The 57512-nt window shown below is 40.8% G+C and overlaps 5 protein-coding genes across 9 annotated transcripts; 3 read left to right on the top strand and 2 right to left on the bottom strand.

Annotated features, from left to right (window-relative positions):
• Nucleotides 1-1941: 1941 nt before the first annotated feature.
• Nucleotides 1942-23782, top strand: RB195_011319 (uncharacterized protein; the record flags this gene model as incomplete). Of its 2 annotated transcripts, XM_064192676.1 has the most annotated exons (16): nucleotides 1942-2017; nucleotides 4773-4792; nucleotides 4864-4988; nucleotides 12300-12364; nucleotides 12421-12452; nucleotides 12565-12653; nucleotides 15904-15979; nucleotides 16048-16164; nucleotides 16231-16351; nucleotides 16406-16492; nucleotides 16552-16701; nucleotides 16756-16851; nucleotides 16921-17309; nucleotides 18268-18343; nucleotides 18503-18558; nucleotides 23750-23782. In XM_064192676.1, 16 exons carry the CDS (start codon nucleotides 1942-1944, stop codon nucleotides 23780-23782), a joined length of 1608 nt encoding a protein of 535 aa, XP_064050258.1. The 2 variants fall into 2 exon arrangements, with proteins under 2 accessions (XP_064050258.1, XP_064050259.1); XM_064192675.1 differs by lacking the exons at nucleotides 1942-2017; nucleotides 4773-4792; nucleotides 4864-4988; nucleotides 12300-12364; nucleotides 23750-23782 and adding exons at nucleotides 18744-18810; nucleotides 18877-19643 and having other exon boundaries at nucleotides 12423-12452.
• Nucleotides 23783-24718: 936 nt separating this feature from the next.
• RB195_011318 (uncharacterized protein) lies at nucleotides 24719-28236 on the bottom strand (the record flags this gene model as incomplete). Of its 2 annotated transcripts, XM_064192674.1 has the most annotated exons (12): nucleotides 24774-24866; nucleotides 25014-25091; nucleotides 25633-25855; nucleotides 25928-25970; nucleotides 26110-26231; nucleotides 26506-26646; nucleotides 26704-26803; nucleotides 26903-27009; nucleotides 27066-27177; nucleotides 27793-27906; nucleotides 27968-28129; nucleotides 28191-28236. In XM_064192674.1, 12 exons carry the CDS (start codon nucleotides 28234-28236, stop codon nucleotides 24774-24776), a joined length of 1341 nt encoding a protein of 446 aa, XP_064050257.1. The 2 variants fall into 2 exon arrangements, with proteins under 2 accessions (XP_013294789.2, XP_064050257.1); XM_013439335.2 differs by lacking the exon at nucleotides 25928-25970 and having other exon boundaries at nucleotides 24719-24866.
• A 10437-nt stretch (nucleotides 28237-38673) lies between these two features.
• Nucleotides 38674-45764, top strand: RB195_011317 (uncharacterized protein; the record flags this gene model as incomplete). Of its 2 annotated transcripts, XM_064192672.1 has the most annotated exons (9): nucleotides 40470-40515; nucleotides 40606-40713; nucleotides 41161-41282; nucleotides 41519-41662; nucleotides 41729-41811; nucleotides 41871-41991; nucleotides 44771-44888; nucleotides 44960-45106; nucleotides 45628-45764. In XM_064192672.1, 9 exons carry the CDS (start codon nucleotides 40470-40472, stop codon nucleotides 45762-45764), a joined length of 1026 nt encoding a protein of 341 aa, XP_064050256.1. The 2 variants fall into 2 exon arrangements, with proteins under 2 accessions (XP_064050255.1, XP_064050256.1); XM_064192673.1 differs by lacking the exons at nucleotides 40470-40515; nucleotides 40606-40713 and adding an exon at nucleotides 38674-38683.
• Nucleotides 45765-46796: 1032 nt separating this feature from the next.
• Nucleotides 46797-53662, top strand: RB195_011316 (uncharacterized protein; the record flags this gene model as incomplete). Of its 2 annotated transcripts, XM_064192671.1 has the most annotated exons (10): nucleotides 49215-49350; nucleotides 49524-49645; nucleotides 50672-50766; nucleotides 50822-50900; nucleotides 50964-51122; nucleotides 51187-51271; nucleotides 51339-51495; nucleotides 51570-51750; nucleotides 51818-51997; nucleotides 53573-53662. In XM_064192671.1, 10 exons carry the CDS (start codon nucleotides 49215-49217, stop codon nucleotides 53660-53662), a joined length of 1284 nt encoding a protein of 427 aa, XP_064050254.1. The 2 variants fall into 2 exon arrangements, with proteins under 2 accessions (XP_064050253.1, XP_064050254.1); XM_064192670.1 differs by lacking the exons at nucleotides 49215-49350; nucleotides 49524-49645; nucleotides 51339-51495 and adding an exon at nucleotides 46797-47039 and having other exon boundaries at nucleotides 51187-51326.
• Nucleotides 53663-56463: 2801 nt separating this feature from the next.
• Nucleotides 56464-56863, bottom strand: RB195_011315 (uncharacterized protein; the record flags this gene model as incomplete). The annotated part of the gene is made up of 3 exons (XM_064192669.1): nucleotides 56464-56508; nucleotides 56567-56760; nucleotides 56818-56863. The coding sequence occupies 3 exons, from the start codon at nucleotides 56861-56863 to the stop codon at nucleotides 56464-56466; spliced, it is 285 nt and encodes a 94-aa protein (XP_064050252.1).
• Between the last annotated feature and the right edge of the window lie 649 nt (nucleotides 56864-57512).

The raw sequence follows: 57512 nt of genomic DNA, 5'->3' as shown, positions 1-57512 counted from the left end.
AAGTGGCGATAAAAAAAATGAAAAACACGACAACCCTTGAACGCGTTGTATTCGTAGGGAGCTGTGTGACTAATCCCTCAGCTGGCAAATTTGATGTATCACTGTGCCCGGCGGCACGCATCACGAAACGTTTCGCCGTTCATTCTCTCGGGAAAATCGCTGGATGACCCGCCGCGAGCGCGCTCTTTCTCTCCCATGCACGAAAAAAAAGACATTCTCACGGTGGCGATAGTGGTGAAGGTGCCAGAAACTGCAATTTTCGCATGGGAGGTGCGAAATTACTGTATATTTGAATACGTACCTATTTAGACTATATAGATACTTTTATAAAATTTTTGAAATACATTTCAGTCCCATATGTGTTAGAAAAACTACAAATAACAATTTTAAAGCTTAATCTACTTGTTTTTTCTGTTTTTTCCATAAATCTTATATTTCACGGGATTTCACGGACTTAAAAGTGCCGTCCTTCAGTGCTGCCGTTGTTTACATATCTTAGAGATGTACGTTGTACTGGAGGTATTGATGAAATAAAAATTAAGACCAAAAAAGTAGGTGAGATGAGGATATAAAGAAAATATATAAAAGAATATGAGAGAAAATTCCCTTAGGCTCCACTGCTGTTCCTCCATATTTGAGTAGAATCGTTATGAAAAATGTCAGTTTCAGATATTGTTGAGTGTCCTGATGTCTATATCAATTTATTACGCTGTAGTTTTACGAAAAAGTACCTTCGGTTACATGGATGAGGAATGATTTGCTTAAGGAACTAGTTTTTATAAAAATTAGAATTAATAGAACCTATGGAGGTTAGAAATTATGAAATTTTGCTGTGAGGAAGTGAGAGAGCAAGGATTTCGAGAGCACATCCTAGCAGATCGAAAACATTCAGCTGAAGGATATAAACAGAGCAAAATGAGAAAATTGAGTAAGAAACCCCATCCGAAAGGTCATAACATTGAAACTACCCGAACAGCTGTCATAGGTGGTAGGGGTTGAAATGAGAACGAAGCTGAACGAGCCATTTTCCGACTATAAATGAAGCAAACGACCAGCCGAACGAGGAACGATGGCCCTTGAGTAGGGCGGTGCTGTCGGCAGGCTGTAGCAGAGCGAAGAACCGCGCGTGAGCCCATCAAAAATATCACAACGAAGAAGAAAATCGAGAGCAACATGCGATCATTACAATAAAAAAAGAAACGGACGTTGACATGCAACAACGGTGTGTGAAAGCTGCGATGTACGATGTGAACTCGACGAGTCGTACAGATCGAGAACGTGTGGAAGAAAAAATTCTTCAGAAGAGAATCGAAGAAGCGCGTTAGGGCGAATGGTCACGGATGCGCTGCTGAGCTCTGGACGAGTTTGACGAGCGGATTCGAAGCGAGCGAGGGAGAGGTCACCACGGCACGTAGTTTTGTGTAGATGTGTGTACACAAAGACGTCTTCTAATCGTACAATTAAACAAGGGTCTCTTCTCACTCACACACACGGGACGTCTCCAACAATTCCGCGCTATTTCCCGAAATCATGAAGATGGGTTTGTAGAGTTCGAATGTGCGTGAGCGCTCGCCATATCCAGTTCGGTGAGGCAAAAAATGTGAGGATGGGAATTTTGAAAAGGAATGGGCCAATAGACGAGCCATTGGGGTTACATTGTACTATTCGTTTAGAACAGACACATGTCATTCGTCTCCTTTAGCTTTAAGGAATACGTAAAGGTCACTTCTAACTCATTTTCAATTTGAAAATCCCATAAAAGCAAAAAAAAAATCACATAAAAGATCGTTTTGGAGCATTATTAGAAATTTAGGCATGATAGGAGAGATGAGAGCTTAGAAAAAACAGCAAATCCAGAGAATACTGCCAGATATAATTCGTCAACAAAGAATTACGATGCGACTTGACTCCGAGAGAACCATTTCTAGGCGAGGTCAATAAATGAACGCATCAACGAATCGATACAATGCTTTCTGCCATGGTCATCCATACGTATGTGCTGATCCCTCAAACATCTGTGAGTCATTAGAAAGGAGGAGGATGATCGGTGAGATAAGAAGGCTTGTTTACGCCAAAACTGTTTGGGAAAAACTTGAGCAGTCATTAAGAAGTTTATAAGGGTCCCATAAGACTAGGGACCGAATAAGAAACCATAAAATTCGAAATAATGGAAATGTTTGAGTGTGAACATAAGTGACTTCACTGAAATCACACTCAGCCTCGCCAATAACTCAGAAATTAGAAATCATCAGGTGAATGGGGATGAAAAATTAAATGAAGTTGGATTTCGCGCCAAAGGTCAGCGTTCTTTCGGCGCGAGTAATTCATCAAATGAACAACGAAAACGTTTGCATAGATAAGCGATCGGCGGAACGTTGCGATGTTGAGGCGATGGGTGTTCGGATTCGGATCAACCTGAGTATATGTGATCGCGTTGATGACCCTGGCGAAGCGCAACTGACGTTAGTTTAATGTAGACAGTTTAAGAAATGTGGAGTGTGTCGGACGAAAGAGATTTTGTGGCCCGTTGAAACATTACCGGACATCATAAAGCTGGTTCGTCGTCGGTTTTTTCGCACAATTTTGCGCTTGAGAAGAACGAGGGAACAGGTCGCCACGGAAGATAAAAAACTACATATCCATCTCGGCAGAGAAATTCTTCTTCAATGAAAAGGTGTGAACAGCCAGAAAAGGCTGATGATGACCGGGAAATCCCGTTTACTAGATAACTAGTCGTGGAATGTTCTTAGTTCCTGAGTGGTACGATGGAGTCGACCTCAGCACACTTCATGGAACACTCATGGTGAGAAAAGTAAACATCCAACGAAGAGCAATGGATTAGCAACGCGAGGTAGAAGCGGAGGCAAACGCTGCGTGTGCATTCAAAATTACTTACTTTACGTTTTGCTGGGTATAATAGAGCGTTGTATACGAATGCTCGATATTTTTGAATTGAATATTGATTTTTCTTATAAGCACATCTCTTGATAGAAAACTTGCGGAAAAATTTTTGTGTAAAATCACTAGACTTCGAAAAGAAAAAGAACGGAGCTTTTTAAATAAGAGGCTGCATTGAATTTTTCTGAAAACTCGATAATTTGACTAGTTCGAACTTAAAACTTTGTTATTTCTTCCTACAGATTGACTGTGGACGGGTGTGCACTCGTTTTTTCCATAATTTATAGCTGAGAAATATGTTCAACCGACCAGCCATGACGGACCCGCCAAAATTCACGCCCTTTCGTTGTTTCACACAGATTTGCCTTTCATTTTGCTTTCTCTCCATTATAATTGCTCGATAATTGATGGATGGTGATAATTGACGCCGATTCCGGATAACCTCAGTTGATAGAGCTAAAAATAAGAAAAATTCACGGGCTTAAATTAAATTGAATTAAATTAAAGCCAAAAATAGGATAAATTTGATAAGCTGTTCTAATGCACTCCTTAGATTTTTTAATGCGAAAGGCGTTTCAAGCATTAAAATGCGTCACAGCACTGCTTTAAATTCAAAAAGGAGTCTCAGGCGTGTCAATCCATTTGGGATACGCCAACGACAACCAGAAGATCAAGGAAGCGTTTTTTTTTTGTGTAGCAGCACTGCTTTCTTTTCGATATATTTATAAACAATTCTGCTACATTCAATTTCTCACCGTTACTTCTTACAGTTATGATGAAAATCCATGAAGGTTCACTGTTTTTTCTCTTGAGTAAACGATCGTTGCTCCCGACGTTTAGCAGGTGTTTCCTATTTATCGACTAAAAATATCCTACGTTTCTTGATTCCTTTAGAATTGCATGCATCCAGGAAATCTAGAGTAAGAAATCTCGAGTGCTGAACGAGTACTTGATTTTTTTTTGAGATTTGAATTCATCAACGAGTATTCCAGAAGTTGGAACCTGTTCTGTGCTGTAGAGCCCGTTTTTTTACCTCGGCCATGTAGTGCGCAGAAAGTGAGACGGGTTTATAAGAGAACCGTATAGCCGGCTGAAAACGACATGAAGCACGGTACAGTTGCGTAAGCGGCTGCGCTCGAAGCACCGCGGTCGAGCGTAGCGGTTGAAATCGAGGTGGGACAATCCCGAACTGCAGCAATGAACGTTGGTAGCACGGGTCCTCAATCGATCGTAACCGCTGCGCGCCGCCGCGCCGCGTCGAGCGCAACCGCTTACGCAGCTGCACCGTGCTTCATGTCGTTTCGGCTCTACTATAGGTGCCGGGTCTCTTGACGGGTACATGCACATTTTTCAAATTGTGCGCATACATTACATAAATTTTTTTCTGTACGGATAAGATTAGGACATTACATATCGGTATCAGCTCCTTACTGATCCTAGTATTTATACGACTTAGTTGCTTCTAAGAAAAGATCTAGAATTAGTTAGTGATTCTAAGCAGAAGCCCCTTGTTTCATTATTTATCCTTTAATTTTTTGCCATTAATTTCCAAAAGGAGGTGGTACTCTATGTACTTTGCAATATTCGAGTTTATTGAAAATATTGATTTTCTAGCTTAATTAGTTGTGAGAGAACCTTCTCGACGTCGACAGCAATCAATTACCGCATGTCACTTTGATCCAAGTATCACATTTCAACATCGTTTTTCCGCCATAACGTTCCTCTTTCATTTCCGTGCCTGATTCAATAAAGCGTTCCGCGTTTGTTTGTTTTCTGGCCGCTTTCGTTAAATCATATTTTTCATCTATTGTTTAGATTATATTGATAGTAGTTGACTTTTCCTGATTATTTGACTCATTTACTACATTTACCAGGCGGACCGACGGTCATTCTGGTTTGCGGCGATTATTCGCGTCTTTATTGAGGTGTCGTGCCGTCCTTGAACACTGACCTGAACTCATTCAGTTCGATCCCCAAGGTTCGACCCACTCTTCTGGTGTGTTAAATGACATTGTCGCTGGGAACGGCTATACTCAAAGCTTGCTCGCCTACTTACTAAAGATCTCATATTCAAGGATTCATTTTACAAGGTCCCTGGTCGGTTTTAACCTCATTATCTGTCGCTTTTCTTGCAAATACAAGCAATTTTCGATAATACGGTATTATTCGCATTCAAAGAGATCCCTGTTTCTCTCCATAAAATAAACAAAACCTTTATTTAACTAGGAGAGAAAGATCCCGGTACGAATACACCTACGCATAGTGACCCTATTTAACGTAATTAGGCACTTGTATATGCGCGCCGAGGACGCGAGCTATATAATTTACGAAGCCATACAGTGTGTGTTCCGCAACATATTACAAAAATGTGATACAGTTGCTCAGTTGTCAATCCTTAATGTGAAAACATCCATAAAAACCAGTTGTTTGCACTTTTTCCCACACACAGACAAAGAAAAACAGCTCGTTTCCTCATTTCTTTCAGTCATTCGTCATCCTTTCTCTTCTCGATCCTTTCACTTCTCTTCTTTTCTATTTTAAGTTCGAAACAACGTCATCGAAGTTTCTACAAGTTTTGTTACAAGAAAAATCCAGGAAACAGGCGAAGTCATTCGTGCAAATTCACAGAAAATCGTCGTTTATTCCGTCGATGACTTCTGGTCGGTGCTGTTCGATTGGAGCGCACATTTTTGTTTTCGCGGTGGTCTCCGCGCCCACGGCGGTTGCGTCGCAATCTTCGATTGCACGTCACTCGTCGACGCCAAGCGCGTGGCTTCGAGGATTCCGCTTCCATGGTTTTTTTTTCAGATTTTGTTTTGTTTCTGTTACACTGTAGATTTAACGTTGATTCTTCTCCTTACAACGTTGATTAGCTATTCGATTTTGCAGTTTGCGAGTAATAAATCGATTAGCATGTGTTTCTTGTAATGTTCTGGACCCTAATGACTTGAATCAAGTATTATGGCATGTGTTTTTCTGATGAGTGATCAAAAACCCGCGGTCCTCGCCGCATGTGATGTCGTTCTGTGTTTGTACAGGACTATCCTACAATAGGGATCCGCGCAGCGGGAAATTCCCACCGCTTCGGCTTCTGGTTTGATGTTTGACTGCAGCGATGTTTGGCACGCGATTAAAAAACAAGCCATAAATTGTTGTTAGCCGAAAACTTTTACGTGTGTAACATACGATCGAAAAAAAAAACTGGTAAGTTTGGAAAATTTTGCAATCGCGCTATATTTCAAAGTGCATCAAAACGTACTGGTGAATTTATTACATTCTCTGCAAAAGAAAAGGATGGATTTGACGTAGTTTTCTATGAGGAGTGAATTTCTCAAGAATTTCTAGTTTTCCAAAGAAGCTTACTACTTCTCTAGGAATATAACTGGTGTGTCGTCACCGTGTTAACTTTCTCTTTGGTTTCTTTCGAGGATTCTTTTCTCAGCTAATATACTGTCATATAGTCAACGCCAAATATGTTCAACCGGGTGTCCGTTACGCGTCTGCCGCAATTTGATCCCTTTCTTCGCTTGGCATGTGCTCACACCCCTCTTTTACTTCCTCCGAATGAGTGCTTGCCCAGCATTCTCCTCCTAAGCACACTCAGCAAGTCCGTATCCATTCATCTATTCACTAATTCATTCATCCATTCGTTCATTCATTTGTTCACTGATTCATTCATTCACTATTTCATTCATTTGCTAATTTATTCATTCACTGATTAATTCACTGATTCAACCAGTAATTCATTCATCCATTCACGCATCCATTTATTCGCTAATTCATTCGTTCATTCATCCATTCATTCATTAACTAACTCATTTATTCATCCACTAATTCATTCATCCATTCACGCACCTATTTGTTCACTAATTCATTCGTTCATTCATTCATTCATTCATTCATTTGAAAAATGGATGCACGAATGGTTGGGTTAGGATATGAATGAATGAATTTGAAAAATGGATGGTTGGGTTAGTGTGAGCTTATCGAAATATCAAATCAAAACCAAATGCATACAGCTTATCAGAATCAACACGACATGCATCCATTTATAGAATAATTTATTCATTTAAACTCATTCATTCATTCATTCACCCATTCACGCATCCATCTATTCACCAATTTATTCATTTGTTCATTCATTCATGTTACAGTTCCTGATTCATGGATGCTTTTCTGCTCGTAAAATTTCAAGAGTATTAGTCGAAATTCTTAACAGCCGTAGTAAACAAAATGCTAAAAAAAAAACTTAATGCGCGACTTTATCGTCAATCGATATGAAGATTCTCATGTCATTTCAAAGCTGTCTTGATTTATGTTAATAATAGAGTTCTAATTCGAATGTTCTCGAATGTTCTATTGATCTAGGCTTTATGACCGCAACGCGCCTAAGCGTATGTACACATCAGCAGCACTCTGCTTGTCTGGCGCACTCCACCATGACGAACACTCTCTCTTCATCCATTCAATGGCGGACACCGCCACCTGCCCTTAGTGCTTAGGCCAAGTCAACCGAACAGCCATTATCTGGCCGGTAATCTTGAGCGGCGTCCCACGGATACGGTTACATTTTGCTCTAGGTTCTCTAACCACCATTTCAGATCCATTTTTACACCTACGCGAATCCTTCTATCAAATCAGTTGATCCATAAATTTCAGCTCTGGCTCTCTTGAGAGGACTGGTCCTGGAATAATTTTAGATTTTTTGCTTCATTCGCATCGTTCGACACAAAGCAGTGGAAGGAATTATGAAAATTTCTCATACCGTTCCATTTTCGATGTTTTTGCAGCAAAAAATATATTCTCCAACAATTCTTCCTTTCTTCCTGCTTACTTTTTCCCGTGTTTTTTTTTCATTTATCCAGAATCTAAGCTTCTGAGCGTTTTTTTTTCTTCTGTGAATTCCTTACACTGATCAATGATTTCATTTCGAAAAGTGTAAAGTTTTCTTTCAAAAGCATGAAGCACCGCCGGTTTCGCAGCAAGAAACCTCCTCATCACCTTTTCACTGAGCCGAATTGCCATAGTTAACTATGGGAAAACATTCCTTGGTAGTTCTTTTTTTTCTGGATCTACTTTTCTTCTTTGTCCTCCATCCACTCTCCGTCTGCTTCCTACAGGATCTATTGTCGGACAAAGTACAACATAATGATGCGTTTTTATTACATCAATGAATTCCTTTGCCTTTCTGAATACTGTATCCTGAGTTTTATTACCGTAAATTGTACAGTACCCATTATTAGTAATCCCATTAATTAAGAGAAATCAACTATAAGATCACAATTTGTGTCCTTCAGTAGATTTATCGATACTATTTATCAGAACTAATGCTGACATCTTCTTATCACAATATGTGCATATATGTATGTCGTCCTCCGTTCCGAAATATTCCTTGGCAATTCTTCTTCAAAACGAATTTAGGTGTTGATTTTAGTACAGTTTTAGTTTATCCTTCTGTAAATTTAGTTTATGTTTATTTAATTAGTTTATTTATTGCTTCGATTTTTTTATTTTCTTATTTAGTATTTATCATCAAAAACTTTTATTTGCGATCTGAACGCGACGCTTCTCATTATCTCATTTAAAGGCATCATCCCGCGAATCTGAGGTGGTACGGATTTCAGGTGGAGTATTCGTATACGGGATCGTAGGTTGTGGAGAAGAGGTGGATGATTCCATCCATTTCTTCCTAATTGCCGTAAAAAACGGCCCGGAAGATGCGGCATGTGCACACGGCTGGCGCGCTCCAATCGAACTCGTTGTAGAAAATAGTGCGCCGGAATGCCCGAAGCCGTATCTTCCTGGCCGTTTTCTACGGCAATTAGGAAGAAATGAACGGAATCACCCTTCTCTCAATAATCTACGATCCCGTATACGAATACTCCACCGGAAATTCGTACCACCCCAGCTTCGCGGGGTGATGCCTTTAAAGAACAAGCAAACGAGATGATGAGTGGACGAGTTGTCGTGTTATTCGGTTTTTTAAAAGAAGACGCTGAATTTTGCGTTGTTTAATAACATTGTAAGAACCAACTGTAGTTGTTATCGCTGTAATTATCACAACCCTTCTACAGTTACCGATTTACTGCGTATTATTTATTTATTATTATTATTTTCACTACAGTTGTTTATTAGAATTCTGACCTTTATTTATGATCGTTTATGCCTTTAAACTTGACTCCTCCGCCGCATTCACCCTCACATCAATAACGAAGGCAATAAACAAGCGAGAACGAGGAAAAACACATCCCTCGTCTCAGTTTTCTGTTTCCAGCGGCTGATATGTTTTTTTCGATGAAGTTGTATTTTGAAGTGAGCCACGTGAAGTTGTCTTCCCCGGCCCACCTTTAGAGACAATTTTCAATATTCTCGTTTTGAAAAAACGACAGAAGCAGCGATGAATTTCTAATCTAGCCGAGAAAATCAATACGAGCTCCCTTCTCGGCGCTTTCGTTTCGCCAAGTCAGAATTCCGATCCAATTTTCTTATGATATGTCGTTGCTTGCTTTTAAAACGTTGAAATTAATCATGTATATGTTTTCGTTTGATTCAGAAATATCATATGATTTTTATGGAATGCTTTGTGTATTCATTAATTAATAGTACATTTATTACTTCCGAGCTATGGCTCAAACATTCTCAATCGCCCCGGTGAAGCCCAAGTTATGTTCGCTAAAGGAAATTTTGGCTGGGACCTTTCGAATCTTTTCAAGAATCTTTCGTTGCTATCGATTTGAGTTCCGCTTCTAATCAGTCCTCAAAGGCAGCACCATATTATGAAATTGACGAGATTGGGGTCTTTCTTTTTAGCAAATACCGACTTCGGGGAGTAGATCACGAATATGACCGTAGCCCAGTCAATTCTCCTTACTCTTCTTCAAAAAGGGTGTGAGAAACAGCCTCGGTTCCAACGAGGTAGGCTGGAACGCCCGGCGTCTACAAGCGAGCGGTCGTCAATCAATAAGGTCTCTTCGGCAACCTAGTCAAGTGCAAGCAATGAATAGACTTCTGAGAGATCCTAAACTTATACAGGGATGGCGTGTTCTAACGTAAATCGCCGGATTCCCACGCTGCTTTTCAGGACAACAGGGAGAAGCGAAGCATTGCCGCGCTGATTCTCATGATCTACATCTCGAACTCTACTGTCCCACAGGGACCCCAACATTCCTTTTGACATGCTGTTTTTTGATTTAGTGCAAAGCGCCGCCTAACTAAAGTAGATCAGCGGGAAAGTGCACTTACTCTCTGTTCCACTAAAGCAGGGTTATGCGGACCCATTATTATCGATCGTCTGTGGAGTTCACGTTTTCTTGTCCAAAGTTATACGTTTCTTTCTGGAAAAAAAAGGAGTGGCAGAGAAGTTCAAACTCTAAAGTTAATCATTTGTGCCGCTGTAAAAACATCTGTATGATTCTGAGAACTCGTGGCACTCATACCAGGTTTTGTAGGAAAAGTCACAGTAGAAGCGGATGCGTCCGGGCTCGCATCATTGTTTTACGGCATCAGGAACTCTATATTATATTGTTACATAAAATTATTACATAGTTATTTAAGTTCTCACTCAGTCACAATCATAAGAAACTAACTGAATTAATTGCTTAATTACTATCTTTGATTAGTCTTCTACTCACTTCTTTTACTCCGCCGTGAAAAGCTCCTTCGCATAATCTTTGTCATTTTTCTTCCCTAAGCCTTACGTACGTGGATCTAGAAAGAGCTCTTTGTTGCGCCATAGCAGTTCTTCTCTTTCAAACCACAAAGTTGTTTTTGGTTTTTTTCTGGGATATTCAGTTGGGAAAAAAACTCGCTTAAAATCAAATTGTGTACTTTTGCAATGTCACGAAAAGGTCAACGAAAAGACCTTTCAGGAGAAAGGTCGTTCATGAAAACATCTTATTCAAAAGATTTTCTCTTTTCGTGCTGGAGAGCAATTGATTAGCATGTTTTAATACTCCTCGTTCCTTTGAAATGAATTCAACCGTGCTATTCGTCTTGCGATAGAATTGCAATTTGCGAACCTATCGTAACATTTTTAATGGAGCATAGCGAGTCGCTGATTCATGTTGCCATTGATTTTGACGATAATTTTGGAGCTATCTAACTTCCTGGAACTTCTCCTCCTAAAATCCTTAAAATACTTAAAATTCTTAGATCCTTGAGATCCTCATCTTTGATAGATCCTTAAAATAAAGAATTATCGGGCGTTCCGCTCTAAACGAGAGGAATAATTCGAACATTTGACTTCACAAAGAAGTAATTTTAGCATAATTTCTCAGAATGTCTTCATGTCTTATAACGAGATAGTGTTTCAACAAAAAAAAACTTTTTTTGCGGCTAGCGACCAAATTAGAAATAGCACAAGGGCGCTGTCAAGGAGAATACTTGCACGAATTGCAGCGAAATTGTTGCTGTCGCGTTTGCCCACAACTATGACAAGTCCTGGTGGCATTATAGAAATTTCTGTGGATTCCATTTGAGATTATTCGCCTCTTTCACACAAAACTTACCACTGCAGGAAATTCTTCCTATTCTATTCTTTTCTCTGTAAATCATGATTTCTGTCATGTACAACCTTCATATTTTTCCATTATCCACTTTTAGTTGGAACTTGCTAAGAAAAAGAAGAAAAGTGCAAAGAAAAGTGTATAAACTTTCCGTTGCATCTGTGTTCGCCATAGGTTTCCCAGGAATGTTTCCATTGTTCTCCGTTCTTTTTCCCTCCATATTACTCACAGGGTCTCTTAATGACGATCCATTTAGCCGAACCAGTTGCTTGTTCGCTAGCGCCGATTTATAGTGTATTACTAAGGTTTCCGACACTGCAATGGCATAGGAAGATAATTTTTTCCAATCCGAAATTCTGCTTTGCAGATTTCCTTTAACTACTATTTAGCTTTGCAATGTTTAATTTATCTGAAATTCAGCTGCTTCTTAAATTTAATGGCATTTCTCTTTGTTCTGTAATAAGTGCTTCCTATCTGAATTCGATGTACTGTTTTTCTTTTCCAATTTTTTTTCTTAAACATGTTTCTTTTTTCTGTTAATCCATTTAAGAATCTTTGATCTGCAAGTAGGCCAAGCTTGTAATTTGAAGCCTTTCATTTCCACCTTTAGCTTTGGCTCATATTTCACAGCGAACAATTTCGTCGTTATTTACTTTTCATAAGAATGAATCACTCAAGTCGTGCGACCATGCACGGAGACTTCAAATTTTAGGTGGGGTTCGGACATTAACACGCGTGTTTTGTGCTTAGAACAGAAAACACAAACACACATCGTTTTCTGAACGAAATTTATTGCACCATTTCTTCTAGTGATGTGCTCGCGCAATGTCGATTCGGGAGGGGATTTTTCTGAACATCCAGTTCCTCTACGCTAAAAACAATCTTTGATCCTTCCAGATATTCGCGTCACTGTCAAGCGATTCTTGTCACGGTGCATCGAATCGATACCTCAGTGAATCAGAGTGGGAAAGCGCTCGGCTCTTATCTGTCAGACATTTCTCCCAATTTCGTCGCTCAGATATGGCAGCACCTCAACGTTTTCCACTACCGGTAAGGATAAAATTGACTGGGTTTTTTCTGTACAAGAATCTCAAATTATTGATGCACTACGGTGCTCTACTAAGATACGATCCAGACCAGATCCAGTTTTCCCTCTTTTCAGAACATGCCCTTTCGCCGAGAGGTCCATAGCGGTTGTGCGATCGGGACGTCCATCAGTCTCAGAGCTCAAGCATTTCAAGCTAAAGAAAGGTAGAATTTTAGGCACCTTTAAATTTTCAGCTACATGACATTCGCATAAATGCCTAATTGGATTTCATTGCTATCTTCTGACACGTCTATCGGTACGGTAGCTCCAGTGAATGGCTCTCCCGCGCCATTTTCCGATAAAGGATCGAGTTTCTTTTGTTGTTGAAGACTTCATGGACTTATTCAAAATTTGCTTGCGATTCTTTTTCGTTAGAAGGCTTTTTATTATCTTTCCCGTCATCTTGGACAAAATTCTATTATTTGCTAAGTTTTTATCATTCCTTTTATTCCTGTCAAGTCATCTTTCTTTGCGCCCTTTTCCTGCATAAAAGGTTTCGAAAGGAATTTTTCTAAAACCCAACACGTGAGTGGTCACATTTTCTTCTGCTATGCATTAGAATTCCGACTTATTTAATAACAATAATATTTGCACCCATGCAAAATTCCAGTACCTTACTTCGAAAAAAATGAAAAAATGATTGATCATATGAAAATGTTGGTCTGAAAATGAAAAAAAAAATTCAGTATTTCCAACGAATTTGTTTATTTTACTGAATATCTCGATTCCGTTATTTTGTCTGCTATTTAAGAAAAAAAATATCATTTGTAGTAAAAATTCAAAAATCGAACAAATTTCCCTGCTCCAAGAAAAATCCGAAGCGACATAGATTATCAGGTCGTAATTTGGACTTTTTTGTCTGCGGTTGTGGTTTTGCTTATCGAAGTAGTGGTCGGAGTTTTGCAACTTTCCAGAGATAATTGGATCAGCATTATATTCTCTTCAGAAATAATGACTGGTTTGAAATATTATTAGAACGTAAATAACTGGATTTTCCAAAACGGAGAAAATTCCTAGGTGATGATGAGAAACTGTCCTCGTCTCTCAACTAATTTTAAGAGGTGGAAGTATTTCCTGATAGGGTCGGGTGTGGGGCAGTCGGTCAGAGGTCCGTTGTAGTCACATGGTCGAGGGTTTGAAACCGCTCTAGTGCAAACCAAGCCTTTCATCCCTACGGGGTCGATAAATTGATACCAGGCCTGTCCAGAAGGATAAAAAACACTGACTTGATCACGGGCTGGCCCCCGCAAGTCATTGTATGGGCCAACACGCGTTCCAAAAAAAAAACTTCAACGATTACGAATTCCAGCAAAACGCGTCGGCGCATCCCAAGTGGATTGATACGCCAGTGACTTTATCCTTTATCCGTTTAATTATTTCTTGACACCCCAGTATTTTGCCGCTATGACCTCCAACACGTTGGCCACTAAGTGAGTCACCCACCCGTAGGTCACACTTCCGTGATTGCGGATAGAATGGTGGCCTTCGGTGGTGAACCACGTCTTCAAGCGTGATTTTTTTTTTCTACAAATAATCAGAATATATGCAGTTCTTATCGCTGATGCTCTAAAGTAGCTGACATGACACGAAATCATACTGCGGGAGTATTATCTATAGTATATTACAAACAATACGTGATTAGAAAAAAAAATGAAAAAAAAACGCTCCTTTCTTGCACGATGTCAGGCGCAGAAATACCAGTGTCAGCAAATTTTTGAACCGTGCACTTTCGTTTCGTTCACCTTCATTCGCACTCAAGACTGTACGACTACTGTATGTACATGTATGTAGTTGAATATTAGAGTGTGTATTTGTTAGCATTCCAGAATATCAGTATCTGCGGGTGATTCACTGTTTTCAAATCATATCCTTATCAATGTGCACTTTATTTCACAACAAAAAACTACTGATCTGAAAAAATCTGCAGGCCTCAACAAAACGGGTAGCACCTGTGAAAATGAACAAATATTTTCGTATCATTATTTCTTATTCATTGTTGTGACGTATACACTATGCATCAATGAATCAGAAGCACGCATACATCACAGGAATGATATGCATGTATGAATGATTGGCAGGAGGGTGCCTGAGAGAGACAGTAACGAGTACGGTATTAAGTCCGTTAGTTTTGGAGCATTTCCACATCGATATTTCTATATCTACTGTTGCGTGTATTTAGTGCATTTCGCATATTTATATAGAAAATATTTTCACATTACATACTTCCACAAAAACAAAATTCCGGTGATTTTTTGGAAATTTTTAAAAACAAAAAAAATTGAAAATTTTCAAATAGGAACGGGCAAGTGCCTATTTGTCGGTCGGTAAGAGGTCCACGTCCAACTGTACGATTGATGGTTCAAATTCACCCTGGTGCAAGCTAAACCTTTCATTCTTCGGGATCGATAAGTTGGTGCCCAAATTGACTGGGAAGATAAAAACACAGACCACCGCAAGTTACTGTATGTCCCAACACTCGTTCATAAAACCTCATAGATACCAAACTTTTTTTTAATGCGTTGGTGCGTTAATGCCCCCGCAAATCATTTTAAGATTGTACTGGTTTCCCGTCTGAGTATCTGAAGAACTAACAAGTAGAAAAGACTTATGAAATACTACAGTAATCAACAAATACATCAGTTATATCGAAACATAGATTTGAATAGTTTCAGCAGCTTAGTTTCCAGGTATTTTCAGCGGCAGCAAAAAAAAAACCCAAGAGATAGATGGAAATTTTCCAAAGGAATAAAACAACCGGCTATTACTTTTTTGATGTAATAAATTATAGGAACCATAAGAATTCCTCACATATCCTTATAATCCTTATAAGTCCTTATCTTTATAATCCTTATAAGTAGCTGAAAAGTTGTTGTCTGTTCCTAACGAGAGCTGTTCCCCAGACATTCATAGTGTTTCTGCGGTAACTAGTGCATTGAAATGTAGCAAAATGAGAGCGGAAAGGATTTTGGGCAATGTTCCTGTATCACAAATCATACATGCTCCGAAAGAGTAAAGTGGCAGTTAAACACGGCACTTTTCCATAGTATAATAGCACATCGCATGCGGGCAGCACTGCTTTTCATTTGAATTTTTCTTCTTTTTTTCCTTCCCTTATTCACATTAAGATTTACAGAGATATCCCTTGTAATCCCTTGTGTAGTAATTGCATAACAACTGACAAACTTCGAGTAAAGGAAGTATTGGGTCAAAATGCGGAAATTGAGGCGGACGCTTCGCGGCCCTGCGGTTGAACAAATTCAACGCCGACTACATATCGCTTTTTTTATCTCCTTTTCTCAATCACACTATTCAAACAACATCAATTCTTGGGTCTCAGTTTCTTTTCATGACTTTCGTTTACATTTCTGCTTTATGAATGAACAATCTCGTTTTCTAAACAGCTGCCTCATTCAGGAGCTTCACCATACAACTCTCCACAGCGAAAGATATTGCCGTACTGGTCACAGTGCCAATAGCTAAGAACGGTCGTGTAAGTTCCTACTCAGTGATGGTTTCAAGGTTTTTGAGAAAAATCTCGGCTAATTACTGTAATCTAAGATGGCCGTTTGCGCAAGAGTAGGCGGAAAATTCTCTAGTGAAGTGGACAAACCGTTTCTTCTTCCATATGAAATGAAATTCACTCTTCATTTACGACTTGCTCAATTTGCTACAGAGGTGGATCCTTTTTGTTTGTGCTTCTCATCTGAACTTATTTTAGTTCTGAAGCCTTTGCTGCTTTAGATTTATTTCAACGATAACCACATGCTGGATTTTGTCCATCGAGTGAACCCTGCAGAAATCAAAGAAGTGCATATCGAAGGCCCGTTGATAGTAGAAGAAGTAGTGTTTACACCACCTCAAGGTAGAATCATTTTTATGTTCTTTGGAAACTTCTCGTACTCCGTCCACTCTTCAGGAAGTTCTCTGGATCCTGTCCCGTCCTATGAGCAAGCAACTAACATGGGATCGGATCCCATCAAAGAATTCCGACACCTAGAAATCGGTATGAGTCGCTATTTGATGGTCTTTATCATTTTCGTGGATTATGGTCACTTTTTTCAGGACCACCTTCATCAAGTCTTACTCCTGTACCTGCCCCTTTTCCTGGCTCGAGTACGTCCCCAGTGCTCATTCCTACACCAGGTCCACCACAGATCGGCCTCTCGAGCTCTGTGGTCAACCAGCCTATTGCTGGGATTCCGCTGCCATCAGGTATGAATTTTCTGCGCAAAAAATCTGAATTGCATGACAATTGGCATGATCTAGCGTCAACATCTACAAACCCCTTTGTTGGTTCCTCTTCCGGAACATTCCCCTCTCCTTCTCCTGCAGGACAGCTGAACTCAAAGTCGGCAATATACGGTAGGTCTTTTTTAGATCAGCGATCGGTTTTTGCCATATATGTCATTGAATTCTCCTTCAATTTTCCAGAAAAGAATCCACAATATGTTCCGACAGCCTTCGAGCAAGCTCAAAGGTATGGAACTCCATCATCCACCACCACAACGCCGTATTATGTCACTTCTCCTACTCCAACACCTACGCATACTCCGGCACCGGCTACAAGTTCTGGATCATCTGCAATGCCTGTGCTTCAGCCGACATCCTTTCAAGCGCAACCGCTCCAGCCGACTCCGTATCCGTCGAGTTCACAAGCGCTCCAACCTATACCATCTTATGGTCCCACAACGAACACACCTTATCCTCAAGTGATGCCTCAACCTCACACCTCGAATCAACCGTTTCCAACAGCACCAGGCATGAATCCCTACGGGTATCAGCAATATCCAACTGTAGTTCCTGGACCACAAGGAATGCCGGTAGGTTTGCAAATATTTACAGTTTACAAGAATTTTATACACTATCCTTTTTTAGTAGCGTTTTTCACATAAAGGATAGGCGTTGTTTGAAAAACGAATGCAACATGAAAAGGAGTTTTCGTTGCTGCGTTAGGTCACTATAATTTTTTATTCCACCTCCTACCGTATACTTTTACTCTTTAGGGCCAGAAATTGAAAAATCGAAATCAGAGCTTTTTAGTTTCACTTGTGGAAAGTAGTTTGTATTTATAGTGGAATTCTTTTTTTTTCATAAGTCGCCCTAGTATCCATATTAATCCCTGCAAAAACATATGTCTCACATTTCCAGTGGAACATTGACGAAACTGTTTGTTCATCTCTTAGAATTGCCCATGTTCGACTGTCCTTGAATCGTGGCATGTTGAATACGTAGCTTTTTTATTGAGCACCGCTCGGAGCACACCGTAGACCCCGCTCGGAGCACACCGTACAATATGTCATCCGAAGTAGAGGTAGATGTTAGCATATTATTTTACGAGTCCGAGATCACAGCACGCAGAACACTATAGGCATTTTGGATAACCGCTAAAAGTCCAAAAATGAACGGGAAGGATGAATGCATTGCGATCACAAACGAAGTAGCCCCTTATCAAAGTCTGTCCGGGTTTTGATCTACGGCGCGGGCCGTCAGGTTCCTACAAAAAGCCCTTTTGACTCATAGTTGTGGTACGTGGTGGTCTTTTGCGTTACTAATTCTAGCTAACGAGGTAAGCACTAGCCAATGTGTTGGTGTTTGAGTCTGCCTGCCGTTTGGATGCTTTTTGTAGGTGGTAAGGCGCTTGAGAGAATAAATCACTAATGGCTTTGATTTTTCCAGGCTCTGACGAAGGCGAAAATGCCGAAACGTTAGCTGTTAATAAATATCAATGCCAATCTTAGCCATACCTCAAGAAATCAATAAAGAAACTGTTTGTTACAGATGCAACCTCACTATAATCCTTATCAGCAGCAGTTACCTCTTCAATACACTGTTCCTTCGGCTCCTTACGTTCCAGGTTCGTAAAGAAAGAATACCTTCTAGTTATTTTAAAATAAAGCTCTCTGCTCAAATTTCATTTTGCACGAGAAACTTCTGGAGTCTTTTCTTTTGTATTTGATTACTATAGAAAATCTACACGACGCACCAAAGTTCAATACAAACACTTTTGTTTTAGGATACGCACCGCAACATTATCCAGGTTATCCAGTTGTCTACGGATCCGGGTGCCATGTGAGTTTCCAAATGCAGTTCAACTCGATCTCACCGTTCGGGAATTTTCTACTTGATTGGGGTTACCTTATTCATCCCAACTTGAAACTCTTCTCTATTTTCCCGTTCCGTGGAACACATTCAGAGCTAAGCAACTCTCTCATCAAACCTCAAAACAATCCAATAAAAAATCTAATGTAAGTCAGATAGCAAACCTTAGGCCCAAAGAGAAGACAGAAGCAGTAGCCTACTCTATTCTCCTATTGCGAATCGGTGAGCTAATTGTGGGCGAACAATTCTTGTGGTTTTCTTTTCTGTCTGGAAAACTCTATTTTGTAGCTCTGAAAAGTCGGCGGACTGTTCAGGAAAACAATGCCAAACAATCAAGTTCGGATGGAGTCGGCTCTAAGGATCCGCATCTGAATTTACAACAATCTAGTTTCACTACTTCCCGACAAAGGCATTCATCTATTCTAGATGCCTCTGGAATGAACTTCGCTGTTGAAGAGACTAATATCGATCAGACAACAATACAACTACTTATACGGATTGAACTGATTGAATTGCTCATGCAAAATCTTTCAAAGAAGGCACAGCCTGAACAAGGAGCAGTGGATGTGAGCTCTGCACGAGAGAGTTATCCAGAATTTGTGAAACAAATCCAAGAACAGCTACCTCGATTAGCGGGTATCGCTCGTAGTCCTGAAGTTACGTCGGCGTTGAAAAATCCACGAGTTTTGATGGCCTTGCGGAACATACAGCTCAGTATGTCCACGATTCAACGAGAAGCACCAATGTTGGTTGAAGCGTTCAGAAGTAGATTAGCCGCGCAGTCTGGAGCGACACTCCCGAAAAGGGACACTGCAACTTCAGCATCAGCTACATCAACGTGCGTTTCTGATCCTGTTTTGCGCCGTGAAGGCGATGCCAATGCCTCAAGAGATACAGATATTCTATGCTTACAGTATGAAGGTGAACTGGACAAACTCGCTAAAATGGGATTCACGGACAAAAAGAGAAATCTCACCGCTATTCGTGCTTCCAACGGTAGTATCGAAGATGCTGTAGATTTTCTATTGAATACCTCAGAATTGGCTTTGAAATAAAAAATAAGTGAAATAGATTCTAGGCTACATAGTCAAAATGAGCTCTGCAAACTGAATACTCCTCTCCATCCATGTCATGTTTTTGTCTTTCATATTACGTGTTGGAAAATCACCGTATGTGTAAATGCGTTGTAGTTCTTGAAAAGTCATTTTTTTGTCCAAACATTTGAAGAGAGTTAAATATGAAGATTTTATAAGTAAGTTGTGCACGTTTCAGTTTCATTGAGTTATTTAAGAAGTTTTGGTTTGCATTACTCTTGTTGATAGTGGAGTAGAATTTGACCAATACCGAAAGAGGTGTGCTGTCTCGCAGAATGCTAGATTAACCAACCTACATTCCGTTCAAACGACCTTTGCCTTGCGTCCCACTGCTCTTCCATCGGATATGGTATCTAGCCTTGATTCGTGCAGATGTGAACATCTTCTAAATCTGCTTTCTTGCTTAAAACTGCGCAAGAACGAGAAAGAGGCTTTCGATGCTTAGATTCCACTGCACTAATCGCTTTTACGAGGTATTTTTGAGGCATGTTCTTGAATCTGCTCATAAACTGTGGATTTGGTTGAAAATTTCCGGTAGCCTCTTTTCCTACCGGTAAAAACCGCTGAAAATGATGAATTGAACTTAAAGGCAGCATACCGCGAATCTGGGGTGGTACGGATTTCAGGTGGAGTATCCTCCCTACACGGGGTCGTAGATTATGGAGATTAGGGTGGTTCCGCTCATCTCTCCCTGAATCACTGCAAGCAGCCGGCACCTGAATGCTGTTTTGTACGATGCCTTCTATTGTAACGCGCCATCCTTGCACGCGTAGCGTCCCTTACTGCTTATCGGGGCAGTCCGAATTGGTTTTCGACGAGTCGCAGGACGGAGGCGGCGCAAGGGGTGGAGCGTTGCAATGGATAGCGTCGTACAAAGTAGCATTCTGGAGGCGGCTGTTTTCAGTGATGCAGGGAGAGATGAGCGGAACTGCACCCATCTCCATAATCTACGACCCCGTATACGGAGAGTCTACATGAAATCCGCACCACCTCAGATTCGTGGTATGCTGTCTTTTAAGCAATCTGAGAGCGACTGAAAATAGCGTCGTCTTCTACAAAGCGATCGTCTACACAATGCTGTGTCATGGTTGAAAAGTTTGGACTGGACTGTGGAATTAAAGCGCGACGACTTCGGGAAGGCATTTTAAGACCAGCTTTCTGTTGTCGACCCTTAGCTACGCATTTTGACTTTTTCATGCAATTTCTAAAATTTTGTCTCCTTTTTTTCTTATTTTGTTGCTTTCTATACGCGTGTTTTGTTTCTGGAACTCAGTGATTTGCTGAATCTCATGGAACGTACAAAAACGGTTCTATGAAGTGTTGTTTTTTTTTTCGAGAAATCTTTTTACCAAACCCCTTCATATGGTCGCAGCAGAATTATTGTCGCGGTGAACGGTACATTGAGGAGCCATCATGCAGATATTGGTGCCACCTTAACCGGGACGACTGCGCCACTTTCGGAGTGAATGTCGGAGCGTTCCTGGTGGAATGGGGTTGGATGCCAGTTAACGAAGTGGTTTAAATTATACGGAACGTGTCACTAGGTCAACACTAGAATGGCGTCTGTGCCATTCAATCTCGGATTTTCCTTTCTACTAGAGTAGAGTTAGCTAGTTATAGCAGATTGTTTAAGTTTTGGAAGCTTCAGCTAAGATTTGGTTTATCTTTTCTTTGCAAATGCAGCCATTTTTTCTTGTCTTTGAAAGAAAGAAATGGTCTGTTTCTCCTCGGAGCAGACCCTTTCTGGCATCGGTAGATAAGATCTTGTCACGACTACCCGAATCCGGGGGAGCTTTTGTTGGGCCAAGCCGCCGGATAGCAAAGCCTAGCCCATCCGAACCTGTCGTGCCCTGCACGACTTTCCCAGCCAGCCGGCACCCTCTCTCACGCGGCGTGCGGGAACCATTGCCATTGGCAATATATTACTGTAGCGCTCCCACGCCGGCCGCAGTATATAAAGGTTGGCTCCGAGCACTCGGGGTCCAGTTCCTTTCTATCATTTCTTGTGGTGTCGTAATTTCGTGCTCGTGTTTTTCGATCGATTATCGCACCACCACCGCATGTCCGCATATACCATCTAACCCTGGCTTGCTGTCCCCGGTATCACATCATAACTACGGGGGAATACGTTGAGGGTGGGATCAGAGGGCAGCCACGAGGCCCCAGAAGGGGGAACTGGGGCAGGGGGATGGTTCCCCGCACGAGCCCACAGGGTTCGGAAGGGCTACGCCGCCATTCGGTGGCTAGCCCAGCGCAGACACCTCCGGATCCGGGCAGTCGGCCCCGGGTTCCACCACAGATGCTCACCGCTCCTCCTCGGAGCGGACACGACAGGTTCCCCCCCTCGCCCTGACTTTTTCTTAGCGGACCTCTCTGACTTCTTTCACGCCCCGCCCGCTCTCAAGTGCAGCAAAAATACGATGCGCTGCTCTATCAATTTATAAAATTTTTAGTCTTATTGGCATGCACTACAAGATGGCTACATTTGAACCGCAAATACACGAATAATGCAGACAGAATACAGTATACGGTACAACCGGTTTTGGGTCAAGTGGTAGATATCTCTCGGGTTAGGTCGCGCGCCTCTAGATGGTTTGATGGTGTAGGGAACATCCTTTTGTTGTTCCGGCCCGAACAGCCAGCACGCAGATAATATGTTCTCGAGTCATATCGAAAGCGCAACCTAAATTCGACACGACCGGAAATTCAAATGCAGTTAAAACGCAGAATTTACACTGAAACGGGATCGCATGCAAAGGGTGCTGACGAAAGAAAGCCAGAACCCAGAGCGCTGCATACTGCCTTTTATAAGGCTGGCCATGCGCGAGCTTCCGTAGAACGGCCTCCGCTGCGATATTTCCGTGGTCGAGCCGACTGGGAAAGTCCTGCGTAGGCACGACAGAAAGTGTAGTAGTAGACCGTGGACATTAAAGGCAGCATACCACGAATCCGAGGTGGTGCAAATTTCATGTGGACTCTCCGTACACGGAGTCATAGATTATGGAGATGGGGGCAGTTCCGCTCATCTCTCTCTGCATCACTGCAAACAGTCGCCTCCAGAATGCTGCTTGCAACGCTCCACCCCTTGCGCCGACTCCGTCCTGCGACTCGTCGAAAACCAATTCGGACTGCCCCGATAAGCAGTAAGGGGCGCTACGCGTGCAAGGATGGCGCGTTGCAATAGAAGGCATCGTACAAAACAGCATTCAAGGGTCGACTGCTTTCAGTGATTCAGGGAGAGATGAGCGGAACCACCGCAGTCTCCATAATCTACGACCCCGTGTAGGGATATTTTACCTAAAATCCGTACCACCCCAGGTTCGTGGTATGCTGCCTTTAATCGCTTCTCTGTCAGTCCCAAAATAATTACAGTCTAGTTTTTCAGTTATTTTGTTCATAGTGTTTCTTGTGGAAATTCATAGATTCTCCATTTGCGAAAAACGTTGCCTCGCGGTTATGTTCCGGAACTATGCCGCAAGCCTACGTGGCAACATCTTCCCTCTCATTTCATCTGTAAGACGGCTTTCTTTTGAGGACAGTTGTGCCTCAACGAATGATAATAATGCTACGACCAAGTGAGAACTATATTTGGCCGATCTATGTGCTTATGCTCAAGGTTTGTAATAGCTGTCATGTCCATGTTGCTATAACATAGCGATAGCACATCTTAGTCGCTGTGATTTCCTGGCTTGGTTTGGGGTACCAAGGTCTACGCGTTTTAATAAAAACAAAAACGAAAACAGAATTAATAAGGAGATTAAAAATAACATAGACTTGTTTTTAGGTGCAAACGCAAAAATTTGTCAAATTCAGGCAATCGCATCTCTGATGCTTTTGAAGCGGAATGATTTCTTGCCTTTAGTGCGTCTCAAGACTTTCAACCAACAACCAAAATCTTTGCACAAATCACAGCGATTAAGCGGTTTCCAACGCACATTTTCTCTCTTCCAAAAAGGCTCTATCTTCTGTTTATGTGAATTCGCCGCAACCTCAGATTCAGACGGCATTGTACAGAGAATTCTGCTTCTGTAATGTTTGTGCTCTCGATTATTTCACTTTTCTTTCAGTATCGTCGATCGAATTCGTGCTGTTCTGATTGAATGATCACCTCCTATGAATATCAGGGTTTCCGGACACCTCAAGAATGCTACCTCAAGACGATTTCTACTTCTTGCTCTGCGTTTCACTTAGGAACACTCGAACTGCCGCTTTTTGTTCTGCACCTACATGGTTTTTATTTGAATTTTGAAACTCTTTTTTAAATAAATACAAAATTTTCTGTCACATTCCTGGATTGCGGCAAAGATCACTTTAAATATCCCCTTTGGACCATTGCAAACAATGAATACAGCGATGGAGTGTTTTCATTTCTGAGAAATCCACGATATTTTTTTCCGATTTCTTCCTGTTCTCTTAGGAGAATCTTTAAAGACCCAAGAACTCACAGAGTTTACATTTATTTACAACTGTTCATAACAGTAATGCCTACAAAACAATGCACCTGAACATTGTTAAAGAATTGGACCCGTTCACAACTGGCAATACAACATGGAAACAACTACAATATGATATTTGAAAAAGAACTACAAGAACTAAAAGGTGAAACATTTTCAAGAAATACAGAAATTCCACATGAAAAATATGAAACAAACAGTAAACGTGAGCAGAAAAATTTACAAAATGTACAAATCCTTCACCAAAAATGTTGAATATTGCTTCCAAAAAGCTTGTCAGAACAAAGATTTTATCACAGATATCGTTGAAAGAAAGAATCTTCTCTGAGATAGAGAATTCTCAGAAAAATGCCCTGAGAAAAATTGGGAACATATTGGAGAGCTTCTTATCGTCATTCGGATAGAAACTACACTAAATTATATATCCGAAAAAGTACTTAGAAGTTTTAAGCCCAGCTCCAGTTTGAAAGACACATGAACAAGACATATAGACAAGTTCGGAATGAAAAATACTGGATAATGCAACGGAAAAAATGACAAAATGATGAAATATTTCACAAAAAAAATACCCGCTTTCACGATTTAGAATTTCTTCGAATTGCTGACTGTTGAGATCACAGTCGAGGTGCTATCTATTCTACAGAACGGATTCTCTGTACCATGAGTACTTAATGTGATGTTTCTTTCTTTGATTTCCACGGCTGGCATCAATCTGCGATAGACAGCACACCTAAAATAACTTGATTTATTTTTTTCCTTTAATAAAATGATCATAATGAAAATTAGCTATGCTTCGAATTGCTTCCCGTATAACAGAGGGGAAACAGAGGAATATGACTAGTCAGAAGTTGAAGTTGAATAAAGCGCTCTAACTAACCAGATAACGAGGCAGATGGAGATCAAACCAATCTCGATAATCCATGTTGCTCGAGGTCCAAAGCTTGCAAAAGTAGTTCTGAAAGTGATGGTCTTAAGTGTAACCCTTTTTAAATGGGAATTAACAAAGATTACATATTAAATATCCTTTGGGAATTTACATGTACGATAGATTTTGTAATAGAAAAGGATACGAGTTCGGTAAGAATTTGTTAGGAAGAAGTTAGAAATCTCTATCAGCCCTACTTATATGGGATAAAACCATTAAATATAAAGAACATTAGAAAAACATAAAATCATTTCTTCGTTCATATGTTACGCTCGCTCTATCCTTCGACATTCTGTGTTTCAGTATCCCAACGATGGTAGGACGGTGTGGTTCGTAAAATTTAAAACTATTGAGCTTGAACAAGTTTTCGGGTACAGTAGCTGTCAACTAAAAAATAAGCTTGTCATCTCTCAATTAGTCTAAATAATAAGGTAGATATGGATGGGATGCATTTTCTGGATCTGTTCTAAGGAACGGTGAGTTGAGTGAAGTTCAAATTAACACACCAACTTAAGGAATATTCAGGTCAATAATAAAGTCGTCAAAAGTCAATAAATAAATGAGCACTTACGACATAAGCAAGGGTCCACAGATACGCGAAATACATCCGACCGCCTGATTCAGACCTTGCATGGTTCCTTGTCTTCCTTTCCCGAGGATTTGACTGTATAATGATTGCAGCGAATTGTTTAAGCATGGCAATGCGATGCCGAAGATCAACGGATAGCTGACATAATACAGCCAGAAACTGATCGGTCGCAATGTTTCGCACCATTCCCAACGTTGTTCCGTGCCTGAAATCGTAGGCAGTAGATTCATATGAGGCGGATAGTATACGGTGGCTAGTGTTTCGCCCACTGCCTTACCTTATCAACGTAAGGTACTCTTGCGAGTTTTTCTCAATGAGGTCTCAGCTAGTACGTGGTACATAGAGGCCTTTTGATGCTTTCGTCTCTATATGAAAGCGACGTCGCGGACTACGGTAGCCGCGTGTACGGCATCTGCAGTGGTGACGTGGGTTTAAGCGAAGTAGAACATGAACACTTACTGTTTGCTCCGTCCACAGAACATTCGAGAAGTTTTCCTGGAAGGAACGGCCAGGAGAAGGTAATCAGGTGGAAGAGTAGAAGTGCAACCATTGCACCAAGGCAGTTCAAACGTTCGGAGATCCTGGAAATCGTGGAAATGGTCTCGAACTTAATTTCACTAAATCAATATAAATCATGTCCATCAATCATGTTCATAGCAACGAGAAAAAACTGCGGACCACCGTAGACAATACAGCCCATCTAAGTTTTACTATATTTCGCACCTTTCTTAACCTCAGTTGTTTACTTAAATTGATTTTGTAGCGAAAATAACGGTAATTTTCAAGCGACATCAACATCCAGATGACCTAAGGAGAGATAACTCCAGCCTAGCTGACCCAGCTCCACTTACTTACCATTTAGAATAAGGAGTGAAGACATAGACGACGAACATCACAGTTGTGAGCACACCAACGGCCCCTTGCATCATCGCGTTATAATTCAGGACTTGTTCCTTATCCAGACCGAACATCACCTGCGAGAACGGTGATCCTATGCTGAAATGAGTGACATTTTTGAGTTTTCACGGTTCTCCTGAGTAAAATTTGACCTACCTCTCAACATTAGCAGTAATAAGCATTCTAGCAGCTCTTGTCCACATACAAACCACCACTGCCAGTACATCCATTCTCATGGTTTTTACAGAATTTCTTTCTGAAAATCAAAGATTAAAACTCGTAGTTGGCTCAGAATGTGCCTACCGAGCGATAGTGTATGTCGCGTAGGCTTCAACAAAAGGATAGAAATCCCTACCCAAATCCGAATCTTCAGCAGCAGCTATACTGTAGGTTGAAACACTATCCGAATCAAGAGTATTGTACCGATCAAGACCGTCATTCAGGAACATTAGAAGAAGCATACTGTAAAATGTATCACTTACAGTATTCTATACCGTAACTGTTGTACTTTTCCTCACCATCCTAAATTAATCGCAATGGCGAGAACGGCCGGAGCTGTATACATAGAGATTCGCATAAATCCGATGTCAATTCCGTCCGAGCCGATCCACGTGAAAAGCATCTGGACCGCTGGAATAGGAACGAATAAGAGAAAAAGAAGGGAATATATGAGCTCATCTAATCTTTGTTGAATCGTCAGAAGATTTTTAGATACTTTCTCAAGTTCTTCACTTTTTAATATCACTGTCTTGTGGAAGACATTTAAGAAAAGATTTTAAAAATTAAAAACCTCAAAGAAAGTATTTCTATTCTTCTTTTCTAGTATTTCTAGTATATCCACTAAGTATTTCTATACTTGTACATGTTTCTATGCTATTTGTATTTTGTCTAAATTTGTAATAATAAATAAAACCAAATAATACATTTTGATGTTTTAATAGATGCTTCATTAGGGCTATTAGTTGCCTAGAAGGGTAAATTTTACAGTGATTTTCTACTTGGTTTTCAGAAACATGGCAAGATTTTTGATCTCTGAGATGTTCTGATTGGACATCAATGATCCGATCACATTCCCATAAATCGTCCACTATTCCCACCATTCATCACTCGTGCGCAATTCACACTCTGACGCGCATCGTCTCGTGATTGCGTTGTGATCATTGAAGTCGTGTTTGGCGCATATCAAATCACATGATCTTCAGATGATGTTAGTCATGCACTAATTAATTATCCTTTAAATTCTACCTGGTCCAATGTTGAGTCCAATTAGTGCACCACCGCCCGAAAGCGCCATTGATCGGGCGCGATCACCGGGCTCACTGGCTGCTGCGATATACGCAAAGTATGTTCCACGGTTACCTAAATACAGTACTGCTTAGGAATTTCCTGGATATCTGCCGGATTTTTTTGGGAACAGTACCACTTCCAGCTCCATTCAAGAATCTTGACAGGAGTAGGCCAGATTTTCTCCATGGAACGGGCACTTCATTTAGACACATGTAGATAACGTTCCCAATAATAGACATCATAATGGAACCGATCAGTGGCGGCACAACAAGTCCAGTACGATTCGTCCAGTATCCTGAAACAATACATATTATTGTATAGGAAATTTTTTTCCACTGGATGTATAATCAAAATACCAAGGATTGGTGCAGCCACCGCTTCTCCAACACCCGACACAGCCATGATAAGTCCGATGAATGAGGCCGATATTGAGGGGTCGAGCTGAAATCGCAGACATTTATTTGTCCATTTATCTCCCTTTATTATTTTATTTGTATTCCTTATATCTTGTTTATTTATTTATTTACTCACTTATTTATTTATTATATTTATTTATTTGTACTATACCATACTAATGATATAAGGAGAAAGAGATTTAGTGATCTTGAAAGAAATAATCAACAAAAGACAATATCGACTGAAAAAAGAAATAAACATGCACGAATTTGAATACATATTCTAGTTGACCGCAAGAAATTGTGCCACGTGGAAAGAAATGGGGCACAACCTAGGACAATATCCTACTTCCATCTCGTTTTATTTCTTTCTTTTCATTCATTTTCTTCAATTTTCTAATGAGTTGAATAAATCATAAAAGTACTAAAGTACTCAATTTTAAAGGCCTCATATCCTCACCAGACGAGAAAAAATAATAACAAACAACTTGTGTTTGTTTTTTACATTAGTTACGCACTTATGCTTAGTCGGTGCGTCAAAAAAAAAAACTGGTCCATGTTTCTGGTCATTAATCGAATGCATATTTATGAGATGCGTTCTTTAAAGTCGGAAAGACCAAATAAACAATGCACAACTAGTTGTTTACTGTTTACTGATTTGTTCATTCATAAATGCTGAGAAATTCTTTAGGAAAAATGTGGGTCAAAATACTTCACGTTGTTTTCACTGTACATAGATCTCGTAGTACGAAGATAACTTTTTTAATAAGAAATTCTAAGTTTTATTTTTGTTTCAACTTTTGTTTATTTTTATTTTTATCATTTTTATTTACATCAAACCATGAACACGATTGCCATATCTGTCACTACCAGCGAGAGAGTACGTTCGTCTTCTACGGTCCTATACAAAAGATATGCTTGTTTACGGAGTGCAGCAAATATAACCATATTTTTGCTTGTTTTTTCAACTGAGGTTTCTAGTATTAGTAGTAGTAGTAGTGAGAAATATTCGAAAATCACGTAAAAAGAAGAAAAACATTTGAAGGAACTATTCTGAAATGACGAAATGAAGCGATGAAATCTTTTGTTATCTCAAATTTTAAGATTTTAAGCGATCTTCTCAAAAATCCTGATATCTAAATCTAGGACTTTGAAATTTTACATGTAGCGAAATGTTAAACTAAAGAATAATTCAGTTTCTTCTCTTTACTGTAGTTGTTTCATTCATTTTAATTAAAGTCAAAAAAAAGGAAAGAAAGGTACCTGTTGAACGTACGGCCAGAAAGTCCAAACGAAAAACGCAAACTGCAATGCATCGACGAAAGCAAATGCGCTAATTACATAAATATTCTTCCAGTCGGATCCGAGTCTTGAAGTTGAAGGATATTTCTTGTGTATATGCTTTACAGAAGTCATTCTGAAACAATTAAGGAATTTTCAAGTAACACGTATTCCCACCATCGTACGATAACAAATCACGGCGTCAAAGAATAAACAGTAAATACGAGATGAATGAAAAAAACAAGGAAGAGCAAGAAGGTAGCAGAAATGGGAAAAGAAACAAACAAATATCAGAGGAAAAAACTATGGCGGCGCATTCCGAACAAGAATAAATAGAAGTAGTTTAAATGGTCAACGCCTTAAATATCCGAAGAAGAAGTGGAGACGTAGAATCACGCCCATTTGACGTCGATTACGGTAGCATTCTCATGTTGCTCTGATATTTTGTGTAATGTTGGCCTTGACCAGGAATTTCACACTGTCACATTACAAAAAAAACTCGTTTTCTCATGAGGTTATGAAGTTCACTTCGAAACAATTTTAGTGTATTTAAAAGGGAAGAAGAGGATTTTTTCTTGCGTCATTGCACGATTTCAGCTGATGAGCCTTATGGTTCTACTGTTTGGATTCAAATTAAATTTACAAAAAAACCACAACTTTGAAGTGAGTGGTTCAAGCCGTACGTCACTATAGTTTCTAAAAACAGAACAGTAGATTGTTGATGACTCGAGAAGGAGCAAAGGTGTGAGTACAGTTCCATCAATTACGGTATCGTACCGTAGAAGTCCTCCACGATACGATACCGTAATTGAGGGAACTGATTACTGATGAACTACAGATTTTGTAACCTCTCAAGACCCCTAACTGTAGAAGACAACATGACTACTTTTCTGTTTTTCGTTTTAGAAGCTTCTAAGTTAGACGGTGACTCGAGCATATCATCAAGTTTAGGCACAAACCGAGATTACTGAGCAGTGCAAAATTTCTAGCTTTAGTTTAGATGAAAATAAAAATTCTAGAAACTTTTACGTATTGGCTCTAAAAACATTGAAAATGTTACAAAATTTACTTATTATTAAGTTTAGTTAAATTTACTTATTAAGTAAATAATAGTTGTAGTAGTAGTAGTTAATAATAATAATTGTTAAAAAGAATAGTGAATAAATAATAATTTATGATTAAAAATGACATTTATAACTAGTTACGAAAATATATTAGAATATCTAGTACTTTTCTACAAAGATCTCATATCCATATGAACCACTTTGAACCACTTTAAACTATTTGACTCTTATAATTCAGTATTTTGAAATGAAAAGAGAGGACCTAAGGCGCACAGTAACACGGCTACACAGCTTTTCAATTTGATAGAAATTCATGGATTCGAGGGCTCATCCATAGTTCAACATTAAGTAAAATTTTAATTTATTTCAATTTACAAGTTCGGGTAGCGTCATCGTTCAGCGTACTGAACAAGAAGTCGTCCAAAAGTAGTATTCCAGAAAAGAAGCCTAAGGTTTTTGCCCTAACGCAACTAGAAGGACGTTAATGCTCCATAAACGATAACAACTTGCAAAACATCAATAAAAAAGATGATTTGCGGATGCAACTCATTGTACTGGGACGGGCCAGGATTGCCCCGTTTTCGATCGTCACTTATATATCCATCATATACGTCATTTTTTTCGTCACAATATGAATAATGATGAGCTGTTTCCAATGAAGGCGATTATACGACTAAAACTTCCAGACTGGAATGACAACGAGATCACTAAGGGACTGATCGTTTGCGAAAATAAACAAGTCACTAATTTTAGTCAAAAACAGCAGAGAATTCTCGATCTCATCAGATTAAAACAAATAATTTTTGATGCGATTTTATTCCAAGTCAGTAGTGCAATCCTAGTTACTGATGATCCACGTACATCCAATTCTTTACCTGAAAATGAGAATTTTCAACAAAAGAATTTAAGTTGATTCATATTTGTATGAGATTTCATGATTTTCCCTTCAAACATTTTATTCATTCCTTTGTTTCACTTTCTTGTTCTCCATTTATCTCAGATTTTTTTTCATTTTTCTATACGTTTGAACAGTGTCTTCCTTCTAATGAAGAGGATCAGAGAAAGCTGATAACAGAAATGTTTCATCGGAGTAGAAGTGAAAGGGACCTTTATTTAAATTCTTTTTTTCCTAATGGCTATTCCTTTTTACTGATTTTCATTCCTTTTGACATGCATAGAAACGACGTTAAGGTATTTCCACTTATATGCGTAACTTTGGCGATCGCCCTGATTCAGGATTCTTTTTTTAACCACTCAGTTTCAAGTTTCCGTACGCCCACTAGGTTGGTCAGCCTTCAGTGCAATTTTTGAAAAAGGAAACTCTCAATCATGATGACAAATAGTGTGTACTTTCGACGTTCTTTGCAATGGTTCTTGACTAAATCAAATAATCTGGTTTTCGGAAAAAAAAAGAAAATAAAAGCACAGCAATGATAGTTTTTCTCCAAGTCTGTGACTTGATCTTAGGGAATTGACCCAGAAATAATATAACACACCATACCGTACAATTGTTCGTCGGGTTCTTCTTATACGAACAATAGGACGTCTACGATGTCTTAAACACGATGTCACGGTGCTGTCACAGTGATTCAGACATGATGTCATCGTGTTACGGTCGTCGTAGTCGTTGCCCGAACTTCGTCCTCGCGACGGAACTCATTAATCAAATGGATGACGCGACTGAGACGAGATGACGTAAACATAAACAACAACTAGGTAGGAAGTAAGAAAATTTTTACAAAGTAAAACAATTTACACGTTGTATTCGAGCAAAGTAACAAAGTGCTTCTGGAACAAAGTACCCATGGTCTAAATTTCCATGGCTGTTACTTTCTTTCCTTTCTTTTCAGTCAGTTTCAAGGATGAGAAAGACAACATCTGGACAACCTCATATTCTCACTGGGCTTTAAAAATGACCAATTATATGTAGATTTCTCTTGGATCGTTTGCATCTATGCTTAATTTGTGATTGAGAGACTGGTTCACTTGGTTGTTTATTATTATACTATTGTGTTTATATTTTCATCTACTACGTTATTTTTATGTTATACATTTGATCGTCACTGGAGCTGTGTACAGCATATTTATGAGATGCAATCTTTAAAGTCAACTGAGCCAAACAAACAATACATGACTACTCGTTTATTGTTTACTGTTTCCAATCATTTTTGATAGTTCCTAAATCCAAAATTTAGAGTATATTCAAACCTGATTCCACATCTAGATCCCTTCGAAAGCCCTGCGATATAAAACAATTTTCTGATTCCTGGAAACAAAAACATGTTTGGAAAGAAGGACAGCTTTGTATGTATACATATTCTATGATATGATGTGATTCAGACGATTATTTTGCTAAGGATATCAGCCATCTTTCAAAAAAACAAAGAAATGTGTTTTGTCAAAGAGCCATGCATTGTATTACTACTAGAAATTAAACCAGTTTTTTTTTCAGCGGTTCTTGTCAAGTTCCCACTGGTATCACTTACTGATTTAAACTATGGGCTCTGAGGAGAGAATCTAACGCCATAAAGGGGGAAAAGTTAAGGACTGTACAGTGACCACTCAACATACCTTCACATCCAATCAAATACTGGTTCTTTATATCGGGATTTAAAGTGTAAGGTGTACATCAATCGCTTGAAAAGTATTACTAACCACTTTGTTAGATGAGTTTTTGTTACGGAGATGAGACCAAAACCATTTCAAAGGTTAACTGTAGAGCATCTGCAGAGCGTTGGATTTGACTGCCAAAATGAAGATGGAATAAGAGAAAAGCGCTAGAACTAAAATGCATAGCCTAGCAAATGACGCTCGCCATCAAAAACTGCTCAAAGAACACTGGTAATTCAGCGAATGGTGAGCTGAGGGGAGACGGACCTTCAGTTCGGTCTCTCACTGATGTCGTGTCTGTATTGTATTTTTTGTAGCTTATTGTACTTGACTTGCATAATCAAGGAGCTGATACTATCGCCTGGCGCAGAATCCATCCATCCGTCATTGTGCCACAGCCTGAGAGACTTTGCGACTAGCGTGAACTGCCTATTGACACCCAGTAACAGGAGCACCTCAGTCAACGCCAGTTCAGCCCAACGAAACAAAGAATTGTCAACAAAGATGCCAAGCTCCCTCTGGATATTTGACCTATTTAGGTTTTGCTTTGGCAGTGTACTGGACAAGAGAATTTTTTTCCATATCTGAGTAACTTCCATCACATAACCCTGCAAGTTACGTAGCTCGTACGTGCCCAGAGCGTATGTAGAAATGCCTGATTGCATTTAACATAAGCTGGACCACCGCACGCAGGTTGCAGTCAGAGTCGTACACGGAGCCCGGCATATTCTGTTTTTTATTACTCTCTAGGTGGTTTTTATGTGTCATACCAGAGCAATGGGGTCAGAACGGAAAACTGCGTCTTGGGCCATGCTACTTGGTGGAGTAGCATGGGCCGAGACGCTGTTTTCCGAAGGAGGGGGGTCAAGTGGCAATGTTCACAACAAAAAAAAACGAGAGAAATGAGAACCGTAAAATTCTAAAACTGTTGATCCGCCTACTCGCAAAGCAGAACCACCTCGAGAAAAGACGAAATGGACATCATCATACACTCTTGCTGTTGGATATCTAAGAGCGAGGAATAAAGTGGATCCTAAGATATGGACTTAATAGATACGGTAGAAGATGAAGATAATGTGAAACAATGATAAACGGGAACAGGGAAAGACTGAAACGAAGGTGATGTTGTGGAACAGGATTGTTTCATTTTCTGAGTTCTAGATTATTTCTGAACTTTTTATGGCAGGACTGAAATATGCAAACATCACAAATGTGTTACTAAAGAATAAAGGATAAGATGCAGGGCATTGATCAATCTCAAGGGTGTGCGCCTACGCATTCGACTTCAATTTAGAAATCGTTTGTGGTTTATGAACAATGACTTGCGGGGCTAGCCAATGTGGCAGGCCAATGTTTTATTCTCCCAAACAAGTCTGGTACCAAATTACCAACCCCTAAGGGATCAACGGCTTGGTCGACACTAGGACGACTTCAAACTTCCCGTTGCTTGTGCAGCGACAACAGAACCTCCTGCCGACTGCGCTATACCCGCTTTAAACATGTGTTACTAGAGTAAATAGTTAATGTGCACTACCAGCAACACATATGGAAAGTTACATTTCAGTTCTACAATATAAACTACGAAAAGAACCGACCCTCTCCACTAGTATCATTTAGAATTTAGAGAATGAGACATCTTTCTTCTGTGCTTCCTTCATTCACCTCTGGTTCTTGTTCATCCCCATTCCAAGTACTTTGGATCATCTACCCTACTCATCAAATCCAAATCTTAAACTTCACACCATTCCTCGCTTTTAGACATTCAACAGCATAGATATGTTGATGTCTATCATTTTCTTCTTCTTTTTTCAGTGGTTCGGCTTCGCGAGGTGGAGAGCCGATCCTCTGTGGACATTGTCGTTTGAACTATATTTTTATCAAATTGGTCACCAACTTTCACCAGTTTGTTTACTCTCCACTATACTAATGCTTTTTGAATTAACTGATCGCAAGTAAAACTAAATATACATTACTGTATATACCATTTGCGTTATTTGTGTACTAAATAACTAAGTATTGTTATTCATTAATTGCATAAATTAACTATTAACGTTCATCAACTTCTATGTCGTCTCGCTCACTTCTAGCGCATTTCTCCCCTACTCATTTAAAGGCATCACCCCACGAATCTGATGTGGTGCGAATTTCAGGTGGAGAGTTCCTATACGGGGTCTTAGATTGTGGAGAGGAGGGTGATTTTGTCCATTTCTTCCTAATTGCTGTAAAAAACAGCCCGAAGAATGCGGCGCGTGCACAAAGCTGGTGCGCTCCAATCGAACTCGTTGTAGAAAATAGCGCGCCGGAGCCGTTTTTTACAGCAATTAGGAAGAAATAGACTGAATTACCCTTCTCTCCATAATCTATGACTTCGTATAGGCATCACCTACCTGAAACCCGCACCACCCCAGATTCGTGGGGTGTTGCCTTTAAGCAGCTGGCTCCCTCGCTCAGCAAGTACGCTGTACATCACATACGCTATGACATGGTTGTGGTTTCCCCTCTGGGTCAGCCACTAACCAGAGAAGGTTCCCTGGCAAATCACTTCAAAAAGTTCTAGTTTCTTACCTTGACTTTTTTAACTGTTGTTATTTTTAATAATTATTATTCCAATCTTCACTGTAGTACTTGGAACTAAAGCCAAAGAAACAAAAACATTACGCTTTTGAGGAGCTTCTCCAGAACAGCGATTTAATTGAAAAGAGTATTATTTTACTAACCCCGGTTACTCTAATGAATCTGAAGTCAGTCGAACCAGATGTACGCATGTAGAAAATGCATTAAGAATATCCTGTAATAGAGTTATTGTTGTGAACAACGGGTTTGATAACGCTTTTTTGATTTTTATTTTTACAATCTAGAACTGGAAGGAATTTGATTTTATCAGTTTGTATTGGTTCATCGCAAAAATAATAGCCATTCTGCAAATATTTTCGCTTTTTTGAGGTTGTCAAAGAAAGGCTGCCTTCTTATTTTGCTGAGCGGATAAGCTTCGAGCATTCCCGTAGATTCTCTCCTTATTTCTTGGTGGCAACGAAAAACGGTGGAAACGAGAAAACGTGGAGAAAATTTACACCACTGTTACATGCTGCTACAAAACGGAGGATATTCATTCCCACCGTTGAACTTTTTTAATTTTTCCCCAAGACTCCTATCTACCTCTCCAATGAAACTTCGACGGTTTTGGAAAGATCTTGGGAAGTCGATTAACTTCCGACAGTTCTGTTTCTGAATTTTCTTGATAATAAATATAATATAGATTAGATCCTAATCTTCCTAATGAAATTATTAGTTTGCAGTAAAACTTCAGTTTCTCACGGTCTTCAGTGATTAAAAATCGTCAAAACGGAACATACCTCAATCAGAAGAGCATAGCGCAAAACAATCGTTGTGTGGAATCCATGAAAGAAACTCAGTCCAAGCTTGTCCATGGGAACTCGAGGAATCCTACCGAGCCTCCTCTGTATACTATTGAGGTCTGTGAAAAAAAAGAACGAGCTGTGCTTCTATCCGTTTCTCCTCTATCCGTATTTGCTATACGAAACATTGTACGCGAAGAGAATGGACCAAAGCTGACCAGCTAGGGCGAGTGCTGAGATGCAGTGTGAGATATCCGCGACCCCAATCCGCCCACCTGCTGTCAATCCACCTGTCACATGACTATGGGAATCAGTCAAATCAGTCATCTTGATCGTAATGATATAGACTACTCTTGTTGAGTAGTTGGGAACGTGATCCACTTGACGTGCTACCGCAACCGCAAAAAAAAATAATCAAACACAAAATAAACACTTAAAGAAGTCATGCACACAAATGAAACCAAACAGCTTTCAATTTTACAGAAACTTTTGCTTTATTATAATTACTTTTGTAGCTAGATAACGGGCGGGTGTATCGCAGTCGGTTCCGTTGTGATTGCACGATTGATGGATGGTTCGAAACCGCCCCTAATCCCAACTAAGTCTTTCATTCTGTCAGGGTCGATAAATTGGTTCCAAAGTTGTCGTTTTAACGCTACTATATCTGCGCACTGTGCACAACAGCAGCAAGCAAATAGGAAACAAATAAAGGATAATAGCAATAATAGCAAATAAACAAGCAGATTTTACTAGGCCGATGCAAAAATAATGCGCGTTTTTCGTGGCCTTATCTTCCCGGCAAATTTTTTTCACTTACACTCATCTTTAATATCAGAAGATCTATAGCGCTTTGTGGCGCATTTCGTTGCGGCTTTTAGAGCTGGAGTGATTTTGAACGAGAATCAGTATTTGGTCAGTATCAGGACAGAAGATAATTTGTCCAGGCAAGATTTTCACCAATTCTTCTCTTACGAGTTCAAGTTGGGCTGGTTTGAAGCCGAGGCAGCTCAAAATATCTATCAGCGCTGTTTGTGGTGGGAGAAGCTCCACCGAATCCACGGAACGGCATCGGTTCCAAAGGCGATATGAGCCTCTAAGTTAAGGAACGTCGCGGCTGCTTCTGAAGTTAACAACCACCTGTTGAAGGCAATCATTGAAGATTATGTGCAAAAAATAACACAATAGGTTGCCCAAGAACTAGGGATTGATCATTCAATGGTTGCCTGTCATTTGGAAAAAATTAAAAAAGTGAAAAAGTTGAACAATTGGGTGCTGCATGAACTGAGCGAGTCTCAAAGAAACGGCAGTTTTGAGATCTGCTCAACGCTTCTGTTAAGCAACAAGAACAATCCACTTTTCGACCGTATTGTTATATGCGATGAACAATGCATCCTTTACGACAACAGGACGCGTCCTGCTCAATGGATGGACCGGGATGAAGCTCTTAAACACTTCTCAAACCCTAAAATGCATTCGAAGAGGGCAACGATGACTGTGTGGTAGTGTGTTAGAGGTGTGATCCACTGCAGCTTTTTCAAACCTAGCGAGACCATCACAGCAGAGAAGTACTGCAAAGAACTGGACGAAGCGTAAACACCAACTTCTTTGCTCAGCGTTAATGACCAGAAAGGGCTCGATTCTTCTACACGAAGTAGAACGCTGAAGTACTTCTGCTTGCTGAAGTAGAACGAGTTAGGCTACGAGACCCTACCTCACTCACCATTTTCACCAGACCTTTTGCCAATCTACTATCATTTCTTCAAACATCTGCACAGCTGAATAAGAGGTGAAAACTTCCAAAACTAGGGTGATGCCGGAAACGACTTCCGGAACTTCGTGCACTCCATAACGTCGGACTTTTGCGGCGAGAACAAGCCAAATTGCGTCTCGTTGGCAGCGACGCGAAGACTGTAATGGTTTTAGTTTTGATTGACGAAGTTGATTCTGAGGCGAGTCATTGCGATTTGAACCGAATGTTTGAAAACGCGCATTATTTTTGCACGTACCTAATATCTTATGCTAAGATTTAGAAGGCCCTGAAAAGCTACAATATTTTTATTCTGAGATTGTTTACAGCAGCTCCTCTCGTTTGATTTCCTCTCTATCGTGACTCTCATTTACTAACCACTCAAGATGGCATCTGGTGGGTATTGTGGTTTGCATTGCTGGATCTTGTGCAGCGAGTACTTGAGTAACTGGACGGGACCACCGCGAAAATTGTTGCTTTTCCTCGCGTAGCGATAGTCTAATTGTCTTGCAGGATGCACGAAAATTATCTTCTGGGCAAGCACAAAGTGTGCTTCAGGCGCAACAACGTCTGTATCAGTTGGACTAAAAAAATATTGATTTGGTGAGGAATAAACAGTGACAGTCGCTTTTTCGAGAAACCTTTCGAGAAAGTTTCGTTGTCAACACATAGTTGCTTACCTGGTAAATACCAAAATGGCGATGTCAGGAAGAAATAGTAATTTTACCTATCCTTCATACTTTGAACTACTAACGTCTTCCTATCAATTAATACTAATTTGGGGATACTTCGGCTTTATTGACGAAGTGAACAGATTCGAAGGACTTCAAAATCTGCCAAATCGAATGTGAAAAAGGACTGAGAGAAGAAACGCCCGAACATTAGCACCCTTGTAGTACATGTAACAAGAATGAACGGATAATAAATGTTTTCCTACAAAACAAAGGCAGTATCAGTCTTCTGCTAACACGTTTTCCTTCGTTAAACAGTCGTTCATGCCAGTACAAAAGCTTGCATAGTGTCAGCGGCAAGCGTGATCTTGAGTTTTCAGGTGGTTTATGCTTATACGGAGTCGTAGATTATGGAGAGAAGGGTGACTCCGCCTATTTCAAGATAAGGCTCCGAGCGTTCCGACGCGCTATTTTCTGCAACAAGCTCGATTGGAGCGCGCCAGCCTTGTCCATGCGCCGCACCTTCCGGGCCGTTTTTACGGCAATTAGGAAGAAATGGACGGAAACACCCTCCTCTCCATAATCTACGACCCCGTATAGGAACTCTCCACCTGAAATCCTCACCACCCCAGATTCGTAGGGTGATGTCTTTAAAGACAGCATACCACGAATCTGACGTAGTGCGGTAAACGGCTGAAAAAGCTAGAGATGGAGATGTAGATTGCAGAATCAGGGAAGGCTACGCGCATCTCATCCTAGTTGTAAAAACGGCGGTAAAGAGTACGTTTTTCACGACGATTTCACCTGCAACACGCCCCCATTGTACATGCGCCGCATGCAGCTGCGCAGCGGTCGGAAACCGGTGAGTTCTCCTCGATTGCCTATTCAAGTGAAACCAATAAATAGGTTGCTGAGAGGACCAGAACATACACTTCTAGCGTTCCTTAAATAAATAATTAAACTGTAAATAAAGCGGTTCCCACGCCGTCTCTTAGAACCATTAAAAGCATCACTCCACGAATCTGAGGTGGTACGGATTTCAGGTGGAGTATTCGTATACGGGATAGTAGAATACGGAGAGGGGTGATTCCGTTTATTTCTTCCTAATTGCCTTAGAAAACGGCCAGGAAGATACGGCTTCGAGCGTTCCGGCGCACTATTTTCTACAAGGAGTTCGACTGGAGCGCGCCAGTCCTGTGCGGCGCCGCATCTTCCGGGCAGTTTTTTACGGCAATTAGGAAGAAATGGACGGAACCACATCCCTTCCCATAATCTGCCGTCCCGTATACGAATACTCCACCTGAAATCCGCACCACCTCAGATTCGTGGTATGCTGCCTTTAAGAAAGTGTGAGCGGAACCACCCCTGAATCCGCAATCTACAATCCCATCTCTAGCTTTCCTCGCGGATTCCCTCACCACGTCAGATTCGTGCTATGCTGCCTTCATTCACATAGGCATTATGATACGAGTTGTTTTTCTTCGAATGGCAGTTTCCTAAATTGGAATGATATGTGTTATGCGATCGTTCGGCATACTGCCGTTAATCCACTGTTAGGTTGGTCCGAAACTCCCGCACCAAGTTCCGAAAAAGTCCTAGTTTTTTTCGAACAATTGTAGCTTTACTTTTCATTTATAACTTTCATAGATAACAGTCAACACCATCAAGATCACCATCATGATCCGTCAGAATCATTATCAGCGCTTCTTCGACTCGCAGCCGCTAAGGTTCTGGACTTCTGGAACTATTACTCTGGTAAAGTGTTGAATGATGATAATGATGATGGTCATTATTCTGCTGACTGATATCTAGACAAGGAAAGATGTAATTGTTTGGATCCAAGACTTTCATACCAACCTTATAACGGTATCATTAAGTTGACATGGAACGTCCACGTCTAAGTAATTTCTCAGGTAATTCAACCTCTTACAGCGCGGTTGAGTCTGCAGTTGCGATCGATATAGGACCACTCACTAGGATTGCAGCGACGATTGATGCTAGCAAGGGTCCCCTCTTTATCACAACTGCTACTCTTCTGCACCGCCTCAGGCGCAGCCAATACCGCAGTTGCACTGACCTTCAGGTCGTTAGAAGAACTATACAAAAGAAAAAGCTTATCTGAATTGATGGAGTTCATCCATCTGCACAGGCTGTACTGTATTGTGAGAGACATCAAAGAATTAAGGAATTCTATTTGTTTAGGCAGATATCCTCCTTTTGACATTCGCAACAAAAATCTCGACACTGCTGAGGAAGACTTCCTGTACCACTTTGGCTTCGGAACCAAAGATATGGACATTCCGAAGGTTTTTGGAGATACAAAAGTGAGTGTACGCGATGTTTCTGTAAGTGTCAAATTGTATTCATTGAAAAACTTGTGTCACATGTGCTTCACTGGGGGAACGATTTCTAAGATACGGGCATTACAATTTACTCTATATACGAAGCGCAGTTTAATTCAACTGTAGCTTCTGTAATAACAGTAATTTTCTACCTCAACGTTCACTTTCTCTCTTCCATAAATAATTGCTCCTGTTGTCACAATCCTCAATCTTTTTAGTTTGTTTGTACTGGAGGGTCACCAACTAGACTGAAATTATATGCGGAGTGGTTTGCAAAGGAATGCAGACTTCAGTGCAGTGAAAATCTCTCAAAAAGTGATCGCTTTGTTCTGTTCAAAACAGGAAAAGTAGTTTGGGTAAATGTAAGTAGTGTACTCCAGTTAAGCATCCAGAAATTACTAGCAATCGCTACTTGCGCACGTTTTCAGCATGGCATGGGAACCCCATCACTAAGTATTATGCTTGTTGAAATATTGAAGCTGATGTATCACGCCAAAGCTAAGGATGTTAAGTAGGCACAACTTTTTTCCCTTTGCTGAAGAGTTACAGTTCCCCTAACTGGTATTTCAGATTCATACGTATGGGAACTTCTGGAGGCATCGGTGTAGAGCCGGGCACCATTATCGTCTCTACGAATGCGATAAACGCTGAACTAAGCGAAAAGTACGTACAATGGATAGCCGGAAGGAGGGTAGGCCATTAGTTGATTTATTTCTCTCTGTGATGTGTTCGCTAAGCTCAGGCTTTTCTTCAAGTTCCTCCATTCAGCGTGAGTAATCCTCCCATTCATCCTAATCAAGCGCAAAATTTACCCACTAGTTTTTCCATTGATAGCACATGAAGAGCACCAAATTAGTTTAATAGAGACTCTGTGATGAAACCTGACCAACGAATCAGCGATCTTCCTGTCGTGTGTTCAAGGTCGCGAAAAGCACATTCCTTCTTGGTTCTGCCCCAACGGTTGCTGTTGGTATGCGTCAGGTGTTCAGCCCACCTTACTTCACTTGACAACTGCGACAATGTTTCTAGTCTCCTATCAATAAAGTATGATAGAGCTTCAGATCCCTTATTCCGCTTCCGTTTGTGCGGAGGTGGGACTGCTAGCATCAACTTTCCCGACTCAGCCTTCAGCGGCGCTGACTACGTTTTCCTCCTGCCTGCAGGACAGTTTTTTAAAGTGTAGATCAAAGCGTCAAGGTGTTAGAAATGTCGGTGATTTTATAAGCTCTCGAAGTCTCTGGCTTCCTTCTGCTCTACTTAATGGGGTAGAACGTTCTTCAACATGTTCAGTTCTCGACCTAGATATACATAGCTGGCGCATTCAGATGCAATCGCCCATTGAACGGGAATGGAGCACAGGAAACCCATCCGATCATCACTTCCTTTTTCGGATTCGGCTGGAGATGTACTATATTTCTATGCGTTTCGTGGAACACGGACAGCATTCGTTCTGTGTGGCTGACTATTGATATTATAAGATGGATATCATGACCGGGACGAAGATAGCGCAGTTGACCGCCATCAACTACTATGTTATATCATTTCAAGTTTTGCAGCGTGTTTTCCAGAATGACACTAAATATTTTGAATGAGACAGCATTAGTCTGTCAGACACCTTTTTTACACGTCGCTAGCGATATTCTTGTCGAATGACGAAATTTTAGTCGTGAAATTACTGCTTAAATACACCTCCATGTACTGGCTTGGTTACTGTGCAATACTTTCGTAACCACTTTCGTCTCTACTGAGTCAAAGACCTTCCTTAAGTCAATGGAAGTGAGCAGCACTGGGACTTTTCGTATTTTCTTGATATCTTGTTCGGTCAGATTCCAACCAGTGTGTACTAACTGAATCGTGCTGACTAATGTCCTCCTTCATATAATCTTCTTTCAATACTAGACAGGGAAGAATTTGTTAAGCATTACTCTTATGAACAGCTTGTGGATGGCAAAGTGTAAACAGATCAGGCGAAGGCATGTGGGTCCCCTTCTTTCGCAGAAACTCATTAAGACCTTGGATATCTTTGCCGTCTGCTGCAGACGTCGGCCACAGAGTAAAATTTACAGACAATCATGTGGCACCAATTTTGGCTTTGAGAACACCATCACGAACAGCATCTAGTGAGGGTGTGGTATTGTCTCCGTCAGTTCGACGACATCGTAGGCCATCTCCTTTCCATTATCAGATGTTCATTTATTGTTTTCGTTGTGTATATAAGTTCAGTTCCATTCGGTAGTTTGAACAGTTCCTACTATTTCCTCTTCTCTGACATTACTTCACGCTCCAACGGAAACAAGAACTTCCTCATGTTTGTGTCCATAGATTAATTCAAATCCCATGAACAGGTCGCCAGTATTCATTCCGTTGGGGTTTGTGGGAGAACTTCGTCTTCTCTCGTAGTGAGCAGGTGGATGTTACTTTTTCAAGAATGCTCTAATCTTACACTCTCCCTCCATCGTCACCCTCTCACTCCCCCTTCTGCTCCCTTTAGTGACTTGGTGACAAGCCTTTTGAGGGATCAAAATGCAAGACACATTAATAGTACAAAGCAGTTCTTGCACAACGGAGACAGGGAGCCATCCCTGTATCTACCTGCACTTCAGAGCATGCACGAGGCAGCTTTTGCTATTAGTCCCGCCGTGTGACCTAGCGACTAACTGGTTTAAGTTAAGTTATTTTCCGACAAAGAGTTTATAGTCATTTTCATAACTATGCAGTCAGACGCAATCAAACAACTTCTGTAGAAGAAACAACAAGTCAAAAAAGTTAATGTCTCGTATTATTCGTCACAATATGACTAGATTATAGCAACGCAATGAGACGGGCATCTCTTTGAAACAACCAAGAAGAATGTTAGGCTTTCGGAAGAGATTGAATTAAAATATGAAGATAAGCATTCGGAGTGCAAATAACTAGAGTTGGAATACTCTACTGGTTCGTCATTCCATGACTGAAACACCCATGATGACACCATAACATTTTGCATGAACTGACCCAGGATTCGGTTCTCGGGACGAAGAATCGGATTCTCCTCGCCACGAAATCCACTCCTTGAATAATGTTATTTGAGTGTAGTTCAACGACTTGTGACATGAAATGAGATCTTTTTTCTTCCAATGACTCCTCTCTAGACAGAGGTTGTGCTGGTATCAACCTGTGTCAAGAGATGTGCTTGGTACTTCTTTTTCAAATAAGAAAGCTCACCACCTCTTGACTTCGCATCATAATCGATCTTCTGCTATTGCTGCAAACTTAAGGAATACTACACTTTGCTAACAGTGCAACTAACGCGAGTTTCTTATTCGACATTATTTGTATTATGTACTAAGAACGTTTTTTGAACGTTTTTGGGAAAAAAAGAACTTCTATTAATACAGAGATTTAGAATAAAAGAGGAAAGTTTCTATTGATTACTCTTTCTTTCGGCATTAAAAGTTCTGATGCGTAGAACTGCCCCAAAATTAGTACAGGTGGAACGTGAAACATATCTCGACGAAGATTTGCGCCGAGAACTGGTTGAAGTGGCTCGCGAAAGAAGACTTCCTGTGGATACTGGTCTCACAATGTGTGCTGATGATTTTTACGAAGGTTAGATAAGTCTTTTTCCCAAAACTACCGGTTATCCATCGAATGTGACTCTATTCTGACCGTCCTTTTAGGACAAATGCGTCTTGACGGCTTTTTCTGTGAATACAAACCAGAAGATAAGTTTGAATTTCTTAAGAAACTCTACGACAAAGGCGTACGAAATATTGAAATGGAAACCACTTGTTTCGCTTCAATGACATTCCGTGCTGGGTGCAAAGGTGAGAATAGTGAGGTCAAAATGACATGAAGCAAGGTGCAATTGCGTAAGCGGCAATTGCGCTCGAAGCGCCGCGGTTGGGAAGTGGGACTATCGTGAACTACCCATTATACAAAAACCAAGGCTAAAGAAAAAAAATACGGCTAAGGAGGTGATGGCTAAGGTGCAAACAAGTTCATGGGGCACAAAAAACATCCATGTTCTAAACATGGATGTGTTTTGTGCGTTCCTTTAATATGATCCGACGAAACGTTCAAGTCTAAGAGATCTCACATTTACTGCCTTCCAATAAGCTTAGCCCATTCATTGTGTAAAACTTGTTCATCCGTCGAATAAAATTTGCCCTCTCTTTGGTCGAAAGATTTTTCATGTCTATAATCTTCTTTCGTTGTTTTCTATTCCACTCCGCTTAATTCGTGTTCAAAGTAAAGAAGCTTTGCTGACTTTATTCAGCAGTGAATCCTACTATTAGAACGATATATGTTCTCTTCGTTCAAATTTTTAATTTTGTGTTTTTTCCAGCTGCCGTTGTCTGTGTCACTCTGCTAAATCGCATGAAAGGGGACCAGATCAAGCTTGACCCGACTAAATATTTTCAATTTGAGGAGCGCCCGTACCGACTAGTCACTGCGCTCATAAAAAAACAACTCGACTACTAATGAATAAAGATTATTTTTGCTACTGTGTATTGAAGAATACTTGGTATTTTCAATGAAATTCGTTAACAGTACAAATTTGAAGAAGTATTCAACAGTTCTTCTTACAAAAGGTTGAACAAATCATCTTAAGGATGACGAGTAGGAAATTGAGAAAGTTGTGCTATACTCCTCCTGGGATGCGTCATCGCGTTCACTCCAATTCGGAATCGTTTATTTTGTTTGTTCATGAATGCGTTACTAGCCGAATGGCTTGCGGGATATATCGAATGTATCAAGTCGGTATTTTTATCGTCCCAGTCAAGTCTGATAACAATTTATCGAGCAGGGAAGAATGAATGGCTTGATTGGGACTAGACCGGACTCGAACTTTTTCTGCCGCCACAGCGGAACCTCTTGCCGCCTGGGCTGCACTCACTCCAAGAATAGGTGTCGAACTGATTATTCGCCATGGACGAACCGTTTGAGAATCCCACCATGACGTTTTGATGGAAATGAATTTTCCTCTCAATACGCCATTATCTGAAAGCTCATGTAAGACTATAAGCAAGTCACTAGTTGAGTTTGTTTCTAACCAATCTAGTCGAACTGCTCTCTGTTGTTCACACTTACTTTCAATGTAGTTCTTCAGTACCATAGAAGGGCATTCAACAACAAAATTTACTTGTCATTAACGTACTCTTGTACCTACTTGAAGCTCATTTTGCTTTAGATTTCCAAACATATCTATAATGGTTATATCTTTGGCTTTGATAAAGCGATCTGTTTCTTCTTATTTTTCTTCTACCGATAGGGTATGCTCAATTTTCCTAACTGTATTACTCTAAATCACACCCCCCTAAATGAATTCGCTTTTCACTCCTCTCCTTTTATTCCTTTCCCAGTGCGCTGTTTCTCGCTCCAACGCGGGGCCGCCTATACAATTGTGATTGATACCTGTGGCGGTCCTGCTTCTACTAAACGCTATCAGGCAGTCCAGGCCTTAAGAGTGTATTAGCTATATAACTTGAAAATTCAACTTTTCGACTATTCAACATGCACACTTCCAGAGCTGATACTCTCGAAGGTCAAATGCTAACAGAGAAAATGGAATCTTTGGTTAAAGACATCGGTTTCGTAACGCTGAACTGCCGATCGCTGTCGAGCAAAGTCCAAGAAGCTTCTCTGTCCAATTGCTACGACATCTGCATGCGCTGTTTGCTCCACTGTAAGAAAGGATGTCCCGCCATCAGCATCAAAAACTACACTATATACTGCTGCGATGCTGATGAGAAGAAAGTAGGGGGTTGCGCGAAGAAACGATTACAATAATCCTGTGGGGGTTTTTGGCGTCGTCAAGAAGCGTCTTTGTACGCCTGCGAGATCGCAATGGCACAGATCCTCAGTCGTAAGTGCTCATACATCTATGGAGTCCGCTGAAGACTATCTCAAGGACGCATTTTATAATGATCTCAGCACGTTGATATCCAAGATACCTAGCCAGCCGACGGTTGTCTTCGGAATTGATGGGTTTCGAACAACAGTCTGAGGTGCTTGGAAAATGGTATTATCCTGCGAAGCAAACGTCGGGCAACAGTAATTGTCTGGTAGATCTTCGTAAGCAGACGAATCTCATAATTGCATCCGCGTTCGAGAAGTAATCATTGATGCCATCAGCTTACGTGGGAAGGCACAAACCGATTAACGCCAGAATAGTAACTCCAGCGGGAAATGACAACCCTACAGCTCAACTATGTTTTGACAAGGAACATCCTCTTGTCGGATATCCAAGAATCTAGAGCTGTGTCGCATTCGATTCCGACCACAGCCCGGTTCTTCTCAGCTCGAAGTTAAGGTTCCAGAAAAGAAGTTGGGGAGTGCAACCTCAACTAGAGATCGACATGACAGGTCTGGAGGACGAGGAATGTAGAAAGAAATTCCGCCAACGGGTGTCGATAAATGTAGGTGTACGGACCCTGAAGAAGCTTAAGAACGCCGACTGTCTCACCAGCTGTATTCAGGACGCTGCAAAGAAAACGCTTCCGAATTGCAGCAGTTAGGAAGCCGAGAAGGAAGTTAGGCTTTGCACCTGTTACTAGATCCACGTACAAAAGCGACCGCAGAGGAAGTTGCGTCGTCACCTGAAACGTGATCGCAGGAACCAATAGACGTCGAAAGCAAAGGAGTTTGAAAGGGCGTGGGACAAGAACCTGAAGAAAGCTTATGCCCTACTAAGACAGTATGGCGGCAAAATGAAGAGACGTTTGCCTGTTCTTAACTCTGCCAATAGAGTTGCTGTCAGGGAGGCGACACTACTCATCTGGAAAAAACATTTAAACATCTTGCTGAACCGTCAAACGCAATCACTCTCTGAACTCAAGCATGTCCAAGGAACAATGCACACCGCGGTCAGCGAAGGAGTCAGGAGTCGGAGGTGTACCCAAAAATGAATAGAAAATCTGGCGGAGACGATAAAAGTAGCGCAGAAATCTCTTTCTCCTTCTAAGATTCGTTAGATAATGAAGATCATCCGTTCGATATGGACTGACGAAAGGATGCCACATTCGTGGAGACCGGTATCATAATTCGCTTCCACAAGAAGTTATCCGCTATGGAAAAAAAGAACTACCGAGGAATATCTTTGCTGCGTGTTATCCACAAAGTATTGGATTGGAGCGGCTTATCAAACAGCGAAGAAACCAGCCGTGATGAACACGTTTCAATAACTCTCCTGACCATGAACACCTGGCTTTCATTGTGGTCTATCTAGGACTGACCAGGTGCTCATGGTCAGGAGAGTTATCGAAACGTGGCAGAGGCATTCGAAGCTTATGCAATTAACTTTCTTGGACTTCAAAGCCGTTTTCGACACTACTCATCGAGGCCGTCTTTTTAACGCACTTCGCGGCGAAGGTATTTCAGAAAGTTTATTCGCCTGATGAAGGACATGAACTGAAGAACAACTGCTGCTGTTCGAATACCAACCGCGCTAACTTCAACGTTCGAAGTGGAAACTGGAGAAAGATAAGGATCTGACGCGGGATCTTTCCTGTTCGAATTTGCCGTCGATAATATCAACCAAGAACAGTTGAGCAATGTCTTTTGGAGGTCGCTTGATCGAACGTGAGTACGCCGACGATATAGTGATATTCGCTTCAAGCAGCGCAAAGTTGCATTTAGAGGGTGAGGCAAGATGTCGACCTTGTATCAAAATTAGCTGCAGCTCACGATTAGCGACTCTGCCCTGATATGGTATGTGTGATACGTAAGCAAATGTGAGTCTCTACGAGACGCTCAGAACTAGAGTTAACGGACAGCCATTTGAACTTGTGAACGAGTTCTATTATTTGGGTTGCATGCTGAAAAACCGGCAGCTACGAGAGAGATATTCAGCAAATTTGCACTAAGGCGAGTTATGCATTCAACTACTTAATCAAGTTCTTGTAGTCAACCCCCATCGCAAATGAACTCAACATGCGAGTCTACTTAACCGCAGTTCGCACTCTCACGATGTACGGATGGGAGACTCGGGCAGCGCCGTCAACTGTGATGGAGAACCTTGACTGGATGGAAGAAAAGCTGCTTAAACGGCTGCCCCTTTTGGCCAATGGTGTGCCATAACGAAGAATTTTACTCAGAAGTGGAAATGGTGTGTCTGCGGATGACGGGAAGAAAGCATCAACATCTTGCCCCACCCTCTAAATTAGTCGCAGAAAACCGTCTTCGCTTTCTTGGCCACATTCTAAGGAGACCATCTGATCGGCCTGTCCGAGTTGTCTTGAGAATGCTCCCAAATCAAAGCTGAAAAGGCCACCTGGACAAAAAGAAAGTTAGTGAAGGAAGATCTGAGGAGAATTGGCATTGACAGGACAGTTGAGGCAAGATGTATCGTTCCGCAGAATATGGTATAGCGACGGATGGACAGATTCTCTGCGAGCTTTAGCGCAAGATTGAATTATGGGGTCAAATATGTTCAAGGACGACACACCTCGGCAAAGATGCAGATAAGCCGCATCTTTGCCGAGGTGTGTCGTCCTTGAACATATTTGGCTATAACATCCATCCTCCGTTTGAGTCAAGTAAATCAAGTCTCGCAGCGAAAGTCGCGCGCTGCATACACTCAGAAGCAAAAGAGGAGTCGGGGTCAAGATCGTCCCAGGCGATCTTGGAGACTCCTAACTGGTGGAGCAGGGGGTCGTAATTACGCGTAAACGCGCGTTGCTACAGGCTGGTCAGCAGCGGTCAGCCAATTTCCCCGATTACCTCTTGTCCCGCACCAGGAAGACAAGAACACGAGGACATATTTTCTCACGTCACTTGTAGCGTAAGTAACGTGAACGCTGCACAAACACAACATATCCGACTCCTAACTTCTGCGGATAAAAAGATAAAGTTTCTGGCGTTAATCAATCCGCTTGGAATGTTCCCCCACGTTCACTTCAACTCATAATCGTTTGAGATGTACGAACGTGTAACTGGCCTATACAATGACTTGCGGTGGCTAGCCGATATGTCAAGTCAGTGTTTTTATCCTTCCAGACAACTCTAACAACTCCAATTTTATCGACCCCGGTGGGACGAAATGCTTGATGAGCACTACGTCGGACTCGAATCTCCAGTTGATCGTGCAGGAAGCGGAACCTGTTGCCGCAGTGCTTATTTTGCAGCGTAAGCGAAGTGCGAAAAATAAATCCCTCAAGAACGATAAAGGAAGTCTAGACCATGAGGGCGCCCCGAACAGTAGAACCTGTTGTGGGCGTAATTGCAGAAAACACACTTGACAACACGTAACCCGCGCACTAGTTCCTTTGAATGGCATTGCAGTGTTTTCTCTTGTTTCACGGGTCTTTACGATGCATGAGTTTGTGGATCTGAATTGAAAATTTTCAAATAGCTCTTTAGCATTGAACACGAATATAATCTTATTTCAGATGGTAGACTTCTTCTCGGTGGGGGCTCGAGTGAAAGGAGACGAACCGAAATCAGCTGTCGACGATCGTGCGCGTATTCCATGGGTGGAAAAATAGTGCGTTAGTTCTTGTTTTATTACTGATGGTCATTGCACCTCTACGTTAATTCAGTAGACCGAGAAGTGTGGATGACCTAGTTTACCAAAATGAAGTCGTTGCCGTATTCAAAAAAGTGTTGGAGGGGTCGGACGTGAGTTTTTTTTTTTTTTGAAAATTTACTGATACCTCTGCAGTCCGTTCAGCTCATTTGTAGTTGCCGAATATGTTATTGTATGGTCCTCCGGGCACTGGGAAGACATCGGCTGCTGTGGCTCTCTGTCGTCAATTATTTCCTTCCCCAGAACTTTTTCGTGATAGAGTTTTGGAGTTGAACGCTTCGGATGAACGCGGAATTCAAGTGGTTCGAACAAGAGTCAGTTTATAGCAGTTGGCTTATGGTGAGCTTTATTGTTGCTGCTATCGTCATTCTATCTAAGATCAAAGATTTCGCTCACCGTGCTGTATCTAAAGCCAGTACACCTTACAAAATCGTCATATTGGATGAAGCCGATGCTATGACTGGTGCTGCCCAAGCAGCAATGCGCCGGATTATAGAAAAATTTTCGAAGACAACGAGGTAAAGCCCCAGAGCCTTCTCTTTTTTCTTTTTTTGCTCGTCTCCAAACATTCACTTTTTTTGGGTTTTGCCTCATATGCAATTATATTTCTCGTATCATTGACCCGCTGACATCACGTTGTGCGAAGTTTCGCTTTAAGCCACTACCTATTGAATCTCAGCTGGAAAGGTAAGTGCTTATCGCTGCTTTAAACCTCTACTTTCTGGGTTTTTTTTTTCAATTATGAATCGAATACTTATTAGGTTACTTTATATCTGCAAAAATGAAGGTGTGGAAATTGATGAAAAAGCGCTCACAATGTTAGTGACACTTTGCGAGGGAGATCTTCGAAGATCAATAACGTACCTACAAAGTCTCTCTTGTCGTCAGAATATTACCAGTGATTTTATATTCACCATGACAGGACAAGTCGATAAGAAAATTGTAGGTTTCTTTCTCAGATATTCTGGAGTTGTTTCGGTTGTTTTCTGAATTCTTTCTTATTTTTTAGGTAGACAAGTTATTTCTTACTTGCTGTTCATCGGATACGGACCGGATTGTTGATGCTGTTGAGTCGATCTGCAGAGCTGGCTATGCAAACCGCTCCTTGATTGATCAAATTTACGAACAGTTACTTGCAGACGATACGTTAAAGGACATCCAAAAATCAGCCATATTTGAAAAAATGGCGGTATGTTCTCTTACTCCTCTTTCTTTCTTTTTCTCTGTGTTCTGTACTGTCTTAGAGTAGGTTGTAGGAACATTGATATAAGCACTATCATATGACGCAGCTGTGTTGCTAGAACAGTATGTAAGTGACATAGCCAGGAGATCCTTTTTAGTTAGTTCAGCACTCAACAAAGTAAGGTGGTTTTTTGTGGGTACTTAATCTTTTATTGAATACATTTTATCGTCCTTTATCAGCTGCTTTGAGGTGAGAAAAATATACATGTGCTATGCGAGCGCGTTCAAAACACTTGCCACACGAGCAGCTGAGTAGCATAGGTGCGATAGGGGAGAGCCGAACACTCCTCAGATGAAAGGGTCTAGCTCATGAGGTGCAACTCAATGAGGATCCTTTCGCCAACCGTGCAAAAGTGAAGGGGTACCTTCACCAATCCTCGAGAAATGAAGAGTGTCCCTCCGTCAACCATCCAAAAGTGGAGGCGGTCCCTTCGGCAACCGTACAAAAGTGAGGGGAGTCGGAGCACCGGCTCCGAATACTGCATCTATGCTGAGCAGATTTTCTTATTTATTAGTACCCTTCCTGTTGATCACCATTTTATTTTGAAAGAGTATGAAATGCATCTCGGACAATACTACAAATTATAGAGGAGTCTTTTCACTTTCTCTTTAGCATTAGATCCGGTGAGACGCTACCCTGGTCATCCTGGGCATACTTGTGATAGTCAGAGCCGGTGCTCCGACCTCCTTTACTGTTGAACGGTTAGCGAAAGGATCCTCATCACTTGCGCTGCACCTCATGAGCCCTTACCAGGTCCTCACTATCGCACGTATGTTCCTGGGTATATTCTTCGACGCGTCGACGGACATACTACATTGATGAACAGCTTTGGTCTCTACACCACGGCATTTCTTGAGGAAGGATTCGCTTCTATTTCTGTCTCTCCGAATCGCTCCTTAGTGTAGTTGTGTCTTTCACACGCATCTACGTTATGAGGCAGTGGTCGTCGTTGTATTTACCTTAGTTGATTGCCATTTATGGGCCAACATACGTATGGTCGGGTCAAACGACATGAATCACGAGTGTAGTTACAGTGAATTTGCGGTTGAAATGGCGCGGTGGAGACAGCAGTTGGAACCGTCGCAATTTGCAGCGATGGGTGGTGCCAGCAAGGGTTTCACCACACTCCTAGCCGCTACGCTCCACCGAAGTGCTCCAAGAGAAGCCGAGTACGCAATTGAGTACCAGCTTCATGTCATGTCGTTTTGACCCTACTATAAAACCTCAACGATTCCGAATGGTTGTCAAAAGCTTTGGCGAGGACCAAGCAGATTGCTATACCCAGAGACTAAAATTTTCTTATTCCCGTCGGGTGAACATTTCAATTAACTTATTAGTCCTAACAATAAGAAATCTAACAAATTTTATGAGACGAAAAGTAGGCTTGTGAAGTTGCACTAACAATTGTTTTCGAAATGTCACTGAGTGGGAGGTTTTCTTGTAGGGGAACTGAACAGTCCCACTTTTTCATAGTTCATGAGACTTTATGCATGAAATAAATGTCTTCAACTAATATTTTAGGTAATTGAAGCTCGTTTGCTGGATGGAGCGGACGAATATATACAGATGATGGATCTTCTGTTTTGCATACAGTCGCACTTAAATTCTTAGATCTCCACAGTTTTGTTCCGGATTGAATGTTTCATGCTGTGGATACATGTTTTTTTTTCTAAATTTATCGATCTCTGTAGTTATTGACGTGTCTCACCTCATCACACTTCTCGCTAACTTGGCCGTGATGATGCCAAGAATCCTCCGTTTGAGTTTCATTTTATAGTGTTGCAATAAAGATTTATTTTTAGCTCGACTTTCGACTAGTTTGTCATTTGGGCTAGAATTTTGACTAATTGAGTTTGGAGTTTGAAAGAGGGATATGTAGTGACAAAGACGCTGCCAGCTAAGCGTAGATAATGAAGAGGCCAACGTCTGTCTTGGCTAAGGTACACGTCGAGCTCCCACGTCACTGAGGAACCTCCACTTCCACTGTTTTATTCCGAGATCTCTGTCGTGGATTCGAAGAGTTTTGCCCTTTGCAATTCGAACAGCATCTTTCAAAATCATAATCTTAGCTTCAAGAACTTGCTAGACATCTTTTTTCCCCTTGACACGAACACAAACAGGTGAATCCTGCTGTGGGAAACTATGTTAAGTATCTGATTTGATGCAGCTACAATCTGGGTGAGCTGTACAAAGTTGTGCAAGGAATTGTAAACGAAACTTATATGATTACAATGGTCATAAGCAGATATTTCGCGGAAAAATCAAAGCCGAAGACTTGTAGAAGTTTGTTCCTTGTTAGGCAAACTGTTCGAAGCTACTTGTGATTATGTTGGGGACGCATTTTCTTCTGAAAGCCTACATTTCAGCTTATATATAGCTCTCGATGAGCTTGTATACATCAAAAACTAATCAGTAAGTAGGATCAGTCAGTAGAAGTTTACTATTTGTACCTGCACATTCTCATACATATTTCGGATCACATCACGTTCGAAATTGTTCCCGTGCATTTACACACTTTTAAAAAAATATCCATAGAACCCTTCATTAAGAAGCCATTAAGTAATCCTTTCTTCTGGCATTTTCTATCAATGTCTTGGAATTCGCTAAACTTTTGCTATGCGCATTTGTAGCAGTTTAGCTTTGGAAACAGATAGAGATCGGTGATTGAAGGATCCCACGAGTTCGCTGGATATAAAAATGTTCTCACATTACTTCTGGCAAGAATCAGGGCAAAAATTTCTCACCAACAGTGAATAATTGGTTGGTTGTGAAATAATGGTTGTGAAATTCTTAGGGAATTTTCACATGCCTCATCTGACATATTCAGTAGTCGTTTACATTTAGAAATCGGAGTTCAGTGTTGAGATGTTCTTCGGTGGTATCTCAAGATCCAGGATCAAGACCGCAGTATCTCAGTGATAACATCCTTACGTCCACAGACGATGACCGTAATCCGACCAGCTTCATCGCTGATCCCATTAGCGACTTCTCGAAATAGGTTTCTGGGAACGTTCCAACCGTGGTATAATACCGTACTTTCCATTCCTTTGATTTGCGTATGAAAAACACTTATCAGCAGGCTTGTCATCCGCCGAGCAACGAGAGGAAAACTGCTCGCAATTCCGTGAATGTTACGCATCAAAACTGAGAAAACTTCCAACTAGGAAAACAATGTGAAACGCAAGATATGATTACCTCAGGGATATTTTCACATCAAACATGAAAATGAGTCTCAATAGATGTTGAAGAGTTGTGTCAGGTCTCAGCGATTTGACTAAGTGAGTTACACTGTAAGTTCTCTCCTTACTGTGGGCTAGTTAATCATGTAATGCTATCCTCATTCAGTGCCTCTATCAGGCTACGAGGGAATCACAATGTCAGTAATGGCAATAGAATAAGTAAGAGAGTAATAGTAAGTAGTAGTGAAGAGAGAAAATGAATCGATTTTTCTCGCCGATATTGGAGAACCAGATTGCAAATAAGAAGGAATCCATTCCCACCCCGCTCTCACCTAAGACCTCAATCCCACCTGCGAATGACCACAACAGCTGCGATTGGAAAACATCACATGCCACACGAAAAGCACCGACTACTAGGATTGAACACGATCTAAAGATGTCCTCTACCTCATAACGAAGGTTCAGGTTCAATGTTTGCAGCCATGTCCTCACTGGTTTGGAGGACGTTGTGTGACGTTTCAGATATCCGTAATCGAAGGAAGAGGTTCATGAGCGTGTAATAGTGTATACCAATGTGATTTGACTCATTTTGGCCCCCTGCATCCCTCAATTTCCAGTAATTTTTTGTGACAACCATTAAACAACTATGGTAGGGTACTGTGGTCAGCGTTTTGTGAATTTTAACCTAGAAGTTGCCATGATTCAACAGCAAATAGTACCGACTTGTTGATTCTTAAGGGAGAGGGTCGAAAATAACTGGTCAATAGTCATTTTTCACAGACAGTCTGGTTGCTTGAAACCATGTATGGATGGTGTGCTTTGAGTCCGGACCAACCAACACAAACTTGATCGCAAATCCTTGCCGAGTACTTTTTTGATAATATTTCCTCATTATTTTTCTATTTCTTTCATCATCGACTGTTTGCACAAATATAATGAACGTTTTCTGTTCCGGAAACACCAATTAGCTCAGATGCCATTATCTGACATACATATCTGAATCTCCCTTGCCCTCACTGTCGAATCTATAATCTATCAGTTTGCCAGCTTGTTGCTGAAAACATCACATAGGAATGATTTCTTTTCAAAAGCTAGAGAAATATGCATATATTTATATGTAGACTATTACATACAAGCAACATATACATACTGAGACCTATTTTGTTGCTAGAATACGACGAGAATATAAATAACAAGTGTTTTCGTAGCAGAAACAAGCGAAGAGAACTACCTTCATAGGATTAATGGAGGAGCGGAAGAACTCGAAGCAGATTTAACCTGCAAAAGACACAAGTAAGATGTAGGTTTCTCATTTCAATAAAACTTTGTAGGACACCTTGTTGAGTTTAGGTTTTTCTCTCCTCCATTTTTTATTTACAGAGTTCCTGATTCGCTGAAATTCCCAGTTGACGTAGCCCTTGAATTGCGAAACAGTTGTGCAGTTCTCGTTTTTGATCCTATACACAATACGAGGAAAATCCTTGACAACTCCACAGTTATACGGGAATTCGAAACAAAATGTGTCACCATCTGAAAGCTATGAAATGCTTTCGACTAAGGGAAAATTCAGAAATGGAAGCAAATCACCGTTGTACAGTCGCCTGACGAATATCATGCATACTGCTTCATCCATTAGTGATGACTTGTACTTTCTTCTCACAACAACTTCATTGAAGCAGTGAATATTCTAGAAAGTAAGGGATTTTTTGGTTGAGCACATTTAGCTATTACAACATGTAGCTACAAGCTGTATGCTGTTTATTGTTCAAATTTTGACTCTTTAAATCTCAGTTAACATTAAATCGTCAGTTGTGATCTACAACTAGCTTCAAAATAAGATTTCGTATGGAACTATTATTCAATTAACAACATACTACTATTTACTTAACAACACGGACTTCAGTCTTATGGATGTCGCCGTCATGAAAATGAGAGTTATCGAATTGTCAAACAATTATTTTTCAACTCTTTTCCTTACAAACGTTGATGAACGTAATCACATGTGGCCTAAAGCTAGAGATCTTTTCAAACTCAGAGAAAATTCGTGTTTTAAGCCTACTCTTTTGCATAGGTAAGTTTTATTATAATAGTGTAAGCAATAGTATTCAATCAAAGCAACTTTAAGTTATCACCAAATAATAATAATAATTAAATTAATTATTAGTGTTACTATCATATTTATTATCTTTTCTTTTTTATCGAGCTTTCTTTGGTGCAAGAGAAATTCACTCATTGTACTCATGAGCAGGTTTTTGAATAGATGTGGGTGCGGTGAATCTGAT

The sequence above is a fragment of the Necator americanus genome, chromosome III, assembly GCF_031761385.1.
Source record: "Necator americanus strain Aroian chromosome III, whole genome shotgun sequence".
Taxonomy (NCBI): domain Eukaryota; kingdom Metazoa; phylum Nematoda; class Chromadorea; order Rhabditida; family Ancylostomatidae; genus Necator; species Necator americanus.
This window is presented reverse-complemented; position numbering and strand designations above follow the sequence as displayed.